We start from the raw sequence: 71,606 nt of genomic DNA, 5'->3' as shown, positions 1-71,606 counted from the left end.
CAGAAAGTCCTTACTGCACATGCAATTCCTCCAACTTGAAACAGTCAATATTCAAAGGTGCCACAACTTGAGGGAAGATATCCTGAACCACATCATCCAAAATCAGTTTTACTTGGCAGAAATCAAGAAGTTTGTAGGATGCACTCCGTTAGAGGCACAAGGAGAGAATCCACCTCTTGCTTCTCCCAGATGATTGTGCTGCTGGCATTCCTTGACTAGCACATTGCTCTGTCCCTGTGGTCATGTGGCTCATGGTCCTCTGTGTGTAGAACATCACCTTCTGCTTGTCTCTTAGAAGGACACTTGGGACTAGATTTAAGGACCAACCCAGACTATCTAGGATCATCTCCACAGGACAAAATCCTTACCTTAATCACACCTGCAAAGAACTTTCTTCCTTACAAGGGAAGCTTTACGTGGTTCAGGGATTAAGACCTGGGTATCTTTGAGTGGTTACATTTCTCATGTGACCTTTTACACCCTGAATTCCCCCATCTGCCCTTCAGAACTTCTCCCCTTAATCTTCTTTGCTCTGCTCTTCCACATTCTGACACACTAGTGGGTCATCTTGTTATCGAACCTGAAGTGAGTTCATTCACTCGTTGCGCAGCAAGCCAATCTCTGACACCGGGTGTGGTGGAAGAAAGTAGGAATTTTATTTTTGCACAGCGCTGAGCAAGGAGAGAGGGCAGCTAAAGCTCAAATCCCAAACTCCCCAAAAAGCTAAAAGGAAGGGTTTTCAGTTGGAGTTTTAGGTAGGGGAGGGGGAACATATGGCCTTGCTGGTCGGAGCTTTCCCACCAGCCTGTCTTTGGCCTTGAGACACTTACAGAGAGGAGGAAGTCTGTGACCTTACTGGTCAGCAGCTTTCCCACCAGTCTGTATCTCTTTGTGGGGAGGAGATAATCCAGGATCTTGTCCTTGACGGTGTCTGTCTCCATGGAGAATAGTGGATTCTGGAGACAGGAAGCCAGAGAGTAAGCAAGGAATGAATGTTTTGGTTTTAACCCCATATATGCTGGGTTTAATGTGGGGAAACTGATATCAGGGTAGGTATCAATCTCATGGGTGACACACATCCTGGGGAATAGGTGCCTGTTATTCTTTAAAAGCTGCGATGGAGAGACTAAAAGCTACAGATTGGGAGAAATTACCTGCAAATACGTAGCTGATGGAGGCCTAGAATATATCTAGAGTGTATCTAGAATATATCAAATACTCTCAAAATAAAACATAAGTAAACAAACCAATAAAGGATCTGTTTTATGTATATTTTAAAAACCTGCTACTCAACAACAAAAAAACCAAACACGCCTCTATAAAAATTTGCTAAGGAGGGGCTGGCCCCGTGGCCGTGTGGTTAAGTTCGCGCACTCCGCTGCAGGCGGCCCAGTGTTACGTTGGTTCGAACCCTGGGCATGGACATGGCACTGCTCATCAAACCACGCTGAGGCAGCGTCCCACATGCCACAACTAGAAAGACCCACATCAAAGAATATACAACTATGTACCGGGGGGCTTTCTGGAGAAAAAGGAAAAAGAAAAATTTGCTAAGGATTTCATAGACATTTCTCCAGAGACATACAAATGCCAAATAACACACGAAAACATGATCAGCATTGCTAATATGAGGGAAATGCAAATTACAACCACACCATGAGGTACCCTTCCCACCCATTAGGGTGGCTATTTAAGGAAAGAAAAGGAGGAAATAGCAGTTGCTAGCAAGGTTGTGGAGAAAGTGGAACTCCTGTGCTTTGCTCTTGATGGTAAATGGTGCATCTGCTGTAGAAAATAGTCTGGCAGTTTCTCAAAACATTAAAAATAGAATTATTATATGGTCATCATTTCATTTTATGGGTGTGTACCCAAAGAATGGAAAGCAGGAACTTGAATAGGTATCTGTACACTGATGTACTTAGCAGCATTATTCACAATAACAAAAAGGTGGAAGCCACGCAAGGGTCCATCAACAGATGGATGGATTAACTAAATGTGGAAAACACATACAATGGAATATTGTTCAGCCACAAAAGGAAGTCTATTCTCACACATGCTACAATGTGAATTGGAGGCATTAGGCTAAGTGAAATAAGCCAGTCACAAAAGAACAAATGCTGTAGATTGCGCTTCAATAAAGTATCTGGAGCAGGTAAATTCACAGACCAACAGAAAATAGAATGGTGGTGGCCAAGGTCTTAGGCAGGAGAAATGGAGAGTTATGCATTTAATGGGCACAAACTTTCAGTTTGGGAAGAAGAAGAAAGACGTGGAGATAGATTGTGGTGATGGTTGCACAACAATGTGAATGTGCTGAATGCCTCTGACCCGAACAACTAAAAATGGTTGAAGTGGTAAAGTTTTTGTTATGTGTATTTTACCATGATAATAATGATAAATGCTGCAAAAGATTTAATCAGCCACTTCACCAAAGAAAAAAACAGATGGCAAATAAGCACAGGGAAACATGCTCTGGATTCCTGGGAAGACGTGGCATAGGAGGACTCTGAACTCATCTCCTCCCATGGACACAGCAAATTTACAACTAATCTTGGAACGATTACTCCTGAAAAAGAACTGAAAACTGCATAAAAAGAACTCCCACAGTAATGGATGGTGCTGATTGATGTGGAAAATTCCTTTCTGGAGAGGAAAAAGCCATACTCTAGCAATGGCACTTCACAGCCAGGAGCAATCTTAAGCTATGAAGTCTTCCCTGGAGGAATGGGAGATCTGAGTGGGAGAGCTTTGCCACAATTAGCAGCTTTCGGACTCAGCATAACCGAGATGAGTGTCGTAATATCTAGGGTTGCTGGCTATAAACAATAGGGAATATCCCCCAAAAAAGATGTCAGACATAAAGGAGAGAAAGTCTGCTCTCAAAGGACCCATTCACAAATTCACCCATTTTGGAAAGCAACGCAAAATCAGCAGAAATATAGGTGCAGAGCCCTTTGGTGGAAAGAGACTCACTTGATAGGCTCTGGGTGCATCTCAGTGAGAGGTGAGAGCTTCCCAGGCTGGAACCACCACCCCAGGGACTGAGACATTGGTGGCAGCCATTATTGTGACCTTGTACTGGCATGCTAGCACTGACACTGGCAGATGTCATTAGAGTTCTTCCCCTGGCCTGCTAGCCCAGGGGTCTGCACCACTCCTGGAGCACTGATTTAATCCAGTTCAGCCAGTGCAGGCAGCCTGACCTAGGGACTTGCCCTTCCCAACAGAAAGCCCTCTGGCAACTGGTAGGCCCACATAGGTGGGGCATGTGGGACCTCTGCAGCATGGCAGGGCATAGGCAAGGGGCAGGGCATGTGTGAGGGGCAGGCCTGGGTTTGTGGAGTGTGTGGGGCCTCTGCAGTGGGGAGACTTGGTTTTTTTCTGTGGGTCAGGGCACACACACTTGACAGGACTGTACTGGCTGGGTGTGAGGCCCTATGGGCAGTGGGGCTTGTCAGTTGCAGCAGACTTATGCTTCTCAAACTTTCACATAGGGGATCAGCCCAACATTTCAACATCTGAAACATTTGTGTGCCTCCATGCATGGGGCCAGCCACACACAGCTGCACTCCTGAGAGAGCTGACAACAGCTTGCAGGACAGAGGCCCACAGCAGTCATAAGCCCCTGAGCCTAGCAATGAGCCACACTGGAGGCCTACTCACATAACAGAAAAACTGCAGCAGGAATGGGCTATTAGACCTTGCAGTCAACTGTGCTGGAGCTCCTGATGCCCGATAAAGTCAGTGAAGGGGTCCACAGCAGCTGCAAGCAGCTTAGAAATGCAACCAGCTGGCCAGGGGGACAGCCTAGCCTTCTCATGCACCTGCAGCAAGAGCAGCCCTGCCACGAAAGAAGGACGCACATGGCCCACACAGGGGACACACCTGGAATATTTGCAACTGGTAATGAGAGGGAAGCACACTGCTGGCCCTCATAAGGTGTCTCTTACATACAGCCACCTCTCCAAGTTTGGAAGACACAGCTGATCCACCTAATACACAGATATAAGCACACAGAAAGAAGCAAAATCAGAAAGCAAAAGAACACATTCCAAATAAGTTTACAGGACAAATCCTCAGAAGAAGAACTAACTGAAACAGCAACAAAGAATGTACTTGCCAAGAATACAAATTGATAGCCATAAGGATGCTTACTGATCTTGGGAGAATGGATGAATTCAGTGAGAACTTCAAAAAAGAATTGAAAATGTAAAGAAGAACCAATCAGAAATGAAGAACACAATACTAGAAATGAAAAAATTCACTAGAGGGACTCAAAAGCAGAGTAGCAGATACAGAAGAATGGATTAGTGAGGTGGGCAAAGGACTGGCAGAAATCATCCAAGTTGAAAAGATAAAAGAGAAAAGAGTTAAAAAGAAGGAGGACAGGGCCGTCTTGGTGGTGTAGTGATTAACTTTGCGTGCTCTGCTTTGGTAGCCCGGGTTTCATGGGTTTGGATCCCAGGCACGGACCTACACACTGTTCATCAAGCCATGCTGTGGCAGAGTCCCACATACAAAATAGAGGAAGATGGGCAAACAAGTTAGCTCAGTGACAATCTTCCTTGTCAAAAAAAAAAAAAAAGCAAAGACCATCTAAGGGACATCTGGGCCAACATCAAGCACACTAACATCCATATATTATAGGTGTCTCAGAAAGAGAAGAGAGACAAAGGGACAGAGAATCTATTTGAACAAATAATACCTGTAAACTTTCCCAACCTAAGGGAGAAACAGACATCCACGTACAGGAATCACAGAGAGCACCAAGCAAGACAAACCCAAAGAGGCCCACACCAAAATACATTATAACAAAAATGTCAAGGATTAAAGATAAAGAGGGAATCCTGAAAGCTGCAAGAGAAAGGCAACAATCTACATACAAAGGAAACCCCATAAGGCTATCAGCTGACTTCTCAGCAGAAACTTTACAGGCTAGAAGAGAGTGACAACTTAATGTGTACTCAGTTTGCTTGGGGGTGATGAACATATTTTGGAACTAGATAGACACGATGATTGCACAACAATATGAACGAACTGTCACTGAATTATACACCTTCAAATGGTTATTTTTATATTATGTAGATTTCACCTCTACATAAATAACTATCATCACTCTAAAAGAAAGAACAATATAAGAGGGTGCTTCACACCTATATGCTAATTCGTTAAAAAATTTAGATGACATCTAAAAATCTTAAGAAAAATATAGTTTACTGAAACTGTCTCAGGAAGAAGTGAAAAACCCAAATAGCCCTGTACCCAGGAAGGAATTGATTCAATAGCAAACATTTTCCAGGGGAAAAAGTTCACTGACAAGTTTTCAACGTGCAAGGGACAAATAATTCCCTACTGAGTTTGAAATTCACATCAACCAGTATGACTTTTGGAAGCCCTTTGCTTTCTCTGGACCTATATTCAGTTCTGCTGTGTAAAGAAGCGGTAATGGCTGATCTCCAAGAACGTCCTCATCTCTGGGGGCTGTGGGTTTGAATTTGCACTTATGCGCACAATTACTATCTCGTTCACTCCCACTGGCTTCCTGTTGTGGTTTACTCTTGTTTTTCCAAAACTGCTCTTTCCATACTGAGGGACCCTGGTGACCAGAATGTCCCAGGGAAGTGCCTGGTATTAATGGTTCAAGTGATGCTTCTGCTGCTGCAGTCCACGCTGTAGGAAGGTGAGTGGAGCAGGAGCCAGAGGGGTCCGGGGTGGAGAGTGAGGGTGGAGTCTGAGTCTCTCTCACTCTGAGGGCTTTGGTTCAGGGTCCAGAATACGACCTTGAGATGCAGGAGCTGGTGATGGTGCAGGAGAGATTGTGCATCCTTGTGGCCTGCACCATTTTCTACCCCAAGTATTACTGGATGGATTCTGACCCAGTTCATGGCTACTGGTGCCAGAATGGGGCCACTCCTGGACAGGTTGCCCCAGTGGCTACAAACAGCCCCAACCAGGATGTGCAGCAGAAGGTCCAGGGACGATTGCCCCTCCTTGGTGATCTCTGGACCTACAACTGCCCCTGGAGTATCAGAGACACACATAATGGGAACATGGGGCACACTTCTCTCAAGTGCAGATAGGTTATTACATGAAATGCAGTTATAAAAATAAGAAGCTGGTCCTCCTGAGTGTGACAGATAGGATAAGTCCCCCAAATAAAGACTTTTCTATTGACTCAAATTCACGGGAAGCATTCAAAGCCTCTGGGAGGCTCCAACACAGAGGGTTCTCCTCCAGAAACTGAGGTCAGCTCTTTTCTCTTCCCTAACTTTGACCCAAAATACCTGAGATCCATGTCCCAGGGATGGTGGAATCCTTACCCTGGAAATCTGACCTGCACCATTTTTTGTTCTGTTTAGGCCATCAACAGATTGGATGATGCCACCCTATTTGGGGTGGGCAATCTACTTTACAGAGTTCACAAATTTCAATACCAATCTCATCCAGAAACACCTTCACAGACACACCTCCAAGTAATGTTTAACGTGGGCATCCCATGACCCAGTCAAGTTGACACACAAAATTAACCATCACAGTGGCCTGGGAGGTCAATGTTCAGCATATACACAGACAGACAGGCAGACACTCAGCTGGGCATTGGGCATTCTGAGTACTGAGATGGGCTCTTTACTGCCCTTTGCCCTGGGGAAGATGTGGCTCCTGTGAATTGGCAAATGGCTGTAGTTGTCAGGGCAGAGAGATCCTAGAACAACGTCTTAGTAGGAGAAATGCTAGAGATGCTCTTTTCCTGGATCCTTTACATGTCACTGTAAACATCTTTCTGGGTCACCTGTGTCCATCTGGATCACCAATCCATGTACCAAGCCTTGATTGCCCTTTCGACCTCAAGTATAGCCAGTGGCTTTTCCCAACACCCTCCTTGCTTCCCACAAGTTGCACAGCTATAATGCCACACCTGCAAGTTGAGCCAACAGATCAGCAATGATGTGAGAGGACTGTAATAACACCTGCTCCTCCACTGACCCTGAGATTCTGATGTCTGCTGCTTCAAATTCTCCTTTCTCTTGTGGCCAACTTTAACCTGGGAGCAGATAAGGAGGGGGATGCTAGGAAATGTAGTCCCAACCTGGCAAAGACTCCACAGGTAGCTTCACTGAATGCATGAAATCACAAATTAAAAATATCTTTTAATTTCAGCACGTGGAAAAATTTGTCAGTGAGGAAAACCTCTAACTTGACATTCTCCCTACTAGCTGTGATGTGTGGCTACTGTTTCACTTATTTCTTCCTGCACATCAAACCACCCTAAAACTCAGTTGCTCAAACAATCCTTGTATTCTGTCTCATGGTTTTGTAAATTGGCCAGAGCCCAGTGAAATGAAACTGGGCAGTTTCATTCCTAGTTTTGCTCTTTGCTCTTTCTGGAAGTCGTGTTGAAATGGTGGCCAAGACTAGGGCTGAATGTCTGACCCTTCAGGATTCCTCTATGCAGCATCTCTGTCCATCAGAGTCCCCTGGATTGCTTACACTGGTGCCCAGGGATTCACTAGGCAGGAGTGGAAGCTGACAGGCCTTCATAAAGTCTGAGCCGTATAAGTCTCAGAACATCTTGTCATCCACATTCTGTTGGTCAAGGCAGTCTTGGGCTCAATCCAAGTTCAAGATGAGGAGATAATAATAACAAACTTCATCTTTATTGAGAGGAGTGCCCTGCTTGTATAACAGAGGGGCAGGAGTGTTTGGGGTTATCTTTGGAAACTACAGGTACGCACCTGCCTGAGTGTCAGCTGCCTCCTCTATCTGATGAGGGGATTATCCATCTCTGTCAAGGATGTTGGGAAAATGAAGTGGGAACAGATATGTAAATAGGCAGCACAGAGCCTTCACCTTCCCTATCCTTGGCATTTTCCATAAGACATTCTTGAGGGTAAACAGAAGGACAAGGAGGAGAACTAGAGGTCTTACTCTCCCCCGAGTCCCTCCTGCCAGGTGGACCTTAGCCCTCCACAGAACATGACATCTTCACCCCCCCTCCTGAATCCAGACGAGAGATCCCTGTACTGTGTGATCAGGCCCCTCCACAGAGCTGCAGACATCTCCAAAGTCAGCACTCAGTTGTTAATCAGCACCACGGACAGCACCCCGCCCTTCCCTAGGAACCCCCAGGTGCCAGGTATGTCCTGGGCAGAGGGGGCATCCCCTGTGGGAGGTTGTCTGACCTCAGCTGGGGCAGAGGTGGCATTGGTCACTATCAGAGCACAGAACTTCGTAGCTGGCAGAGAATCTCCAGCACAGCAGAGGAGTGAATGAGATTGCAAACATAATACCTGAAAGTGGAGGAACTTCCAGGGTATCAGGATCACCTGCAGAATTCACATCCCTCATGATTGCTTGAGAGTCCCTACCATGTCTACTTGGCCATTCCTCCCTGAGACTCACCTTGCAGTACAGAAGAGCAAGAGCCCCTCCCACCCCAGCCTGTGCTTTCCCATCACAGCCACCTGTCCTATGTCACTGGAATTGTCAGGTAATTTGTCTATCTCCCAACCAGATGTTGCTCTCCTCAAAGGCAAAGGCTAGACCTCTCATATTCACCGCTTTACTGGAAACCTGAAAGCACAGAGTATTTTTGTTTTTGAATTAATAAGTTTTTGAAATAATAAGTGACTAGATGAATGCATGAAACTTCCTCCCTCACCTTCTGGGAAGAGTTGACAACCTTCCCTCTCAAATTAAGATAAGCTTCACACCTCCCAGCCCAGTTAATTCTGGGAGACAAAGAAAGACAAAGTATCTCCCTGTGCAGACAATGGTATATGAGAAAAGACACCTGTGTGATGCGGGCAATGAGCATGCCCACTCTGGGTCTCTGTGCCTTCTACTGCAAATTGGAGAAGTGGGACTAAAGGTCTCTCAGCTCTGATGGCCTGTAGGTCTTAAGTTCCTCTTTTACACAGTTAGCTTCCCAGTGGCTTCCCCATGTGTCTCCTTCCTATTCTTCTGTTTTTCATTGCAAATTGGGGACCGTGGGATAGACTGGGCATGGCCAAGCCTTTGTGATCACAGATACTGCATCCGTCTATGGAGGGAGCATGTGAGTGGCCAGGATATTGCTGGGGGCAAAGAGGAGGATGGGGTTGCAGGATGAGATTCGAGCAGAAAACGCAGGAAATTGTGATGGTGTGGGAGTGCCTATGTGTGTTCAAATTCTGCACCTTCCTTCTCCATGATCACAGCACTCACTCTACTCTGGGTTTTGAGGGATAGTTCTGGGCAGGGGATAATAGGGGACGGGCAGATTCATGAAGCTGAATAGATGAAAACAGACTGTAATGTTTTCTGTGTATACAAAGTCTTAAGAAAAGCGTGTGCAGAGCCCTAGTATTCAAGGCATCCCATTTGGATGATAAAACTACAGAGAAAGGCAAGGAATCAATTGGCATTACAGTGAGACTAGGGGTCCCTTGGGAGGAGTGGGGTGTGGGGATAGGGAGGGGGACCAAGAGGGAGGTCCTGAGTGCTCCTAACGTTCCATTTCTTGGAGGGAGGGTGTTCGTTTTGTGATGAATCACTGAGCGGTTCTTATGGGGACATTTCTCTGTATGTTTCTCCCAAAGTGTATCAAGAAAACTGACATGGGTCTGAGGAGGCACCACCTCCCAGGAACCCCACCGCTTCCTCCAGGTCCCCACCACACAGTTAAAAATAACCTTCGATGAATTCAGGTGCATGTCTCTTCTCTCATGTAACCCTCACCATCCCTGAGGGTGGACGATCCCCAGGCTGGCATTCTTGTCTGGGGGTGAAGTTCCTCCTCTAAGGAGGGTCGCTGTTCTGACCTCCCCCCGGCTTCCTGTTTGAGCCTCTTATTAATCTTGCAACTTTTGGTTCCTAAGAGAGAACCCTGAGAAACGGAATTTCCCTAGCAGAACTACTTTCCCTGGCGACTGCCGGATCTACTGGAAGCAAAGACAAAGAGAATCCTTTCAAAATCTACTTGTTTCTTTCTCTTATTTTCAACTGAGAGTGCTGCCCTGTGTGACAATTTCTTTTGACCAAGTTCTGATCTTAAGTAATTATTAACTACCTTCAGTCTACTGATCCCACCATTGTTTAGATTTTTGATATCTTGCTCATCATGAACTTTTATTAACTTTGATCTTTTAAAAAATAGTGCATTAAAACATTACTTATATTGACCACTGAAATTTTTGGGTACATATAAACTCTTTAACTTAAAAAAAAGTTTTAATACACACCACTTTTCAGGTTTCTAACTATATTTCATTTATTTTAATGTTCTGGAAAAAACTGACCATTAAAAATACATAAAAGCATGTATATGGAGCAAACATATTTTCTTCTTCTTCTTCTTCTTCTTCTTCTTCTTCTTCTTCTTCTTCTTCTTCTTCTTCTTCTTCTTCTTCTTCTTCTTCTTCTTCTTCTTCTTCTTCTTCTTCTTCTTCTTCTTCTTCTTCTTCTTCTTCTTTTTGAGGAAGATTAGCCCTGAGCTAACAACTGCCAGTCCTGCTCTTTTTGCTGAGGAAGACTGGCTCGGAGCTAACATCCGTGCACATCTTCCTCTACTTTATATGCGGGACGCCTACCACAGCATGGTGTGCCAAGTGGTGCCATGTCCGCACCCGGGATCCGAATCGGCGAACCCTGGGGCACAGAAGTGGAATGTGCGCACTTAACCCGCTGCACCACCAGGCCGGCCCCAAACAAATTTTCTTCTGCCTCAGGCTCCAACTGGGTCAGAAGGGCACTCTTACTGACTCTGAGTTATTTACATTTTTTTTGTGTCTGTGAGGAAGATTAGCCCTGAGCTAACACCTGCCACCAATCCTCCTCTTTTTTCTGAGGAAGACTGGCCCTGAGCTAACATCCGTACCCATCTTCCTCCACTTTATACGTGGGACGCCTACCACAGCATGGCTTTTGCTAAGTGGTGCCATGTCCACACCCGGGATCCGAATCTGCGAACCCTGGGCCACCAAAGCAGAACGTGTGCACTTAACTGCTGTGCCACCGGGCCGGCCCCTACATTTTTTATTTTTATTCTCCATGAGTTTTTTTGCTTTCATTTTAGTTTTAAAACCTGCCATTAAAATGTTATTTATCACGCTTATTGAGGTTTTTGGCTCTCCTTTGAATTTTCCATTTGACCTACTTGCCTCACCCTGATCCCTGTCCTGCTGTCCAGTCCACTTCCTCTGCTCCCTGCACCTCCCAGCCGTTGCTCCATCCACAGTGGACTTTTCATTGTCACCCAGAGGAAGTTTACTTTTGCCTCTGGGTCTTTGCATGGGCTGTTCTGCCCTACTGTAATGCTCTTCCCTCCACATTTTGTTGGAGAGAAACCTGCAATTGGGCTGCAAGCAAGGTCGATGGGCCCAGAAAAGTGTGATATTTTGTTGTAAAGTGAAGAAGACATGCACCCAGGTCACCTGCTGCTGCAAAGTCCAGAGAGGTGAGAGCTGAACGATGACCATTTGGATTTCACTAGCAGAGGTCACTGGTGTTCTGGATAATAGCAATGTTGGGAAGTGGTTGTGTGTGTGTGTGTGTGTATCTTAACTTGAAAAACCAAGGTGGAGTTGGAGGATCAGAAACATTAACAGTTCTGTTGAAGCGTTCTCTTGTCAAGGGGAGCAGCACAGAAGGATGCTCCCCAAGCAGCACCTTTCGCTCTCCCCTGTGTGAGTCTGCACTAACTTCTTATTTCTGCTATAATGAATTACCCAAAATTTAGTGACTTCCAGCAACATAAATTTATTGCCTTCCAGTTCTGGAGGTAACAAGTCCAAAATGGGTTTCACTGGGCTGAAATGAAGGCATTGACAGGCAGGGCTGAGTTCCTTCTGGAGGCTCCTGGGGAAAGTGCATTTTCTTGCCTTTCCAGCCTCTAGAGGGAGCCTGCATTCCTCGGTTCATGGTCCCTTCCTCCATCTTCAAGGCCAGAAGCATAGTAGATTCAAATCCCTCCCTGCCTTGTCAAGACCCTTGTGACTACATGGGGCCCACCCAAATAATCCAGGAGAATCTCCCCATCTCAATATCCTTAACTTAATTCCATCTTCAAAGTCCCTTTTGCCTGTAAGAGAGTACATTCACAGCTTCCAGGGGATTAGGGCCTGGACAGCGCAGGAGGCTGTTATTCTGTCTACCACAAGGATATAATTTCTTTGACCGACTTGTCCTCTCACCAAATGATGAGCTTCCCAAGAGCAGGGGCCATGCCTGAATCAAGGCCCTCTAATTCGCTCTCATTTACCTGGTTCCTGTCCATCATATCATAATTCTCAATTAGCTATTTATTTATTTAACTCATTTCTTCCCACCTCCCTTAACTAAAGAGTATTCTGCAAAAGGTGAGGGCCTATGTCTGCTGCATCCACCCCAGTTGTTCCAGGGCCAGCTCAGGGCCTCACACATGAGGGGGCCTCAGGCTTTGGGGTCAGAAAGAACTGGATTAGTGCCTGGCATCATCAGGAAGTTTGAGCATGCTGCTTACTTGGTTCGACCCCAGTTTTCATATCTATATAATGGAGGCAATAATTATATCTTCCTTATGGGGTTTTGTAAGAAGTTAATGAGATTAACAAGTGCCAGATAAGGCACTAAGTATTAAGTATTTTAGGAGAGCAAGAATGAAGGAGATCTCAAAAAAATGTGCATGGGATTAATGGATGTTGGAATTCATGGACTTCCCTCCTGAACACTCTGCCTCATCCTGTCCCCACTGTTATGCTCTAACTCCCTTCTCTCTTGCTCCACTCAGGGTCCCTGATTGAAGTCCAGGCAGGCAGCCGTTCAGACCACCCTCCCCTGAATGTGGCTTCTCCCTGCTCAGGGGAGGGAGAAGAGCTCCATTTTGCATCCATCAGCTGTCACAGGATGAAGCCTCAGGACCCACAGGAACAGGAGGCCACTGGTAATGAGCACTCAGAGATTAAGATCCACTAGTGAGCAACTGCAGAGATTCAGCCCTGGCTTGAGGGATCATGGCCCCTGTGGGGCAAAGAAAAGGTCAGTGGTTGATTCCTGAAGAGTTAAAATCTCTCTAAATAGTGTAAAGAACACAGGCTTTGGAACCAAAGGGTTTCGAGTATGGATCCTCACTCTGCCCCTTTACTACTAAGTATGTGACAAACCAACCCCTCCGTCTCTGTGCCTGCTTCCTGCTCTGTGAAACAAGGATGACCAGCCCCACCAGAAAGTTCATGGTGAGAATTCTGGGAGTAAACTCCTATCAGAGCACCTGCCACAAAGTGTATGCTGAACTCATGCTGGATCCCTGTGTTTGAACAGAAGGGTCCTACTGGGAATTTCTCCTGACTCTGGAGGTGACCAGCATCAGACCTCAGACCTTGCACATTGATGTCCATTCTCCTGGAATGTCCGCCCCCTAGGTCTTCATCTGTCTGTGTCTTTGAAAGCCAAGTTCATGAGGTGGACTTCTGGGTTGAGATGTGAGTCAAGCAGCAGCTCACGATTTTCCTCTATAGAGACAAACCAAATGAATGAGAAAGGTTCCCAAATGTTCACATGACCATCTGACGAATGAAACTACGTGATCCCAAAATTCTCCTACAACACCCAAACAAAGAAAGGAATGTATCATAGCAGCCCCTTCATAAAGCCACCTTAATGGAAAGAAATCAAAGGATTGGATGAGGCATTACAAATTCTCTAAAACTGGACCCTGGCCCATTTTTAATAGCACCAAAAACCATAAAGTACCAAGAAACAATTTTTTAGTTAAACAAGCAATATTTCCACAGAAGAAATAACAGAACATTACCGAGGGAAATTAAAGAAGATCAAAATGAATGAAAAAGTATCTTATGTTCATGGATGGGAAGACACAATATTGTTGTCAACTTTCTCCATGCAGATTTAAATAATCCAGGTAAATATATATATATGGATGCATATATCTATATGGATATATAAGTAAATAATTTGTGTACAAGTATATCTATCTATATATATATATATATATATACATATTTAAATTGACAAGTAGATTCTAAAATTTATATGAGACCTGAAATAGCAAAACAATCTCGAAAAGGAAGAACACAGGTAGAAAAATCAGACTTTGCTATAAAGCTAGAGCAATCAAGTTAGTGTAATGTGGACAGAATAGAGTTCATAAATAGACCCACACATGCTATACGGTCCACTGAACAGCACCCAGACTATTCAATTGGGAAAGGAAGGACTTTTTAACTAACGTGGAAGAACAAAAGGATCAAGGTTTGGAAAAAATAAAGTTCTAAATATTATACTTGGTTTATATAATTGGAATCATGCAGTATGTGCTCAGGTGGTTTTTTTCACTCAGTATTGAGCTTTTTGAGGCTCATCCACGTTGTGTGCATATCAGCAGTTTGTTCCTTTATTGCTGAGTAGGATTCCAGTGTATCACACTTTGTTTACCCATTTTCCTGTTGATGCACATTTGGCTTGTTTCCAGTTTGTGGTGATTATGAATAGAGCTGCTTTGGACATATTTGTTCAAGACTGTTTCCGGGTATGTTTTCATTTCTCTCAAGTGTTGGGAGGCAGGGCTGGGGTGGAGACAATGTGGTCAGAGTCACAAGTTGGGAGCTCGAGAGTCGCCATGGGAGACCAGCATCCAGCAGGCAGCTAGAGAGATGGGTGGTCTGGAGCTCAGGAGGAAAGTAGGGACTGGAGATGCACAGTGGGAACATGAGGGGATCCAAAAATTCTGATGTCGAATGCCTGTTGTTGAGGGTTGAATTGTGTCCCCCTAAAAGATATATTCAAGCCTCACCCCTGATACTTGAGAATGTGATTTTATTGGGAGATGACTCTTTGCAGATGTATCAAGTTAATATGTCATCAGATTGGATGGAGGGGGCACTAAATCCAGTGACTGGTGTCTTTGTACACAGAGGGATATTTCAACACAGACACATGTAGGGAATGGGGCAGTATGACAATGGAGGCAGAGATTGGAGTTATGATGCCACAAGGCAAGGAATGCCAAGGATTGCTGGCAACTACCAGAAGCAGGAGGAGGCAAGAAAGGAGTCTTCCTTAGAGCCACCTGAGGGAGGGTGGCCCTGCGGGAACCTTGATGTGATCTTCCAGCCTCCACACCTGTGAGAGAATTAATTTCCACTGTTTTAAGCCACCTGCTATGTGATAATTTGTCACAGCAGCCCTAAGTGACTAACACATTGGCTCAGTACCTACTGGGCATCAATTCTTCACCTGTCCTGTCTCGTTCAATCCTCAAAGTGACTCTGAGAAGTCAGCCCTGTCCCCATGTCACAGAGGAGGCCCGAGTGAGCCGCACGAAGCCACACAGGCCAGCAAGTGGAGGGCCCAGGGTGAATTCATGTAGACAGTCCAAATGCCACAAGTGGGTCTTTTTTTTTTTTTTTTGAGGAAGATTAGCCCTGAGCTAACATCTGCCACCAATCCTCCTCTTTTTGCTGAGGAAGACTGGTCCTGAGCTAACAACCGCGCCCATCTTCCTCTACTTTATATGTGGGACACCTACCATAGCATGGCTTGCCAAGAGGTGCCATGTCTGCACCCGGGATCAAAACCACCGAACCCCCAGCCACTGAAGCGCAACATGCGAACTTAACTGCTGTGCCACCAGGCTGGCTCCTCACAAGTGAATTTTAATCAGTGGGCCCCGAGGGTTTGTCTGGTGTCCAAATGCTGTCCTAACTGCTTTGTAAACATTCAGACTGTCACGCAGTTCCAAAGAGTGGTGATGACCATAGTTGCTGGGCTGGTTGTGTGTATTTCCATAGATTCAGCCAGGCAGGAGTCTCCGTCTCTCTTCTCTTTCTGTCTCTTTCCTCTTTCTTCCTCCCTTCTTCCCTCCTTTTTTCCTCCTTATTTTTCCTCTTTTCTTTCTACCTCCCTCCCCCATCTTGTCCTGGAGAAGAGAGAAACAGATCTCCTAGCCTTGCCCTCTCTTCTTTATTTGTCTGTTCCCAACTGTGAAGTCCAGCCTGGGCAATGTTTCCTCACTGCCTACTCCCAAAAGCAAGTCTTTGCCTGATCTGTGACACTGGGTGAAAGTAATTTTGTCTTTTTTGTGGACAATACCTCACACATAATAAGCTCTCAATAAGTATTTTGTAAATTAAAAAAGAAATGATGCTGTTGCTTGCCAAATCTCTGTCTCCAGCCCAGGTCTTTTTTCTGACACCAGCTTGTTTATAATTGTCCTGATGTTATCTATAATGGCATCTTCAATGCTTCCCATCTTGCTAGATGATGAGCCCATGGGGACAGGGACTGGGTCTGTTTTGGCTCCCAGAGCAGTTCAGAAAATTTTGTAGATAAGTTAAGTCCAAGAGAAACCTCTGAGTTAGGTCGATAGGTTCCCAGGAGACAAACACAAGCAAATTCAGAATCTACCACTTTTGTAGCCAGCAGGAAGCGAGCCTGTTCTTGTCCTGGAGGGAGACATGATCTCACCCTCCAAGGTCGTCCCCTGCAAACACAGCCCTGAGAACTTGGCCAAGTAAGGAGCAGTCAGAGCATCATGTTATGGACAGACCCCGCAAGACGTGTAGGAACATGAAGGACTCAGGAGACTGTCTTTCCCAACAGGTAGTTTTGCTCTTCTTTAGTGATGTGAAGACTTCAGAATCTTTCATAAGGTTCTCCTTTTCTAGGATAGACTAGGATTTCTGTCACTTGTGATCAACATATTACTATATTACTATATATATATTACTATATAACCCTGGAGCATTTGACTGCATCCCCATCAGAAAACCAGGAGGATGCAGTGAATAGAGAAACCCCAATCCTGACATTTCACAACTCTGTTTTCTCACTCCATGCTTTGTCTGAGGAAGTTGAAAAGGAGATGACTAGAAGGAAGTGGCACTGTGGGAAAATAAAACTTCATTTTTTTGTTCATAAATCCTTGCACTTTCTTCCTTTTAATGGCAGCCAGACTTTAGCTACCTCCCTCAACTCCTCCACGTGCCTCAAAGGATCTGGACTCGAGAGTGTGGGATTCTTGCATGAGCTTCATCAGTTTAGGATGCTCAGATGGGGAATGGGCTGAGCAATGCTTTTGTAAAGAAGATGAGGGGGTGGGCCCCCGAGATGTTCTAATCAGGAGTGTGAGCTCTACTGATCTTTGTTCTAGAAAGTTTTTTCCGCATTACCAAATGAAAAAGAACTAGAAAAGCTGATCGTCTCCAAGGGTGGTGACATTACAGCACTTTCACTCAAGATAACGTGGGGAAAAAATGCCCACCCTCACTTGAGAGATTTATTAAATATAGCATATATTTTCTTAATGAAACCAATGATAATGAAATTTAGAAGATTGGAAATCACCCAGAAAAATAAATAAAATAGAATGACATAAAATCATACCTCCTATAGGATCAAAATGAGAGAAAAAACAAATTTATTGATAAAAAAGACAGTATACCAAGATGGTAAGCAAATGTTTTTGGCTCTGGGGAGTGGGACCTGGTGTTGATGATGTTATAGATTGTACCACGGGCACCACAGAACCTTATGTGTGGGATGGTGCTTGGCACAGAGTAGATGTTCAATCAACATTCAAGAATGACTGAAAGTCAGCTGGTTTCTCCAAGTTCTAGATCCAAATATCCTATTTAGTAAGTTCAAATCGTACCTAACAAGGTCTTCAAAGAAAACAGGTTTTTAAAATTTTCCTGAAACACAATAATAAATTTGCTGTTAGTGACATCAAGTTGATTCTGACTTCTAGGGACCCTACATACAGCAGAGCAGAACCCTACCCGGTCTTTTTTGTGCCATCCACTTAGTCTCTGCCACTGTATCAGACAATGCTTTGATGCTGTCCATAAGGTTTTCATGGCCAATTTTTTCATAAGTGGAAGGCCTGTTCCTTCTTCCTAGTCAGTATTAGCCTGGAAGTTCCACTGAAAACTGTCCACTATGGGTGACCCTGCTGATATGTGAAATACCAGTGGCATAACTTTCAGCATCATATCAACCTGCAGCTGCCTCAATATGACAATCCACAGATGGGTGGTGTGGTTCCCTGGGAAGGAAACAAACCTGGGCTGTAATGGTGAGAGTACTAAATCTTAACCACTAGATCACCAGGGCTGGCATTAAGTAAATAAGGGCTGCAAGTACTTCTCACTATCATATTAATTACTTCTAGAATCTGATGGCCCCTTCCCTACAAGTTCCTGTTACTTCATTCTTCAACCTCTCTACATAAGACCCAATACTCACCCTGAATCTGTTTCTCTTCAGGTCCCCATTGGTCTCTTCAATCTTAGGCCCAACTGGCTTTTTTCGAGTCTCACTGTCATTAATTCCCTTAGGCCATTAGGGACATCCAGACATGCAGAAGGGTCCCTAAGGATGAACTAGGAAACAGAGAAAAGGGTAAGAGAAGCCCAGTCCACTGATGAGAGGGTCTTTTTTGTCCCCCATTTTTTTATCTTAGGCAGGCCATACCTTTTCCCTACTCAAGGTTATACTGCTACCTTCCTGGCTTGAGTCTTGGATCCCCTGTTTGAGGGTCCAATTCCTCTCAGAACTGGGTGATTTTTGAGCTCAGAACCTGTCCACGGTTCAGCACCACGGACAGCATCACACCTCCACCCAAATGTCTAGAGCTCACCTGGACTACAATTTGTCTTGGAGGACGGACATCTCCTTGTGTCCTGAGCTACCTTCACTTCATCCCCAACAAATTAGTTCAAGACAAGGATGGAAGGAGGGGCGAGTTCACTGTGCCATAGCCAATAAAGGGTCTGGACACACATACCATTTTTAGGTCATTGTCCCACAATCCTGGGAATTTGGCATCAATTACTCTGGTGTATGAGGTTCCTGGAGATTGTCTGACCACAGAAAACTATCCATCTCAATGGTTCCTATGAATGTGAGGCTGGGGCTCCCAAGACGCTGAGTGCAAGAGGGAGTCCCAGTAGAGTTCAGGGCTTGAGATACTCAGTGCCTGGTTCATTGAGACCAGCCTGAGGAGAGAGACAAGAAGGATTCTAGAATCCACCTTCTTTGCTGTTTTTACAGCTCTAGAAGCAAGAAGGACCAACATTCATTCACCCTTCACCACTGAAGAGAGAACTATTATGTTTCTGTCCCAGGTACTCCATTCGTGTGGACATCATTGCTTTTGAAGAACATAGTATAGGTAAGAAAGAATCTTTTTCCTCTAAGATTACTTGGGAGTGGGGTCTCTGCCACCACCTAGCAGAGCTGGATTCCCAAGTTCACACGATGGGAAGGATGAGGTTATATAGGACATGTCTTTATTCCCCCACAATCAGGTTCGTCCCCACAAATCTTCCTGATCAAACCATAGTAAATTCTAGGTCTCCAATGAAATTCCTCAGGTATCACAAGATGAAAGCTTGGGGCCCAAGGGACAGGAGCAGCAGCATAAAGTATTCAGAGTATAGAGGACAAGTATGTCCTGGGGCCCAGAGCTTCACCGGGAAAGGGAAACTTCAAACACTTGTTCTTATGGAGTAAAAGTGTCTTCAATCAATGGAGGGTAAATGATTTTATAGGAATTCTTTGCTGTAGGGAAAAAATATGGGATTTAGAATAGCAGAAACTTGGATTCAATCCTGGTTTCTCCACTTACTAAGGTGGTGACAATTGAAAAGTATGTCATTAAATGTTTCTCAGCCTCAGTTTGCTGATCTACAAAGTGGGGAAATAAGAAGCGCCACCTCACAAGGATGTTGTGATACATGTAAAGCACCGTATACAGGTCCTGGTACAGATGTGTGTTCAGCGTATTCTGGTTCCTTATCCACTGAAAATGCAAGTTCCTGCTGGCAACTTAGCCTGTTGTTCGGAGTGGCAAGTCCCATCATGTATTAAATGAATGCAAGACATTCAGTAAAATGAGCTAAAATTTCACCAGCAACACCTAACCAGGAAATGGATAAAACAGCACACCATACACTTCTCAATTGGGTCAAGCGGAAAGAATCAGAAGTCTGTACTGTGATGCTGAAAATATCCTGACCCTGAATAGTTATCTCTTCTCCAGAAGCAGGAATATAGAGGGGAAAGTGGGACTGAGAGAACCCTTGGAAGTTTCACTGAGATGCCCCAATAGGCACATATGCTCACTCATATGAGTGGACAGACCTGGATGAAATCAATGAAAAGACTTCCAGAGGAATACCTACAAATCACTGGGGTTAACTCTGAGGGTTAGCAGAGCCTATCATTTCCACCACACTGTTCTGAATCGGCGTTCAAGCAGAAACCCCAATGTGGGCTACACCTCTGTGCTAGTGGAGAGGATTTTAGTGAACGTCAGAGTGTCAGATGAGAGAGTAGAGTCCTGGGCCCCAGGAGGCATAAGCTGAACCCAATTTGAGTTCTACCCTCTTGCTCTTCCCTTGGCTTCTCTCAATCCCAGACACTTAGGTCTCAGAGAAGTTGATTGAAGGCAGCACACAATCCCCAAATGCTAGCTCACAATGGAGGGGGCAGATACAGTGTCTGGTCAGACTGCCTGTGTTAAGCACGAGAATATGAAAAGTAATCACGTGAATACCATGCAAACATCCTACAGCAGAATGGCAGATGAGAGACATAAGGCTGTGCAAGCCAAAGAATACAGTCTGAGGGCTCTGATAATCCAAGAAATAGAAGAACATCCTTTCTCAAAAAAACACCTTCTAAAAAAAGTGTTTGCAGTACTGAACTTAATCAGACAAAATAATGACTCATAATAGCTCAAAAAAATGTGAATAGTTCTTTCCTCAGTTATATCAAGTCTACTGAGTCCATCAAAGGCATTCTTCATTTCTCTTATATTTTAAAAATTTCTGCAATTTCCATTTATTTCTTTCTTATAAATTTCATCTTTCTGTTGAAATTCCCCACATGATCATGCATTTTTCCCACCTTTTCCGCTAGAGCTTTTAAAATAGTAATTGTAGTTCTGTTCATATTCCTGTCTGACAGTTCCAATATCTGGGTCATATGTGAGACTGCTGTTATTGATTGCTTTGTCTCTTGAGAGTTGGTCCTTGAGCTGCCCCAGGTTGGGGGCTGGACATGGAGGGGCATTCACCTGCTGAGCTCAGAATCCACTGGGATCCCAGCATGTTTCCTTCAGCCTCTCTGTGATGTCCCAGCTCAGCAGGCAAGCAGGAAAGGAACGAATCTTCTCTTCTGCTATTGTTCTATCCAGGCTCTCAACAGATTTGATGATGTCCATCAGTGTGGAAGAGGGAAACCTACTTTACTGAATACACGGATTCAAGTGATAATCTCATACCTCAGTTTCATATCTGGAAACACCCTCACAGATGCATCCAGAAAGAAGGTTTAATCTGGTCATCCCATGGCCCCATCAAGTCGACACACAAAATTAACCATCACAGTGGCCCTGGAGGCCAATGTTCAGCCTTTTGACACAGACAAACAGACAGACACACAGCTGGGCACATTCTGAGTACTGAGACGGACCATTTCCTGACCTTCACCCTGGGGAAGATGAACCTCCTGTGAATAGGCAAATGGCCCTAGTTATCAAATCACAGAGATCCTGGGACAATGTCTTAGTAAGAGAGAAATACCAAGGATGCTCTTTTCCTGGATGCTTTGCATGTCACTTTAAACCTCTCCCCAGGCCACTGTGTCTTCCTGGGTCACCAATCCATGTACAGAGGGTTGATGGTCCTTGCCCACTGAGGTCCAGCCTGTGGCTTTCCCCAACACCCTTCTTGCTTCCCAGCATTTGAACAAATATTCTGTCATGCCAGCAAGGTGAACCAACAGATCAGCAATGATGTGAGAGAGCTACAATACCACCTGCCCCTCCACTGATCCTCAGATCCTGGTGGCTGCTGTTTCAACTTCTCTTGTTGCCAATAGGGAAGGGGATTCTGGAAAATGTAGTTCCAGCCTGGTAAAACGTCCACAGATGTCTTCACTGAAGGCTTCAAATCACCATTTAGAAGTCATCCTTTAAATACAATAATTGGAAAAATTCATCAGGTGAGCAAATCTCCAACTTTGCCTTTTCCCTATTAGCTAAGATTTGTATGGTTACTGTTTAATTATCACTTGCTGCACATGAAACAAACATAGAACTCAGTGGCCCAAACAATCACTTTATTCTATCTCATGGTTCTGTAAATTGGCCAGAGACAAGCTGGGCTGTTTCACTCCTAGTTTTGCTTTGGGCTCTCAGGCAGTCTCGTTGGGATGGAGACTGGGACTGGGGCTGGATGTCAGACATCTCAGGGCTCCTGTATGTAGCACCTCACTCCATCGGTGTCCATTGGGTTGTTTACACCAACATCCAGGGAGCCCCGAGGCAGGAGTGGAAGCTGCCGGGCCTTCTTAATGTCTGAGCCGTATGAGTCTCAGAACATCTTGTTCTCCACATTCTATTGGTCACAGCAGTCATGGGTCCAATGCAGGTTCAAGAGGAGGAGATAATAGTAACAAGCTCCATCTTGTAACAAAAGGAGTGTCATGTTTGTGGCACACGTTTATAAAGAAAGGGCAGGATTGTTTGGGGTTTTCTTCGGAGATTAGTTCCTACAGTTACTCATCCATCTGAGTGTTGGCTGCCTTTTCTATCTGATGAGGGGGATCACCCCTCTCTGTCAGGGATGTTGGGAAAATGAAAGGGAAACAGATACATAAAGAGACAGCACAGAGCCTTCACCTTCCCTGCCCTTGGACCAGTGACGATGACCTGGCATTGCTTGTAGGACGTTCATGAGGGTTGACAGAAGGACAAGGAGGAGAAACAGCAGTCTTCCCCACCCTCAGTCCCTCCTCCAAGGTAGGCCTGAGCCCTCCCCAGCACATTTGATGTCTTTATCCTCCTGAATCCAGACATAAGATCCCTGTTCTATGTGATCTGGCCTCTCCACAGAGCTGCAGACATCTCCAAAGTCAGTGCTCAGCTCTGGATCAGAACCACGGACAGAGCCATCACGGTCAGTGGGATCCCCGGGAGCAGATAAGTCCTGGTTGGAGGGAGCGCCCCCTCTGGGCGGTGGTCTGACCCACTGCTGGGGCAGAGATCGTAATGGGCATGGACAGAGTGCAGAACCTGGTAGCTGGGAGAGGATCTCCAGCACAGTCGAGGAGTGAGTGGGATTGAGTACACAGTACCTGGGGGTCCAGGAATTCCCAGGGTACCAGGATCACCTGTGGAGTTCACATCCCCTGTGACTGCCTGAGAGTCTGCACCATGTCTACTTGACCAGTTCCTCCCTGAGACTCACCTTCCAGTCCAGAAGAGCAAGAGCCCCTCCCACCTCAGCCTGGGGTTCCCCATCACAGCCACCTACCCTGTAGCACTAGAGTTGTTAGGTACTCTGTCTCCCAAACAGATGTTATTCTCCTCAAATGCAAGGGCTGGGTCTCTCCTATTCACCCCTTTACTGGAAACCTGAAGGCTCAGTGAACATGGTTTTTGAGTGAATGAATGACTAAATGAATGAAATTTTACCTCTCACCTCATAGGAAGAGTTGACAATTCTTCCCTCTTAGGTTAACATAAGTTTCCTTTCTCCCAGCCAATGAAAACTGGGCAGACAAAGGTTGATGAAGTGGGTCCCGGTGCAGACAATGGTGCATCAGACAGGGCACCTCTGTGATTCGGCCAATTCACTTGCCTTCTTTTAACTTCGGTGTCTTCTTCTTCAAATGGGAGAAATGGGGCTAGAAGTCCCCCTTCTCTGAGGGTGTGTTGGTCACAGTTCTTCTTTTGCACACAGTTAGGTTCTCTGTGGCTTCCCCCGTCCCTCCTTCTCATTCTTCTGTTTTTCCTGGCAAATCGGGTCTGCAACAAACAGGCTGGGCATGCCAAGCCCTTCTGACCACAGATGCTGCAGCTGCCCCTGCTGGGAGAGCGTGAGTGGCCAGGACAGGGCTCCCAGGAGGGGGAAGGGGCTGCAGGATGAGGGTCCAACTGCAAACGCAGGAAATGGTGGCCGTGTAGCAGTGTCCATGCTCAAATTCTACACTTTCCTTCTCCATGGTCACAGCACGGACTCCACTCTGGGTTTTTGGTGACAGTTCTGGGAAGAGGATTATAGGGCATGGGCAAAATCGTGAAGCTCAATGGAAGAAAACAGACTGTAATTTTTTCTATGTATACAAAGTCCTAAGAAAAGCATATGCAGAGCCCTAGTGTTAAAGGCAGCCTGTTCAGATAAAACTACAGAGAAAAGCAAGGAATCAACTGTTATTACAGTGAGGCTGGTCTTGTGGGGAGAAGGCAGTTTGTGGATAGGGAGGCGGACTCAGGGGGCGGTCCTGGGTGCTCCCAACTTTTTATTGCTGGGAGGGTGTTCATTTTGTGATGAATCACTGAGCTGTTCTTTGGGGGACACTTCTCTGGATGTGTCTTATGTTTCTCCCAAAAAATGTTTCCAGAAAATCGACATGGGCCTGGGGAGGCACCACCTCCCAGGATTCTCCCCTTAGCCAGCCCCAGGGCTCCTCTGGGGGCAGGTGGCAGCTTGAGGAGCAGTCTCAAGGAGTCTAGCTTTGTATCTTCTATTCAAAGAGCAAAACATCACAACCCTCCCAAGGCAAGGTTCTGCCTGGTGCAGAGACTAATAAACATCCACTCCTCTCTGTTTATCAGGCCTAGAGACCACAAGATATGCCTACCTGGGATCTTTGTGGTGGCCCCCAGCCCCCATCTTTGTGGTCCTGTCTGGGCAAACCCCATCACCCCAAGTGCATCAGACCACCAGGAGGAGCCATGAAGTTGTGAAACGCAGCAACCCTGATCTTGGTCTACAGCCTCATGGGAGTGCGGCAATAAGTGGATGGAGAGGGTAAGAGGCAAGAGCCCCCATCAGCTTCCAGAGAAGAAGGGAGAGGAATGGGAAAATAATAATATTAATAGTGTTAATAACAACGTTAATAATGTTTCCTATTTATCATTCCTATGTAGTGAGACTGTAAATCTTGAGATAGACTCGTCTCTGAGTGACAGGGTCAGAGCCAGGCGTCAGGAAGTAGCTGGTGGTGCAAGAGGATGGATTGAAGGAGATGGATGGAAAGAGGACACTCGCACCATGACCCCGGTAATTCTCTAGTTGAGCAGCAGAGGGCGCCCTAACTGGGGCCGGGAATGTGGAGATGGAGGCACAGCGGCAAGGGGGCGCCATGGGGCAGGGGGAGGGACACAGACTCCAGGTTCTCAGGAAAAATTACCTCATCTCTGTGGGCCTTGGGGTCTGCATCTACAAAGTGGACATCACAGGTTCTACCTTTATGAATTTGAGAACGAAAACCAGGCTCATATAATTGGCAGCAACAACAATACACACAAAAAGCAAGGAGAGAGAGGGGTCCTTCCACCATATGAACCCTGGAATCCAGCCACATGTACAGCCAGGTCAAATGATGTCCTGAATACAAAAAGGGACTCAGGAGGCCGGGAGATATAAGACAGAAGCCCAGACCTTGTGGACAAGCCAATACTCACTCCAATCCACATTTTGTCCCTCACTGTATATTTTTTTGTGAGCTTGGGGATTTGAAGAATATAGTTAGAAACAGATGCTCCAGAGACAGGAAGATGAGATTCAAATCCCGGCTCCAACATGAGCAACACGAGCTGGATCTGCTCTTTAAAGTGAGATCACGGACTAGCCCAGGGTCCTAACAGCCTGTTCTAAGCTGATGACGACTCAACTTCAACCTCATACAAAAACTCTACCCTTTCTCCTCCCAACACTTTATGTTCCTGATATCACAATTTATATCTTTTTATATTGTGTCCGCATTAGCAAATTGTTTTAGTCATTGTTATTCTTAATACTTTTGCCTTTTCACTTTTATACTAAAGTTAGAAGTAATTTACGCAACGCCATGACCGTGTTGTGGTATTCTCTATTTAATTTTTCCACAGAAACTTAAACTTCCATATGCTTTCATGTTGCTGTTTAAGATCTTTTCAACTTGAAGAACTCTGTTAAGCATTTCTTGTGAGGCATTTTGCTAAGTGGAATAAGCCAGTCACAGATGGATAAATGTTCCGTGATTCCCCTTAAATGAAGGATCTAAAATAGTCAGATCTGTGGAAGCAGAGAATAGAGGGGCGGCTGCCAGGGCTGGAGGGAGGGGGTGGGGAGTTGTTCAATGGGCATAAAGTTTCAGTTTTATGCAAGATGAACAAGTTTTAGAGATCTGCTGTAAAACATAGAGCCTATAGTTAACAATACTGTATCGTGCGCTTAAAATATTCATTGAGAGAGTAGATCTCATGTTAAGTTTTCTTGCAGCAACAAGCAAAAAATGAAAAAGACATGGAGATGCAGGGAAACTGTGAGAGGTGATAGGTGTGTTTTTTACCTGAGTGTGGTCATGGTTTCACAGGTGTGTGCATTTGTCCAAACTCATCAAATTGGATATATTAAATATGTGTTATTTTTCATACATCAATTCTACCTTAAAAAGGCTGTTTAAAACAAGGGAAGTGAAATCACATCTGTGAAACTCATCATCACATTGGTACAATGGAAAGGGATCATTACCACCCCCCTCAGGGGGTCTTCAAAAAGCTCAGGATCTATTGTAAGTAAAACATTTAGAACAGCAATTAACTGACATTAAATGCTTCACCCAATTATTCAGACTGTTTTCGGCTAAATGCGCAAAGCTCAGATGACCTTTCACCTGATTCCAATAGCAGTTCAGTTTGAGGACAAGACATTGCAGAGTCATCACTGCCCTCTGGTGGCCACAGCCTGAATTTCCCCCTCTGCGGATGCCCACAGGAAGGCGGTCTCAACAGTCAAGAACTCATTCGTCCTCATCTGGTGTGCTGGGGTTTCACAGTAGGTTCTCTGTTGGTTTCCTCGGCATTGGATGGGAGGCTGTTAAAAAGCGGCATTCCAGGAAGCTCTGCAGAGAGAGGAGTGCTGTTTGTGGCTCTGCACAGGAAATTTTGCAGCAAAATCTTACTGCATACTGATAACAAATGCAAATCCTGCATTCATACCAAACACACATTGCTCTTCCAGCCACAGAACAGACACGACCCTGCCCTCTGCATGATGTCAGGCAGCGCTGGACGCACACGTACAGGCTGCTCAGAGCTTGTGTAAAGCAAGAGAAACAGCCACACATGTGAACCTTGACCAGAGGAGGCGCTGCCCGAAGCAAGAGCATCCGTAAGAAAAAGACTGACGTGGGTGCCAGATCCCCAGCGGTTTTGCACTGTGAGTTAGGAGAGTTTGCAACAGGCTCCATCCATTTATTCAAGCATTCGTTCATGGAAAGCTGTACTGAGCACGTGCCCTGTGCCCAGCCCTGTCCTTGTGTGGTGATGGGGAAAGGCTGGCGACACGGCTGAGGAGATGGACAGATTCTGTGCGCTAAATGCACGTGATAATTTGAAGCATGATTTGTGGTCACAGAGACCTGTGTTCCCATCCCCTTTCTCTGCTTCTTAGCAGGATTAATGTGCCAGCGTGATGACAAGCAGTGACTCTCTGATACCTGCCCAGGATGGCCTTGGTCCCTGGTACAGAAAGCAGGTGCCAAAGGACAGGACATGGGCAGGCAGCCAGGAGATGGGGGGCAGGTCTCAGCTTCCCAGGTGTCTTGGGGTGTGTCTGTTGCCCTCTCTGGACTGCAGTGCCCTCTCTGAAAAATGGGATGTGAAAACAATCTCCCAAGATAGCCGAGCTCTGATAGAGAGCAGATCAGAGGTTCCTTTTCAATGAACATACACGATATCACACACACACACACACTTCCTGTCAGGCTTCCTCTTGGTCCTGTAGCTCTTGATTCCTTGAAAGAGGGAGCCTAGACACCAGGCAACCCCAGAAAAGGGCTCACCCCTCTCATTCCAGAGCTGCAGCTGCCTCTGAGGTCTGGGGTGAGAGGTAGGGCAGGGGGCTGAGGCCGAGCCTCTCACCCACACAGTCCCTGCCTGAGCATCTGGATTTCAAGCTGGAAGTGAATCAGTCCCTGACGATACAGGAGGACTTATGCATCCCTGTGCCCTGCACCATCTCCTATCCCTGGGATGGAGGAACAAGCCCACACCTGCCTGTGGCTTCTGGTTCCAGAACAGGGACCAGCCTGGTCAGGATGTTCCGGTGGCCATGACCTACCTAGACCACACACTGCAGGTCGAGACTCAGATGATTCCATCTCTTCAGGGGACCAGGGAAACATAACTGTGCTTAGAGCATCGCCAACACCAGGATGATGGAGAATGGGACATTTTTCTTTCAAGTGGAAAGAGAAAATGCAGAATATACTTATGTGGCTTGCTTTCTTTGCATGTGACAGCTATGGAGCTGCTTATAAAGAGGACAAGGATGGGATGTGGGGACCCCATGGAACCTGAATTCTATGGAGCATTATTTGTACTCCCCTAATTCATGTGTTGAAACCTTAACAACCAGTGTTGATTGTATTCAGAGACAGAGCTTTTCAGAGATAAATGAGATTAAATGAAGCCATAAGGATGGAGTTCTATGCTTGGTGGCTTTATAGGAAGAGGAAGAAAAAGAGATTGATCTCTCTCTCTCTCCCCCCAACATGTGCCCGCAAAGAGGAAAGGCCGTGTAAGGACACAGGGAGATGCCTCCGTCAGTAATCCAGGAGGCGGGTTCTCACCAGGAACCAAGTCTGCTGATGCCTTGATCTTGGACTTCTCGCCTCCACAGCTGTGAGAAATAAGTTTCTGTTGTTTAAGCCCCCAGTGGGTGACATTTTGTTACAGAAGCCCCAGCTGACTAGTTCCCTGTCAGCCAGTGGAATTATTCAAACAAGCCCATCAAATCCTCCTGCAGGAGCCAGGGGTCCCTTCAACCTCTCGTGACTGCAGAGCCGGCCTCCCACAGAGCTGCTTGTTCACTCTGTTCCTGAGTGCAGCCCTCACGGGGCCTGCATAGTGAGGTGTCCTCCTCCCCTGGGCAGTGCATCTGCGTGACCAGTGAACAGCTGTTGATCTCGTTTGCTCAGTATTGGGTGTCAGATGCTCAGCCATCCCCATAACCCTTGGGTAGGAATCCCCCCTCATCCATGGGGTGAATAAGAGATGATCAGAACGTCCTGGAGGGCCACGTGCTGAGCTGCTCCCAGCCCTGTACCCACTAGATGCCAGTCCCACTGTCTTCTCAAGTCGTGACAATCAAATGTATCCAGACATTGCCTAATGTCCCCCATTACGGGGGAGGGTGGATAGGGCAGAAACACCTGGTTAAGAACCACAGGTCTAGACCACATGGTGACTCTCGGGCCAGGTCAGGAAGTGACCACTACCCAGTGCAAACTGAGGGGCACCAACAGCACCTCAGCCTGGGCGGGAGCACTCAGAACACCCACCCATCCGTCTCTCATGCCGTGGAGGTCTCAGCGGCCCCTGCTGCCCCCTCACAGGCCAGGACCAGCCTCCACCGAGGTCCAGAGGCCTGGCGGGCAGGACCCACGGCCCAGGTCCAGGCTCTGGTGCTGGACGGAATCACTGGAGGTGGAGGCAGGACACGGGGCCTGCTCCTTGTCTGTTCCCTCTGGGTGGGTCTTGTGGTCTCTTGGCTGTGGGACGTCCACCCGCTCTGTCCAGAGGGAAGACAAGCTCTAACCAGCAGTTCCTCTTCTGTGAAAGACCAAGGTCACATGTTCCTCCCCAATTTCCTGTGGGTCTCCCCACAGCCCCCCTCCCACCTGCCGCATTCTCTTTTCAGACACAGGACGGATGCCCAGAACCCTCCGTCTCAGAGATGCTGCAACTGCTGCTGCCCCCACTGTGGGCAGGTGAGTGGGCCGAGGGGAGAGGAGGCCAGTGGGGCAGGGGCTGTGGCTGACACTCATTTCCTCCAGGGTCCATAGCTCAGGATATGAAATTACAGCTGCAAGTTCAGCAGTCCGTGACGGTGCAGGAAGGTCTGTGTGCGCAGGTGCCCTGCACTCTCTTTCACCCCAAGAATAACTGGACTGAGTCTACTCAATCTCACGGCTACTGGTACCAGGAAGGGGCCAATATACACCAGGATGCACCTGTGGCCACAAACAGATCTTAAAGTGCTGGAGGAGACCCAGGGCCAATGCCACCTCCTCGGGTATCCCTGGACCTACAACTGCTCCCTGGACATCAGAGATGCCAGGAGGAGGGACAATGGAAAATACCTTTTTTGAGTGGAGAGAGAAAGGCAAATATACAGTTACAAATCTAAGCAGTTCTGTGTGCATGTGATGGGTAAGGAGTGGGCTCCAGGAGATACCACAGTGAAAGGCCTTGGGGGCCCCAGGGCAGGACTGGGATAAGACCCTCCTCCTGGGAGAGGTCAAGCGTGTCAGAGTCTAGAGGGAGGAGCTGATCAAGCCTGAGGCTTCTCTCAGAGCCACACCTCAGACCATCCCTCCTGATCCCCATGTCTCCCCATCTCCTCAGCAGCCCTGACCCACACACCTCACATCCTCATCCCAGGGACCCTGGAGTCCAGGCACCCCAGGAACCTGACCTGCTCTGTGCCCTGGGCCTGTGAGCAGGGGCACACCCCCCATCTGCTCCTGCACATCAGCTGCCCTCACTGCCCTGGGTCCCAGGACCCCCTCTCCTCTGTGCTAACCCTCACCCCATGGCCCCAGGACCATGGCACCACCCTCACCTGTTAGGTGAAGTTCCCTGCAGCTGGTGTCACTGTGGAAAGAACCATCCAACTCAGTGTCACCTGTAAGTGCTGGGGCAGAGCGCTCGAGTCCATGAAGGTGGAGGGGGCAGGAGGACCAAGCTTGGGACACCTGGTGCTTTTGTCCTGGGGTCCTGGCTGAGTGGGGGACATAGAAGGACCCAAACCCTGTCCCTCCTGCATTTCTGTGTCTTTGCGGTGGGGGTTGCCTACACTTATCTCACCCCACCCTCCACACTGAAAGGGGAATTCCCTCTTCTTGTCCTAGGTGCTCCAAAGAACCCAGACATCAGTGTCTGTCTAGGGGATGACACAGGTAGGAAGGAACCTCTCCTGGGTTGTAGGGAACAGGGCCTCTTCCAGCTCAGGGCAGGGCCAGGTCCCAGCGACAGTCTGGACTCAACAAGGTGACCAGAGGCCCACTTGTGGTTGAATCCAGTGGTCCCTCCCATCCTCAGCCCCCATGGCCTCTGTGAGCAGCTGTCCCCAGTGTCCCCTCACTCCACTCAGACTTCTCCTCCCCACTTGGCTCCACTAGGAGAACAGGGCGACATTCGCATTGAAGAGCCCTTCTCTCAATGCCTCTTATCACCCTTCTCCTGATGACTCTTCCAGTCTCATCTTTTTATTTTTCCTAACAATTGTTTATTTAAATATTTTTTTATCAGGTAATATATTGGCCTGCCCTAAAATTCAAAGTGCACAGCAGAGTCTGTCCGCAGATGCCCAGTCCCCTCCCAGGAAGTGACCAATGTCCACAGGCTGCTCTGAGCCTTTTGGGTTTGTTCAACTAAAGATTCTTGGAGGTCCTTTGACATCAGTAGGACAGACTGTCCTCATTCTTCTCTGTGATGGTGCAGTCTTCCTTTGCGTGGGTGGATTCTGATTCTGTACACACCTTCTACTAGTGGAAAACCTTTGCATAAGTTTATTCTACCAACAGAAATGATGCAATCAGCAATCTTGTATCTCCTTTTACACGTATGTGTGTGTGTTTCTGACTGTGGGATAAATTCTTAAAAGCAAAAGATCTGGATCACATGTTCTTTCTAATTTCGCATGATACGGCCAAGTTCTTCTCCATCAAGGATGGACAAGTTTACATTCCCAACTCTGACGGCTGAAAGTATGGGTTTTCAGCTACCCAGTGTGGGGTGAAACTGTTTGATCTTTGCCAGTATCAGGAGAAAACTGGCATCTCCATGTAGTTTTTTAGTTTTTTGTTTTTTGCTGAGGAAGATTGGCCCTGAGCGAACATCTGTTGCCAATCATCCTCTGTTTTCCATGTATGTTGCTGCCACAGCATGGCCACTGAGGAGTGGTGTAGGTCTGTGCCCAAGAGCTGAACTCAGGCCACTGATGCGGAGCATGCAGAACTTAACCACTAGGCCACTGAGACTGGGCCCTGTATTTTTTTTTTTTTAAATCTATATGCATTATTTCATTGAGGAAAAATTCATATAAAATAAAATTCACAATGTGAGCCATTTTCATGTTTTCAACAGGTGGCTGTTAGTACATTCACAATGATGTCCAACCATCACAACTGTCTACTTCCATCCATCCAACATCTTCATCACCCCAAAGAGAAACCCTGTGCCATGAAGCAGTCACTCTCCACGCTCCCCTCCCCCAGCCCCTGCAACCGCTACTCTACTTTCTGTTTCTATGCATTTGCCTATTCTGGACGTTTCATATAAATGGAATTTTACAAAATGTGGCCTTTCGTGTCTGGTTTCTTTCACTTCACAAAATGTTTTCAAGGTTGACCCACATAGAATGTATCAGTGATTTTTTTCTTTTTTGTTTGAGTAATATCACATTGTGTGGATGTACCAGACTTTGTTCACACATTGATCAGTCGATGGACATTTGGGTCATTTCCACTTTTCACCTGTTGTAGATAATGCTGCTGTGAACATTGGTTTACACGCTTTGGTTCAGACCTGCGTTTTCAGCTTTCTGGGACATTTACCTCCCTGGCAGTGGAATTGCCGGGTCAAATGGTAGTTTCTACATTTAATTTTTGAGGACTTGCCAGACTGTTTCCACAGTGGCACCTTCATTTCTCATTCCTACCAGCAACATACGAAGGTTCCAATTTCTCCACATTATTTCCAACATTGTTAGTTTTCTTTCAAAAGTATATGTGTCTAGGCTGCTGGTGGGTGTGCCACCCCTGGTCCCCTAGCGGTTCAGATCTGATGCTCTTACCACGGCCATCCAAGTTTATTTCCTGGTCAGGGGACCACACCACCCGACTTTCAGTTGTCACCCTGTGGTGGTGGTGTGGTGCTGTGATTCTGAAAGCTATAACAGCAGAGCCACCCACGCTGAACAGGTTTCAGAGAAGCTGTCAGACTACGACAGACTAGAAAGAAGGACCTGGTCCTTCACTTAAAATAATTGGCCATGAAAACCCTTTGAATAGCAGGGCAGCCTTGTCTGTGATAGCGCCAGAAGACAGGATGGAGCTAAAAACCAGGCAGAGTTTTGATTTGCATTTACACAATGACTAATGATCTTGTTAATTATTTCATGTACTTATTGACCTTTTGTATATCCTTTTTGGAGCATTTTTTTTCAAGTCCTTTGCCCGTCATTTAATTGGATTGCTTGTCTTTTCATTGTTGAGTTGTAAAAGTCCTTTATCTATGCTGGATACTACACCCTCTTCTGATCTATGATTTGCAAATATTTTCTCCATTAAATAAGGTTGGATTTTCACTTTGTCGATACAGTTAATTGATGCACAAAAGTTTGCCACTTTGATGAAGTCCAACTTATACAATGTTCTCTGTCCAACTGTGGGAGAGTCAGGTGGGGTGAGGCCCGGGCACAGGTGGTCCTGCATCCAGTGAAGCAGGAGGGCCTGGAGAAGCAACGTCCAGAGTCCTGCAGGAGCACAAGGACGCAGGATGTGGTGGAGCAGGTGGATCCATCCTCTTCCCGCTTTCCCACAGGGAGGTCAGGGCCCGTGGCAGAGGTTGTTCTGGCGGTCATTGGGGAAGCAGCTGTGAAGACCCTGCTTCTCCTCCTCTGCCTCATCTTCCTCATGTGAGCATTGTCCCAAGGGGAAGGGAAGGTGTGGGGAGCACAAGGGGAATGTGGCTGAGTCCAAGAGTCAATGCAGGAGGGGCCCAAATGGGTCAGGGGTGGGGCAGACAGGAGGCTGACATGGGGTGGGGGTGGGGAACCACACAGGCAGCTGTCATGCCTGCCCGCCAGATGTCCAGGATGGGAGGTACCTGTGTGCTCAAGACAGTCTGTGGGGCCACACCTGCCCTCTCCCACCTCAGTCACCCCTCCAGCCCCTGCACAGGGAATGGCACAGCGGGGGGGGGTGGGGGGGGGTGGGGTGAATCTGTTCACAATCCTACCAGACTGAAAGACCCTGGTCTCTTCTCTCAGAATGAGGTCCTGCAGGAGGAAGGTGATGAGGCACATGGGGGCATGGAGGATACAAACACCATCCCAGTGCAATCCCTCAGGTGAGTGATTTGGGTGTCTCACAACCCAACATCTCACTGCACACCTCCCCCGGGATGGCCTCCAGGATTCCTCCACTTGACATGGCCAAAACTGAGCTACCACCTTCCTGCCCAAACCCATTTCTACCTGGGGTTCCCTCTCACACTGATGACACTGCGGCTCCAATCTCTGAGGCCACAACTGAAGTGTGGTTCTCCACTTCACATCCATCCTTTTCCCCCAAAGCATCCATTGATAAGTTTTGTCCATCTGTCCTCTTACGTGTCTCATCTTGCTACCTGGCTCCGGCTCATCCTGACCTGGTTATTCCTGGGCCTCATCCTGGGTCTCAGAACCCACCTCACCTCCTGCCTCCATCTCTCTCCTCAATACAGGCCTCCAGACTGTGTGTCCAGAGACCATCCTTGTCCACATCCTGCACAGTAGGAACAGCTACGTGTCCTCTCCATGGCCAGAGACTGAGCTGCAAACACCACAGGCAGGATTCAAAGGCCTGGTATGGTATCTTCTCTGCTGGACTCTCCCGCAGATTCCTCCCTCTCCCTGCGTCTGGCAATGTCTCCACCTCCAGCCAGGCCAAGGCCACTGTGACTCTGACTTTGCATGTGCAGTTCCTTTTCCTGAAATACCCTTCCCTCCACCTTCCAGCCTCTCCAAGCCTCACTCATACCTCAGGCTCAGTCATAAAAGTACTGAGTGTGCATGTGTGTGTAATTCGTGTATGTTTCTGGGTAGAGTGACATTCAGTCATTTATTTATAGAGTCCTGAGCGAGTATTAATGAAGACCTACTATGTGCTAATATTACTGTAGATTCCGGGGATGTATCAGGGAGCACAGAACCCAAAATCTGTCATCAAGAAGCTGTCATTCTGGAGACAAGGACAGAAATAAACATAAATAAATAAGAAATAATATCAGAGCAAGTTGGATGGCAATATGTGTTTGGAGAAACATCGCGCATTGGAAGGAGCACATGACAACTTGGGGAAAATTTTCTACATCTGAGAGTGTGAGGAGTGATGCTGGAGCAAAGACTTATGACAATAAGAAGGCAGGTTCTGTGTTTTCCTGAGAGAAAATTATCCCAGGAAAACAACAAAGAGAGGACACCAGTGAAATAGTCTGAGGCAGAAGCACGCCTGGTGTGTTGGGTAAACAGGAGGAATAAGTTTGACAGCAGAGGGAGGTAAAGGGTGGGGGAGAAGCTGGGAGGATGGTGCAGACCACGTGCTGGTGCAGAGGCTGTGAGGCCCTGCAGGAAATGCAAGAATCTGGAAGCCATGGAGGATGTGATTGAACTTTCATTTTCACAGGATCCCCATGGAGCTCTGTTCAGAAAAGGCCAGAGTGGGTCCACAGCAGCAACTTGCAGACTGAGAGGGTATTGCTGAGTTCTTCAGGCAGCAGGTGATGGTGACTGGAACCAGGGAGGTGGGGTGGAGAGTGAAGGTTTATGTTTAGATGTATCACGAAGATGGAACTAACAGAGTTTTCTGATGGATGTGGGGAGTGAGGGAGAGAGAGGAGCAAGGATGATGCCCCAATGTTTCCCCTGAGCAGGTGGAAGGATGGAGCTGTGTTCACTGGAGGACGTCAGAGAGTAGGGTTTGGAAGGAAGATGTTTATTCTGAGAAGCCACTTGGTATCCAACTGTGGACAGTAGTGTGAGAGCTGTGTATGAACGTCTGGAGATCAGGAGTGGGGTCCAGGCTGGAGATGTTAAAACGTAGAGCCATGTAAATGATGACAACAGATGGGGCGAAAAGGGCCTGATGCACCCAGGGAAGAGAAGAACGCAAGGAAACACATTTGTCCTTGGTGATCCCAACTTAGCAGTTTTAATGGGGAGGCAGGAAAGGGATCCAGACTTGGTTGGAGAAAGTCCAGGAGAGAACTGGAGGAGGAGAAGTGGGAAGAGATTGTACAGACAACGCTTTGAGGAATATGGCTGCAAAGAGGTGCAAAGGAACGGGTCAATGAAGGAGAGCTTTTCTCCATTATTCTCTGTGTTCCCCCTGAAGACATCATCTGCCTGATTTCCCACCTGGATTAGCTTCCTGGGGCCATTGTCACAAATGAACACACACTCAGTGTCTAAAAAAACATATTCTCTCACTGCTTTGGAGGCCAGAAATCCACAGAGTGGAGACAATATTTTCCTTCCGGCCTTGTAAGTTCTCGATTGCATCCCTGTAACACCAGACCGACCTATTGACAAAAGAAATTGCGTACAAATATATTTAACGTACGTTAAATGTGGCACAGGAGCGTTCCTAAGGAAATGGAGACCAGTCCACACATCACTGAACAACACCATTCAGGGAAAAGAAGTTTCCTCTAAACTGGCCCCTAGAACATGTAGTCTCCCTTTTGTTTTACGTGAAGATGCACCATGGTTTTATTTTGAATATGCCAATGTAACTTCAAGAATTAACATACAAAAAGTAAAAGAAAGCTCCCAAACTCAAACTTTTAGAAAATATTGAGTATGCTTCCAGGACACACAGGCAACTGCCCAGTGACTGCAGCTCTGAATTCCGACAAGACTGAGTGTTTGGGAGGAAGTGACACTGCTGGGTGAGGAGCATCTCACGGGCATGAACCTAGTCTCCCTTCTTGTCTCCAGCCTCCCCACCAGAGATGCTCACTAAGTGTTTGGGGAATGAATGAATGAATAAAGGAATGAATGGATGTTTAGCTGTTGCCTTCACGTCACCTAGGATCCCCTTCTTTTCTGCTGTCCTGGATGCTTACAAAGACCCTAAAGAATCCTACACCTGGCACAACTGACCACCTGGGCCCTCGATGAGGCTGTGACCCTCCAGGGTCAAGCAGGAGCAACCAGCTCCCTGGTGTAAAAACAGTGCTCAGAAAAGCACCCCACACGGGAGGCCCTCAGAGACTCACCATCTCCCACTCCTTAGATATCATCAGAGGTCCTTGTGCAGACTCTGGTGCTGGAGGGAAGCCCCAAGATGGGGAGAGGACACGGGATCTGCTCCTTGTTTACTGCCCTCTGGGTGGTCTCGGGGTCTCTGGGCCTTGGAGTGTCTGCCCACTCTGTGCAGAGGGTGGATGAGCTCAAGCCTCTGGTTCTTTGTTTGAATCGCAGAGGTCACATGCTCCTCTGCAGCTTCCTGTGGGTCTCGCAACAGTGCCGGCTGCCACTCATCTTCCCCTTCTCATTTCAGACATAGGCAAAAAGTGCAGAAACCTCCATCTCAGAGATGCTGCTGCTGCTGCCCCTGCTGTGGGCAGGTGAGTGGATTGAAGGGAGAGGGGGTGGGCAAAGCAAGGTCTGTGGCTGACCCTCCTTTCCTGGCAGGGTCCCTGGCTCGGTATGACAGATACCTACTGGAAGTGCAGGAATCCGTGACTGTGCAGGAGGGCATGTGCATCTCTGTGCCCTGCAGCATCTACTATCCCCAGTACTCCTGGACTGACTCTGCCCCAGCTCATGGCTACTGGTTCCGGGTAGGGGCTGATACCAACCGGGATGCTCCAGTGGCCACAAATGACCCAGTTCGTAAAGCACAGGAGGAGACCCAGGGCCGCTTCCAACTCCTTGGGGACCCCCGGACCTACAACTGCTCCCTGGACATCAGAGACGCCAGGAGGAGCGATACTGGAAAATACTTTTTTTGGGTGGAGAGAGGAAGGGGAAAAAGGGCTTCCAGATTGAATTATCTCACTGTGCATGTGACGGGTAAGGATCGGGCTCCAGGAAATGCCACAGGGGAAGGCCATGGGGATCAAGGGGCAGGGCTGAGATGGGATTCCTCGCCTGGGAGTGGTTGGGGGTGCAGTGTGTCAGGGCTCAGAGGGAGGAGCTGGACCAAAGCCTGAGGCATCTCTCAGGGCTGCACCTCAGATCCTCCCTCCTAATCCCTGTGTCTCCCCATCTCCTCACTAGCCCTGACCAACACACCCCACATCCTCATCCCAGGAACCCTGGAATCCGGTCACCCCAGGAACCTGACCTGTTCTGTGCCCTGGGCCTGTGAGCGGGGCACACCCCCGATCTTCTCCTGGACATCAGCTGCCCTCACCTCCCTGGGTCCCAGGACCCACCTCTCCTCAGTGCTCACCCTCACCCCACGGCCCCAGGACCATGGCACCAACCTCACCTGTCAGGTGAAGTTCCCTGAGGCTGGTGTGACTGTGGAAACGACCATCCAGCTCAACGTCACCTGTGAGTGCTTGGTCAGAATGGCCGGGTCGCTGAAGGTCTGAAGGGGGCAGGAGGGCCAGGCTGGGGACACTTGCTTCATTTGTCCAGGGGACCTAGCTGAGTGGGGGACCTAGAAGGATAGAAGCCCGGCTTTACTGTGCTCCTGTGGCTGCAGGGTGTGTGGGACACCTATACTTATCTCACCCCTTCTCCCCACTGAAGGAGGAATCCTCTTTTCTCCTCCCAGGTCCTCCAGAGAACCCAGAAATCAGTGCCTGCCTAGGGGATGGCACAGGTAGGAAGGAGCCCCCTTCCATGAGACATTGACTGGAGTGGGGTCTCTGCCCAGTCGAGTCAGGGCTGGACTTTCAGAGCTCAGATAGTGGGGCTGGAGTGGGAGGCTGCAGTTAGACATGAGAAGCCTCCTCAGGCCTCTTCCTCCAATATCCGCCAACACTGCTCTTGCCCGGATGACCCACAACTTCCTCCCTGCCCATGCTAAATGTGCTCTTTATCTCCTCTAGTCATTGAAGGCCTTAGGGGGATTTTTAGCAGACTTTATTTTTCAGAGCCATTTTAGGTGCACAGCAAATTTGAGAGGAAGTCAGAGAGATTTCCTCTATACCCACTGCGTGTTCCCACCATGCACAGCCTCCCCACTAGCAACATCCCCAACAGGGGGTACCTTTGTTACAACCCTTGAATCGACACTGACACGTCATTATCATCCAAAGTTGATAGTTGACCTTAGGGTTTACTCTTTTTTTTAATTTTATTTTATTGCAGTAACATTGGATTATAACATTATATAGCTTTCAAATGTACATCACAATATATTTCGAATTCTGTGTAGACTACATCATGCTCACCACCCAAAAACTAGTTATGGTCCATCCCCTCACATGTGAGCCTAATCACCACTTCTGCCCTCCCCCCTCCCCCCTTCCGCTATGGTAACCATCAATCCAATCTCCGTTGCTATGTGTTTGTTTGTCGTTGTTTTTACCTTCTACTTATGAGTGATATCATACAGTATTTGACTTTCTCCCTCTGACTTATTTCACTTCACATAATACCCTCAAGGTCCATCCATGTTGTCAAAAATGGCCGGATTTCGTCATTTCTTATGGCTGAGTAGTATTCCATCGTGTATAAATACCACATCTTCTTTATCCATTCGTCCCTTGATGGACACCTAGGTTGCTTCCAAGTCTTGGCTATTGTGTATAATGCTGCAATGAACATAGGGGTGCAAGTATCTTTATGCATTTGTATTTTCAAGTTCTTTGGGTAAATACCCAGCAGTGGGTTAGCATACTCCATACTGCTTTCCATAGTGCTTGCACCAGTTGCACTCCCACCAGCAGTGTACAAGGGTGCCCTTCTCTCCACATCCTCTCCAACACTTGTTTCCTGTCTTGTTAATTATAGCCATTCTGACCGGAGTGAGGTGATACCTCATTGTAGTTTTGATTTGCATTTTCCTGATAGCTAATGATGTTGAGCATCTCTTCATGTGCCTGTTGGCCATCCATATATCTTCTTTGTCCATATCTTTTGCCCATTTTTTAATTGGGTTGTTGGTTTTTTTGTTGAGATGTATGAATTCTTTGTATTTTTTTGATATTAACCCCTTATCTGATATGTGGTTTGCAAATATCTTCTCCCAATTGTTAGGTTGTCTTTTCGTTTTGTTGATGGTTTCCTTTCCTGTGCAGAAGCTTTTTAGTTTTATGTAGTTCCATTTGTTCATTTTTTCTTTTGTTTCCCCTGCCCAGTCAGACATGGTACTTGAAAATATGCTGCTAAGACCGATGTCAAAGAGCATATTGCCTATGCTTTTTTCTACAAGTTTCATGGTTTTGGGTCTTACATTCAAGTCTTTAATCCATTTTGAGTTGATTTCTGTGCATGGTGTAAGGTAATGGTCTAATTTCATTCTTTTGCATGTGGCTGTCTAGTTTTCCCAACACCATTTATTGAAGAGACTCTCCTTTCTCCATCATATGCTCTTGGCTCCCTTGTCGAATACTAGCTGTCCATAAATGTGTGGGTTTCTTTCTGGGCTCTCGATTCTGTTCCATTGATCTGTGTGTCTGTTTTTGTGCCAGTACCATGCTGTTTTGGTTACTATGTCTTTGTAGTATATTTTGAAATCAGGGAGTGTGATACCTCAAGCTTTGTTCTTTTTTCTCAAGAATCCTTTGGCTATTTGAGGTCTTTTGTTGTTCCATATAAATTTTAGGATTCTTTGTTCTATTTCTGTGAAAAAATGCTGTTGGAACTTTGATAGGTATTGCATTGAATCTGTAGATTGCTTTAGGAAGTATGGAGATTTTAACGATGTTAATTCTTCCAATCCAGGAGCATGGAATATCTTTCCATTTCTTTGTGTACTCTTCAATTTCTTTCAACGTTTTATAGTTTTCAGTGTACAGATCTTTCAATTCTTTGGTTAAGTTTATTCCTAGGTATTTTATTCTTTTTGCTGCAATTGTAAATGAGATTGTATTCTTAATTTCTCTTTCTGTTACTTCGTCAGTGTATAGAAACGCAATAGATTTTTGTATATTGATTTTGTATCCTGCGACTTGACTGTATTCATTTATTATTTCTGACAGTTTTTTAGTGGATTCTTTAGAGTTTTCTATATATAAATCATGTCATCTGCAATGAGTGACAGTTTCACTTCTTTTCTAATATGGATCCCTTTTATTTCTTTTTCTTGTCTAATTGCTCTGGCTAGGACTTCCAATACTATGTTAAATAAGAGTGATGACCGTGGGCATCCTTGTCTGGTTCCTGTTCTTAAAGGGATAGCTTTCAGTTTTTCTCCATTGAGAATGATATTTGCTGTGGGTTTGTCATATATGGCCTTTATTATGTTAAGGTATTTTCCTTCTATACCCATTTTATTTAGAGTTTTTGTCATAAAAGGATACTATATCTTATCACATGCTTTCTCTGCATCTATTGAGATGATCATGTGATTTTTATTCTTCATTTTGTTAATGTGGTGTATCACATTGATAGATTTGCAGATGTTCAACCATCCCTGCGTCCCTGGAATGGAACCCACTTGATCATGATGTGCAATCTTTTTAATGTATTATTGTATTCAATTTGCTAGTATTTTGTTGAGGATTTTTGCATTGATGTTCATCAGTGATATTGGCTTGTAATTTTCTTTTTTTGTGTTGTCCTTGTCTGGTTTTGATATCGGGATAATGTTGGCTTCATAGAATGAGTAAGGAAACTTCCTCTCCTCTTCAATTTTTGGAACAGTTTGAGAAGGATAAATATTACGTCTTCTTTGAATGTTTGGTAGAATTCACCAGGGAAGCCATCTTGTCCTGGACTTTTATCTTTTGGGAGGTTTTTGATTGCTGTTTCAATCTCCTTACTGGTGATTGGTCTATTCAAATTTTCTACTTCTCCTTGGTCCAGTTTTGGAAGGTTGTATGTTTCTAAGAATTTATCCATTACTTCTAGATTATCCAATTTGTTGGCATCTAGCTTTTCATAGTATTCTCTTATTGTCTTTTGTATTTCTGAGGTGTCCCCTGTAATTTCTCCTCTTTCATTTCTGATTTTATTTATTTGAACCTTCTCTCTTTTTTCTTGGTGAGTATAGCTATGGGTTTGTCAGTTTTGTTTATCTTTGCAAAGAACCAGATCTTGGTCTCATTAATTTTTTCTATTTTTTTTAGTCTCTATTTTGTTTATTTCTACTCTGATTTTTATTATTTCCTTCCTTCTGCTGATTTTGGGCTTTGTTTGTTCTTTTTCCAGTACCTTTAGATGCACTTTTAGGTTGTTTATTGGGATTTTTCTTGTTTGTTGAGGTAGGCCTGAATTGCTATAAACTTCCCTCTTAGAACCACTTTTGCTGTATCCCATAGATTTTGGCATGTCGTATTGTCATTTTCATTTGTCTCCAGGAATTTTATGTTTTCTCCTTTGGTGTAAGTGGAGTGTTAAAGTCCCCTAATATTACTGTGTTACTGTCTATTTCTCCTTTTATGTCTGTTAATAATTGCTTTATATATTTAGGTGCTCCTATGTTGGGTGCGCGGATATTTACAAGTGTTATATTTTCTTGTTGGATTGTTCCCTTTATCATTATGTAGTGCCCATCTTTGTCTCTTGTTACAGTTTTTGTTTTAAAGTCTATTTTGTCTGATATAAGTGTTGCTACCCCTGCTTTCTTTTCTTTGCCATTTGCATGGAGTATCTTTTTCCATCCTTTCACTTTCAGTTTGTGAGTATCTTTAGGTCTGAAGCATGTCTCTTGTATGCAACATATATATGGGTCTTATTTCCTTATCCAATTGGCCACCCTATGCCTTTTGATTGGAGAATTCGGTCTATTGACATTTAAAGTAGCTATTGATAAATATGTATTTATTGCCATTTTGTTACTTATTTTTTTCTGGGTGTTTTTGTAGTTCTTCTCTGTTCTTTCTTTTTCTCTTGCTCTCTTCCCTTGTGGTTTGATGGCTTTCTTTAGTAATATGTTTGATTTCTTTTCTCTTACTTATTTGCTTACTTATTATAGGTTTCTGATTTGTGATGACTGTGAGGAACCTATATACTATTCTATGTATATGACAGTCTATATCGAGTTGATAGATTCTTTAGCTTGACCTCTTTCTAAAGGCTCTACTTTTTCACTCCCCTCCTCCCACGTTTTATGTTTTTGAAATCATATGTAATCTCTTGTTTTGTGAGTGTCTATCCATTACCCTCTTGTCATTGAAATGGGTAATTTTAGTACATTTGTCTTTTAAACCTCATCTTATCTTCACAGGTTGTTGATCTGCTACATTTACTATATTTTTACCTTTACCAGTGATTTTATTGCCAGGTTTTTTTTGGGGGGGGGGGTGGTTATTTTTTTGATAATTTTTTTATCCCTAGTTGTGGTCATTGCTTTCCCACTTAAATAAGTCCCTTCAGCATTTCTTGTAGAAATGCTTGGTTTCTTGGTGATAAACTGCTTTAATTTTTGCTTGTCTGGGAAGCTTTTTATCTCTCCTTCCAATGTGAATGACAACCTTGATGGATAGAATATTCTTGGCTGTAGGTTTTTTCCTTTTAGCACTTTAAATACAACATGCCATTCTCTTCTCGCCTATAGGGCTTCAACTGAGAAGTCTGCTGATAGCCTTATGGGCTTTCCTTTGTATGTCACTTGTTGCCTTTCTCTTGCTGCTTTTAGGATTCTCTCTTTATCTTTAATTTTGGACATTTTAATTATAATATGTCTTTGTGTGGGCCTCTTTGGTCTTATCTTGTTTGGAGCTCTCTGTGCTTCCTGTACTTGAGTGTCTGTTTCCTTCCTTAGATTAGGAAAATTTGCATCTATTATTTCTCCAAATAAATTTTCTGCCCCTTTGTCTCTCTCTTCTCCTTATTTTTTTTCTTTTCTGCTTTATCTCCCCAACTGCCCCCACCCTGTACATAGTTGTATATCTTAGTTGCAGGTCCTTCTAGTTGTGTCTTCTCCTTCTTGTACACCTATAATACAAATGTTAGTATGCTTGATAGTGTCCCAGAGTTCCCTTAGACTGTTCTCGTTCTGTCTAGTTCTTTTTTCTGTTCTGCTTCCGTGATTTCCTCTAGTCTTTCATCTAGCTCACTGATCCGTTCTTCTGTATCCTCTACTCTGCTATTGAGTCCCTCTAGTGAATTTTTCATTTCCAGTATTGTGTTCTTCATTTCTGATTGGTTCTTTTTTATATTTTCCAGTTCTTTGTTGATGAGCTCACTGTGTTCATCCAGTCTTCTCCTAATATCTGTGAGCATCCTTATGAGATTTTGTTTGAACTCTTTGTTGGGTAGGTCACTTATTTCTGTTTCATTGAGTCCTTTTTCTGGGGTTTTGTCCTATTCCCTTGCTTGGAATGCGTTCCTTTGTCTCCTCATTATGACTCTTTCTCTTTGCTTATTTCTATGTATTAGGTGAGTTGGCTATGTCTCCTGATCTTGGAGAAGTGGCCTTATGTAAGAGATGCATTTTGAGGCCCAGCAGTGTGCTTCCCTCTCATCACCAGTCCAAAAGATCCAGGAGTGGCCCATTTGTGGGCTACTTGTGTCCTTCTGCTGTGGCAGGGCTGCTCTTAATGCAGGTACCCAGGGAGTCTAGTCTTTCCTTCCCTGGCCAGCTGTTTGTAACTCCAGTTTGGGGAGCCTCAGCACTGTTGGCTATAAGGTCTAACGGCACACTCCTGTTACAGTTTTCCTGTTAATTGAGTAGGTACCCAGTGTAGCTGATTGCTAGGCTCAGGGGCTTACAGTTGCTATAGGCCTCAGGCCTACAAGGCTGTTATCAGTTCTCTTAGGAATACAGCTGAGTGGGGCTGGCCCTATGCACCGAGCACTCAGTTGTTTCAGGCTTTGGAAGGTGGGGCTGATTATTTTTATGGCTATTTGTGAAGCACAGGTCTTCTGCTGCTGATAAGCCGCAACCCCCTCAGGACCACACACACTGTCAACACATTCCTGGTCCGTGCACACTTCCCAACCCCCTGGAGCATACCCCAATGCCCCACTGCAGAGGCTCCCACCTCTCAACCAATGCCTCCCACAGTTCACCTGGTCCTCATATACGCCCTGCCCCACAGAGGCATCCACCCTTGCCTGCCTGTAGAGGATCAAGGCAACCAGTCAACTCAGGCTGACAAGTAGCCTGAGGGCTTGCTGTTGGGTGGGGTGGGTCCCTAGGGTGGTCTGCCTGCCCAGGCTGAACTAGATTAAATCTGTGCTCTAGTGGGTGTGGCAGCCCTCTGGGCTATCAGGCCAAGGGAAGAGCCTCAATGGTGTCAGCCCAGGTCTGAGTCAGCACTCCTGGACCAGGTCAGAACAATGGCCCCCACCAATGTCTCAGTCTCTGGAGAAGTCTCTCCTCTCACCAACATGCCCCAGAGCCCACTAGGTGAGTCTCTTTTCTCAAAAAAGAGACTCTCTCTTTTCTCAAAGGACTGTCAGCCTTCTCCCTGGTGATTTTAGGTTGCTGAGAAAGGTGAGTTTGTGTGTGGGCCCTTTAAGACACGGCTCTTTTCAGCTTTTGTGGGATAGCTTTTCTGGGGGTATCCCCACTGCAGTTAATAGCCAGCGAAGCCAGATAGTAATCCCCTCGTCTCAGTTGTGCTGAGTCTGAAGGATATTTATAGCGGTGTTGGCCCCTGCTCCAGACCTCACTCCTCCAGGGAGGGCTGCGTACCTTAGGGTGGCTTCTGTCTGGCCATCTGAGAAACTCTGCTGCTCCCAAAGGGGACTTTTGTCTCTCCAGCAGGAATTTCTGCCCCTTCCACCTTAGTCAGGACTTGTTGTGGGGGTTCTTTTTATCCAGTTTTCAGTTTTCTATCCAGGGTAATTTTTCCAAAAATAGTTGTAACCTGGTTGTGTTCGTGGGAGGAGATGAGTTCAGAGTCTTCTTACACTGCCATCTTGACAAGATTCCAGGGTTTACTCTTGGTATTGTACATTCTATGGGTTTTGACAAAGGTAAAATGACAAATTCATCTTTACAGTCTCATACAGAGTAGTTTCAAAGCCTCCAAAATCTCTTTGGGCCCTTTTTTCACTGTCAATCTCCTGCCCTCACCCTGACCTCTCTCTGGAGCTCAGCTCCCCTCACTGCTCTATTCCCATGGGTGATGGATCTGGTCCCCTCACTGGACAGTGAGTCCCATTGGGGCTTTCTCATCAGTGCCCATCCAACTGTTGACAGGTGATGCCCAGAGGCACAACAACTCTCACCCTAGATGTTGGGTTCCCAAGAGACACAGCCAGGCAGGGCCAGGAGAGATGTCTGGGTCTGACCTGAGAATCCAGCTTTGACCCCCTTCTGGAGGCATGAAAGACACCTCTGATCCTAAGAAATGGGACCCATGGAGGACAGGAGAGGAGATTCAGACACCCTTCCTGGAAGTAAAGAAGGATATAGACTTTCAGCAACCCATAGGGCTCTATGTGTGTGTGTCTCTTTCTCTGGAATGACCTCAAAGCCCAGAGCCTCACGCTTCTGCTGCAGTGAGGTTTGGGGGCTGTTGCAGGGAGACACTGGATGAAGAAAAATCTGGGTCCTAAAAGAGATGGAGCTTGTTGGACAGCAGTGTGGGGCTGGACAGGAGGTGTCATGTGGAACATATCCTTTTGGAGAAAGCTGAGATCCTGTGATGGGTGGGAGAACCCAGAGGCAGAACCCTGGATGGGAGGGGAGGGGCGCCCCTCTCTACATGCTGAAGAGGAGAGGACACAAGTCAGCTCATCAGGATTGGAGTTCACCCCAATCTCTCTTGTCTGCAGGGGAACCAGGAACCAGGGCAGGATTGATTCAGGGGATCATTGGGGGAGCTGGTGTCACTGCACTGCTCGCTCTCTGCATCTACCTCATCTTTGTCATGTGAGCTGGGTTGAGTGTGGGCCAAGACGTGGAGAGGAGGGACCTGGAGGAGTTGTGGGGGCTCAGAACAAGGGCGGGGTGTAGGGTGGTGGTGAGAATCCAGCTGCTAGCCCCTGAGCCAGGCATGAGTGTGCTCCTAGCCCTGGTTCAGGATGTCCAGGAGCATGGGAGGTGGTCTTGTTATGAAGGCTCCTGGGCTCACCCTGCCCTCGATTAACCTACCTTAGTCATTCACTCAAGCTTCAAAAGAGTGACCTGTGTCAGAGACCCTGATGTCTCCCATCAGAGTGAAGACCTGCCAGAAGAAAGTGGCCAGGACAACAGTGGGCGTGGATGACATCCACTCTGCCATGGGACCAGCTTCCCTGGTGAGTGATGTGGGAGTCCTAGCATACACTCTGTCGAACACGTTTCTCCAGGGTGGCCCACAGCCACACTCCATTAAACATGTCAAGAAATAAGCTCATCACCTCCTGCTTGTTTGAAAATGTAGGTTTTATTATTACGGTTATGGGCTGCATAACAACATTTCAATTGGCAACGAACTGTAAAAACAGCGGTGGTCCCGTAATATCAGTACCATATAGCCTAGGTGTGTAGTAAGCTATACCATCTAGATTTGTGTAAGCACACTCTATGGTGTTCACACAATGATGAAATCACCTAAGGATGCATTTCTCAGAACATATCCATTGTTGTTAAGCAATGTGTGACTGTTCAGGTATGTGAGGCCAATAGATGGAAAGACAGTTGTTAATAATAGTTCTCAAGAGGAGGGGGAAATGCCACACCACACAGGGCCACGGAAGTAAATGCCAGTGTTGGTCAGGAAGCGTAGGGAGGGAGGAGGAAAAGTGGGCAGAAGCATTTATTGTGGTTTCCGGGGGAAAGGCAAGCTGAGGCAGGGTAAGCAGGTCTAGGACTGGCTAGTTTGAATAATTTCATCAGGCTCTGGGCTGTAGGGGCTGTCCCTCATTGTATGGTAACTGACCCTTGCTGATTAGGGCAGGATTATGGTCTGGAGTGTAAGATTTGATACAGGAAGTGATTGGGGTGAGAGCTTTGGGCTGGTTGGTTTGCAATATGAAAGGCAAGCTTGCAGGCAAGTCCTTTCCTATCTCTAGAAGTTCACTAGTGCTCGCAGGGGAAATTCCAAGTTTAGAAGGCCTGATACATCAAAAATCAGCAGCACATGGTTAATACATGCCCAAACATACTTCTCCTGCTCGGCTCTCCATCTCACCGGTGGCACTCTTGTCCCTGATGCCTAACCAGAGACCTGGCTTTGTCCCACCCCAGTCCTCTATCAACACTTCCTGCACCCATATACTGCAAAGCTTGTCTGTGCTTCTTCTGAATGTAACTTAATGCAACTGCTCCCTTTGAGCTGAATGTCCCTCGTAGTCTTTATCCTGCACAGCCCACCTATCTCTCCTCCCAAGCAGATTAGCATTACCTCCATGATGAAATGCACTGCTTCTCCACACTACCAAAAGATGAGCATCCAAACAACTTGGTCTGGCATTTGGGGCAGGAAAACAAAAGTCACCTTCAGGCCTTCACTCCTCTCACACTGGCCTGCTCACTCACCTCAAGCAAGTAAAATTCTTGCATCCCAGGAGCATTGCTCGGCTGTCCTCTCCTTCTCACATGCCCTGATCAGCCTGTCCTACTCCTGCTCATCTTTTAGCTCTGAATTTCATTCATTTATTTATTTAACTCTGATTAATGTTGACACTGCTGTGGGTTTTTGAGCACATGGTCAGCAGTCACCTGTGCATTCATCTACTCCTTCAACTGCTATCTTCCACTTGTTGATTGTTCTGAGGGCTTGGGTAATATCTGTATTTTTGCAAGTACATGTGCTACAAATAACAAATGTCCATGCTGTCAATGACTTATACTTTGGTGGTAGGGAGATGAAAATAATGAACCAATGAGTATCGAAAATGTACATAATATGAGTGCTCTGGAGGGAAATGAAATGGACAAATGGGGAGGGACAGTCCTGGGGCTGGAGTCTCTGAGGAAACACCTGCAGAATGTGAAGAATCTGGTGTGAGCCCTGAGAGAGGATCGCTGAGGGCTCTAAACAAATGGAGTAGTAAGTACTAGGGCTCTGAGGCTGGGGCATGTCTGATGTGTTGGAGAAACAACAAGTAAGACAGTGTTCCTAAATCAGAGTTCTGTGGGGGTGGTGAGTGGCTAATGGTGGAGAAGGAATGAGGATGGAGAGGCACGGAGGCTGCGAATATCGCGGGATCCTGCAGTTCACCACGTTACTTAGGTATTTTGAGAAGAATGATGGATTCTGTATGTGCCTCCTTTACTACTCACACAGGACACTGCACTTCTGGTGTCTGACACTTCTGACATCAGATGTGTGGGGTTTTTCCCCACACCAAGCAATTCTCTGTGACACCAGCTGAGTACCCTACAACTTAACTCAACTCTGACACTATCTGCTTAGACATAGCATCAGATTCCACAGGTCAAGGGTACAGTCCCACAAGACTGTCCCCCTCCCCACCTCGGACATTAATCTGAAATCCAACTTGTCACCTGTGCTTCTGACCAACTGGCTAGAAATGGAAGATTCCCATGACTCCCTGGCTGGGTTAAATTAATTTGCTAGAGTGGCTCACAGAATTCAGGAAAACTGTTTACTTCCTGTAAACCAGCTTACTACAAAAGGATGTGATAAAGGACACTGATGAACATCCAGATGAAGAGATGCATAGAGCAAGGCAAATGAGAAGGAGCGAGGAGGTTCCATGCCCTCTCCAGGAGCATCCCTCTGTCAGTACCTCCATGTATTCACCAAGCTGGAAGCTCCTTGAACCTCATACTATTGGAACTTTTTGGAGACGTCATCATGTAGACATGATAGAGTATTAACACCATTTCCAGCCTCTCTTCCCTTTCTGGAGGGTAGATGATGGGGCTGAAAGTTCCAATGTCCTAACCATGATTTGGACTTTACAGTGACCAACCATATCCAGGAGCATTTGCAGTCACCTCATTAGAACAAAAGACACTTTTATCACCCCAGACATTACAAGGGATTTATTATCAGGAAACGGGGTCAACAACCAAATGTTAAAACAGGAACTTGGGGAAGATATATTCTATTATCACAGACATGAACTGACACTCATTTTCTTGAGCTCACTCCGGCTGCTGTGTTCAGAGATCCTGTAGCAAGATAGGGTAGAAGAGAGGAGACTAGATATGGAAGACACTCAGATAGTCTTGGCAAGAGATGATACAGACTGTATTATTTTGCTTGGGGCTGCATAGCAAGCTTCCATCGACTGGGTTGCTAAACTATCGAGATTATTTTCTCACTGTTCTGAAGGTTGGAAGTCCAAGATCGAGGTGCCAGCAGGGTTGGTGTCTCTTGATAACTCTCTCCTTGTTTTATAGGTGGTTACCTTCTTGCTGTGTCCTCACATGATCTTTTCTCTGCACACACACATCCTTAGTGTCTCTTCTTCTCCTTCTTCTATGGATATAAGTCATTTGGGGCTTTACCCTACTGCCCTCATTTAAACTTAATTATCACTTTAAAGTCCCTGTGTCCATATACAGTCACACTGGATGGTAGGGCTTCAACATATGAATTTGAGGGTATACAATTCAGTCTATAAGACAGACTTAGTCCAGGGTAACAATGATGGATGTCAAAGATTACTCCATAGATGTCACAGATAGTCATTTGTGTCAAAGATTATGCCATGGATTTCCATAGGTAGCCATAGACAGCCACAGAGGTCAAGGATGTCCATAAATGTTTGTAGACATCAAAGATGACTCCAACGTGGTCGCCTGGTGCAACTTCAAGAATTAAATTACCAATTCCTGAAATTGAAAATTTTTCAGGACAAGTATATTTCAAGAGGGTATCAAATTTTGTTTTGGTTGCTATAAGTTTAAGGTAACTCTGAAATGCCCAAGTGAAGATGACAAAGAGTTGGCAAAAGTTTGGAGCTCAGGAGAGACATCCAGGTGGGAGACAGAGTTTTGGGATTCCTCCACATCGAGGTCTGATAGTGGATGAAATGAGAAAGGAGAGAAGACGCCCATGGCCGGAGACCTGGGACCCTCCAGCATTTAGAGTCAGGGAGATAAAGTGGAAACAACAAGAAGACCATTGAGGAAGAACAAATGACCATGAGAGTGTAGGGTTGCATCCTAGTGGCCAAGGGGAGATAGAGGTTCAAGAAGGAGAGAGTGATCATTGGTTTCAAATGCTAATAAGTCCAATAGGATAGGTTCTGTGAAATGGCTATTTAAATTTAGGTAAGTGGTATCATAGCTGATCATGACAAAAGCAAATCTGGTAGCCTGGTAAAGGCAGATATCTTGATTGGAGTGAGTTCAAGAGAGAATGGGAGGAGAAGAAGTGGAAAGACTCTTGAGAAATGTTGCAGTAAATCTAGATCTGAGAAATGAGTCTGCAGAAGAAAAGATTGTACTCCTAAATCCCATGGAACTTCCTGCGTGAGAGCACTGTCTTTTGTTTTAATGAAGTGACTCTTGGCTGGCTCCTAGAAGGGGATTTTCATCCCTGACTCCACTCTCTATATACTGGAGAGGGGGTGTAAATGTAGTTAAAAATTGATCATGCATATTTGGGGAAACCTCCATAAAAATATCAAAACTATAGGGTTTAGGGATCTTCCAAGTTGCTGAACATATGGAGGTGCTGGTAGGGTGATGTGCTCAGAGAGAGCATGGCAGTTCCACACCTCTTCCCACCTACTTTGTCCTATGCATCTCCTCCATCTGGATGTTCATCTGTGTCCTTTATCATATCTTTTTATAATAAGCTGTTACACAATTGGTAAACTGTTTTCCTGAATTCTCTGAGTCACTCTAGTAAATTAATTGAACCCAAGGTGTGGGCCATGGGAAACTCCAATTTATAGTAGGTTGGTCAGAAGCACAAGTGACGGCCTAGACTTGAAATTGGCCTCTGCACATGGTGGGAATCTTGTAGAACTGAGCCCTTAACCTGTGGGTCTGATGCTATCTCCAAGTAGATAGTGTCAGAATTGAGTTCAGTTGTACGACTCCAAGCTGGTGTCACAGAGAATTCCTTGTTTGGGTGGGAGAAAGGCCACACATCTGGCATAAGAAGAGTTGTGAATTTGGTAGTAGTGTGAGAGTAAAGGACAGACACACAGGAGGAGAAGCAGATTTTCATAAACACTTTCCTGGGTATCCCGTGCCTGGCACATATGAGAACTCAGAAAAACCGTGTTCAGTAGCTGTGTAACTTTAGGAAGTATCTAACTTTTCTGAGACTTAATTTCTTTCTGTGTAAAATAATAGTATTTTCTACATGGGTCTGTGCGAGTGTTCAGTAGAATTGAAAGCAACCAATAAGTACTATATTTGCTGGATTTGTTGTTGTTATATATTTATGGGACCTTAAGAAATGTTTGATGAAAGACTGGAATACGGAATAAATGTCATCTCAGAATCAAATTCACTTCATGGACCCTCTCTGACTTTCCCTGCCCCTCCCTCAGTGCTCTACTCTGATGCCCTTCTTTTCTCTCCACACAGGGTCACCAGCAAGGGTCCAAGTTAGACAGTCCTGCTGACACTACAAATGATACAGGGATGGTCTCTGCCTTTGAGGTGGAGCAGGAGCTGCATTATGCTTCCATCAGCTTTAACAGAGTGAATCCTCAGGAGGGCACCCACAGGACCCAGTGAGGAACCAACCAGAGCTCAGTGTCAGCCAGAGCATCCATATCCTTTAGAGGAAGGGGGACCCAAAGGGTGGTTTTTGGAAACTTAACATCTCCATAGGCAGTGGGTTTATAAACTATGGTATGTGATTTTCCTGCTGTACTGGAACTACGTTAGGCTTTGCAATCAGAGAGACCTGGAATTGAATCCATCCCTTTTTATTAATAGTAGAACATCAGGCAAGCCACCTTACTCTTCTATGTCTTGGTTTCTTGCTTTGTGAAATAAGAAGTCCTAACTCATAGAGTTGCTGTGAGGATTAAATAAAAGTACTTATGGAAAACACCCAGCAGAAGTCCTGATACATTATGAGCTTTTGGTGCAGCTTGGTTCCTTTTCCCTTGAACAGAAAGGCCCCAGTAACATTTCACCCAGAGGCTGGGTATGCTCTGTCCTAGACACCACATCAGCCACATGTCAGTTCACTCTCAACTCAAAGCCCTCCGGATCTCTGCCCTGGCTTGACCTCCAGTATCATCTCTCTCCACTTGTGAGTCTTCTTTTTCCATCTTGCCTGCCTCCTACTAGTCCTGATATAGGCAAAGTCAGATATTAGCATTTAGAAAATTTCCTAAAACTCAGAGCTGACTGCAGTCAAAATACTTCTCTAGCTCCTGAGCTCAAAAGAATAATTTACAATCTTCTAAACTTGACATTCTAAGACAGGGGTCAGGAAATTTATTTTTGTAAAGGGTCAGATAGCAAATATTTTTGTCTTTGCAAGCTATATGGTCTCTGTTGCAACTATTCAACTCCATGTTTGTAGCACAAAAGCAGTCATGGACAATCTGCAAGTGAATTAACATGGCTGCCTTCCAACAAAATTTCATATACAAAATCAGGCAGCCCATGGGATGTGTGTTTCTGACCTCTAACTAGGTTGTTCTTAATCTTACTCTACTTCACCATTGCCACATCCTAAGCCATCAATCCCTCAAGTCATTCTCTAAGTACCCACATTTGGTGCATTCCTTACTGTCGTTGTGCAGACACATCACTCCTCCAGGAAGGCCCATCACCATGTCATCATCTGGCTAACACCTTATTCTTCAGTATGAGCTCAGAAATAGATGTCAGGATTGAGAAGGCGGAGGGAAGCAGGAGCTCATAATCCTTCTCCTAAAATAGTTAACGTTTTAACTTTAATAAAAATAAATTTAAACAAAAATACCCTACAATTCACTAGCAGCACCCAAAGCATGACAGAGACAAAGCACTACGCTATAAGTTCATAAAGTGGTCCTTAATTAAACAAAATGAAAATTCTGGTGCAGTGTAAAAATTACCTGATTTGTAGTCTCCAAAATTCCCTACATCCAGAAGGGACAGTTGAGTCAGACTTATGTTTATGATACTGTCAGAGTACGTAATATGGGTCAACCCCTCTGTTGAAAATTGATGGTTAGACTTACAATCCAGACAAGATGTCATCGACACACGGTTCCCTGCTTCTCCCCTCTGTTCACAACTATAAACCCTGTAAACGGTGCAAGAGACAACCAAAGAGAATTCTGGAAGGTGATAAGAAGAAGGTGAACTGGTTTTGGACCCCAAGAGTAGAGGAACAATCCAGAGACAGGACATCTCGATTCCCCACTCAACAGAGTAAGGGCACTCAGACTCACCATTTCCCAGATCCAGACCAAGAGACATGAGGCAGCAAAGAAGGCTCATTGCTCTCCTGGATGAAAAGGGAGCTTTTCTGACAATATCAGGTGAGTCCAATGCCACCAACAAGGAGGATTGATTGCAGCCAGAAACAAGTGTCCAGGAAGCACTTACCTTCCCTGTAAGGCCTGAGACTATCCTCTCCTGCTGAGAGGTACTGGGGCGAGTGGACAGAACTGGAGAAAGGAATCCAGGCATAGTGTCTGATATTCCTGACCTTGACTCTCAGTTTTCTCCTTTGTCAAATGTGAAGACCAGCCTCCTCACTTTCAGAGTTCTTGTTTTGTTTTGTTTGGTGAGGCTGGCATGAAGCAATCTCTTTGAAGGAAGAGTACAGAGGCCAGTAAACAGCATTAGCAAGATCATCCCCTTACCCTGTGGCTCAGCCAGGTGGGGCAGACAGACATCATCCACAGGAGGAACTATGCTCAAGAGTAATCAGGAAAGGTGGGAAAAGGAGCAGAGAGAGGAGACCAGCACCAGGTACTCCTGATGCTCTGCTCCTCTCCTGGATTTATCCACCCCCATATATTTACCCTCCTGGACGCAAAGTTGGCTCAGGCCCTTCTGCAGAGCTGGGAGTTAAGTACCTGAGCTCAAATCCCACTCTGCTTCAGCACCACGAACAGCGCCAGTTCCCTACTTGGGACTCCCCAGGGGCCAGAGTGTCTCCTGGTGGATGGAGACCTTAGGCAAGTCCCCAGTGTAGAGTGGGAGGAGCCTGTGGAAGGGCCTGGTAACATCCCAGGTCAACGATGCTGGTCAGGAGTGTGCCAGTACTTCCACGATGTGCCGCCATCCTCAGATTTGTGTTCTTTATCCTCTACAGGTGTTAGCTTGGGATTGGGTTCTGTCCAGTATAGCCAGGGGAGTGCCTCACAGTAATTAGATGGAATAACAAAGCCAGTCTCAGGGTATCACTGGTAAGAGAATGTCAATCACTCAAAGAGGGTGTCCTTATGGCATTTTGCAACTGTTGCAAGACCTTGGAAGAAATAAACTATTTTTAAAAAATTTTGTAACTGAGCCCTCCCCCCCAGACTGAGAGCCACCCATCCCTGCAGGGATGCTGTCACAGGAATGCTGTCTCTCTCCATGTGAACTGATTTTCACTTTCAGTCTGGGACAGGTTTTCCCACATTTCTGTCTGGAGCTTTCTGGTCTCTCATTAGGTGTTCCCAGTCACTCAAGGGCTCCCATCCCAACTCTGCCCAGACACTTGCTGCAGTTACCAGCCCAGGCTGTCCAGAGCCCCAGAATCCTGAAGCAGCAGGAAGTCTGGGTCTTGATAGGGCTGGAAACAGGAAATTCATGCCCTCCCAACACTCCCCTATGTGTGACCTGTGGGTTCACCCTGCTCAGGAGTGCCCACTTGTCACCAGCTTCCTCCTCCCCTATGGCTTCTCCAGGATCTGCTGCATCAGGTGATCAGGGCCTTCCCCAGGTAATTCCTCATCTGAAACCCCCACATGACAGGACAGCATTCACCAGCTGATCACTCCCAGAGTCATCATTCTACAATCACGTGGGGCAGAGGAGGGAAAGGCCCTGAGGGATCTGGTGCTGTTCGTGGTACTGAAACAGAGTCAGGATTTGAGGTCAAATACCTCCCAGCTCTGCAGAAGGACCTGAGCCAACTTTGGTGCCAGGAGGGCAAAGATGTGGGGATGGTTGAAGCCAAGAGAGGAATAGACAATCAGGAGTGGGTGGTGCTGGTCTCCTCTCTCTGCTGCTTCTCCCATCTCCCCTGTTCACTCAGGCATTGACACTCCCATGGATGATGTCTCTCTGCCCCACCTGCCTGGGCCACAGGTTCAAAGGGATTCCGAACTCATTCCTGTTTTTCCTAGTAGGGCTGGGGGCCTCTAGAAATGGATGAATGAGGAAAATTTGAGTTCCCTGCCCCTTGGGACAGGGGAAGGTCCTGGACATGGGACCCAAGAAGGAAGGGCCAGACACGGGGTTCATCATGATCATTGTCTCCTAAACCTCTCTCCCTACCCCTAACCCACATATGCACATTAAGGAAGCACTTTGATGAGTTGCTCTTGCCCCTACACAGAAAAGCAAACAAATAAACTTGTTCACCTCTCATTTCCATTCTCCCAGCCTACTCCCAATGTTCGTGAGTGAGTAGATGCAGGAAGAGGAAAGATATATATATATATGGAAGTTCCTTTACCATAATTAAAAGAGTGCTTTATGTAAGATTCTGCTACTTGTGTGTTTACCTGTATGTAGAGTTGGGAAACCTATCATTTGGCACATACCCATCACCTAATATGTAACTTATTGTTGTGGTGTTCAAAGCAAGTCTACAGTCCTTGTGAGAGACACAAATTCTTGCCTCCAAGGACTCACTTTATACAGTTGGAACTAATATACGCTGATGAGGATACTTGTCTTCTCACCTTCTCTGTGCCCATCTCCAGTCTATTCTCCACAGAGGAGCCAGAGTAAATTCTAAAATCCCAATGGTTTCCCTTTTTTGCTTCTAACTTTCCAGTGGTTCTGAGTTCCCCAAATGGAAATAGTCAAAATCCTTTAAGTTTAGCCAAGGTGTTACATGAGCCATCTTATTTGCCCCAGGGGGAGTTGTTTCTACTGACTAGAACACACCACGAACAGAAAGCCAACACAAGTACAGGCACATACATTTTTTTCTCATTTATTCTGTCAAATGATAATTTTTTAAAAAGGTAAAGTCATGGCTTTCATATAAAATGAAAACGTGCTAAATATTTTTTATTGTGGTACAAAAATACATAACATGAGATCTACCCTCGTCACCAATTTTTAGCTGTCCAGTATAGTTAACCACAGGCACTCTGATCTACAGCAGATCTCTAGAACTTATTCTTCTTGCATGATTGAAACTTATACCCATTGAACAGCAACTCCTTGATTTCTTTAACTCCTTAATGCAAGACCCAGGCAGAAATGGAAGAAGCACAGAGTAAAGGGATGTTGAAATGAATTTGTGAATGCATGTGAAACTGGCTAGATGGGGGGACTCAAGTGGCCTCTCAGTGGACAGAATGTGCATCTCTGTGGACATGAGCTATTTTCATTACTATTAATTATCTAAACTTATAGCATTGTAAAATCGTTCAAAGGCAATGAAGTCCTAGAATCAGATAACTCCAGAAAGCTTTGCGCTAAAGAATGCATAGTTTTCCATTGGAGACAGTCAGTAATCTCATTTTGCTCATCTAAACTTCCTCACAATTCTTACACCACTTGAGCAGCTGTTATTTCACACCAGCGAGTTGAACCAACAGATAAGTGATGATGTGTGAGGGCTACAATAGGATCTGCTCTTCCATTGACCCTCAGAGCCTGGTGGCTGCCACTTCAACTTCTCCCTTCTCTTGTGAACAACTTTAACCTGAAAGCAAATAGGGAAGGGTGTGCAGGGAAATGTAGATCCAGCCTGGCAAATCCTCCACAGGCATCTTCACTGAAGGTTTCAAATTACCATTTAAAAGTCATTCTTTAAATAGAGTATGTGGAAAAATTCATCAGGTGAGTAAACCTCTTACTTTGCCTTCTCCCTATTAGCTATTATTTGTGTAAACTACTGTTTCTCTTATTGTTGCTTCCCTTCAAACCATCCTAAAACTCAGTGGCCCAAACCACCATTTTATTCTATCTCATGGTTCTCTAAGTTGTCCAGAGCCCAGCTGGGCAGTTTCACTCTAAATTTCAGACAGTCAGGTTGGGATGGTGGTGGTGACTGGGGCTGGAGTCTAACCCCCCAGGGTTCCTCGATGTAGCATCTCTCTCCATCAGAGTCCCATTAATTGCTTATGCAGATGCCCAGAAAAATCTGCAAGGCCATGGGGCTGGCCCCGTGGCCGAGCGGTTAAGTTCGCGCACTCCGCTGCAGGCAGCCCAGTGTTTCGTTGGTTCGAATCCTGGGCGCGGACATGACACTGCTCATCAAACCACGCTGAGGCAGCGTCCCACATGCCACAACTAGAAGGACCCACAACGAAGAGTATACAACTATGTACTGGGGGGCTTTGGGGAGAAAAAGGAAAAAAAAATAAAATCTTTAAAAAAAAAAATCTGCAAGGCCAGAGTGGAAGCTGCCAGGTCTTCTTAATGTCTGAGATATATGAGCCTCAGAACATCCTGTCTTCCACATTCTGTTGGTCAAAGCAGTCGTGATCCCAATTCAGGTTCAAGAGGAGGAGAAAATAATAACAAACTCCATCTTGTAATGAGAGGAGTGCCATGTTTATATAAAGGAGGGGCAAAATTGTTTGGGGTTGTCTTTGGAGAATAATTCTGACAGCTCCTCATCTGTCTGAGTGTCATCTGCCTCCTCTATCTAATGAGAGTGATCACCTCCCTCTTTCAGGGATGTTGGCACAGTGAAATGGGAAGAGATATTTAAAAGAGCTGCACAGAGCCTTTATCTTCCCTGCCCTCAGATTGGTGACAACAGACTGACATTGTCCATAGGACATTCCTGAGGTTTTCCAGAAGTTCAAGGAGGAGAAGCAGAGATCTTCTCCTCCTCAGCGTTCTTCCTCTGAGGTAGATCAAAGCTGTCCCCAGCACATCTGATGTCTTGACCCTCCTGGCTCTAGACATAAGGTCCCTGTGCTGTGTGATCAGGCCCCTCCACAGAGCTGCAGACATCTCCAAAGTCAGCACTCAGCTGTGAATCAGAACCATGGACAGCACAATAGCCTTCTCCAAGGGATCCCCAGGAGCCAGGTGGGAGTGCTCGCTATGGGCAGTGGCCAGACTCTGCCTGGATCAGATGGGATTGGTCACAAACAAAGCACAGAACTTGGTAGTTCATGGAGAATCTACAGCACAGTGGGAAAGTGAGTGGAATTGAGAGCATGATACTTGAGAGTTCAGGAATTCCCAGGGTACCTGGATCACTTGTGGAATTCACATCCCTTGTGACTGCCTGAGAGTCACCTCCATGTCTACGTGGCCCAGTCCTCCCTGAGACTCACCTTCCAGTCCAGAAGAGCAGGAGCCCCATTCACCCTAGCCTGTGCTTTCCCATCGCAGCCTGCTACCCTATGTGCGGGAATTATCAGGTAACCTGTCCCCTAACAAGATGCTGCTCTCCTCAAAGACAAGGACTAAATTTCTCATATTCTCCCCTTTACTGGAAACCTGAAGACACATTGTAGATGATTGTTGAAAGAGTGTATGAATGATATTTCCCTCCTCACCTCATGGGAAGAGGTGATAATTCTCCCCTCTTGGATTAACGTAAGCTTCCCATCTCAAAGCTCAATGAATGCTGGGCTCACAAAGATTGACGAAGTGGCTCCCAGTGCAGACAACGTTGCATAAGACAGGGCACCAGTGTGATTTGCGCAATTTGCTTGTCCACTTTGGACCTTGGTATCTTCTTTTTTAAATTGGAAAAGTGGGGCTAGAAGGCCTCGTGGCTCTGATGGCCAGTTATATTTCCTCTTTTTCAAAGAGTTTGACTCTCTGTGGCTTCCATGTGTCTCTCTCTCCCATTCTTCTGATTTTCTTTGCAAATTGGGGACCATGGGAAACAGGCAGGGTGAGGCCAACCCTTCTGACCACAGATGGTGCAATTGCCACTACAGAGAGAGAGAAAGAATGGCCAGGACACGGGTTCTCAGGAGGGGGATGGGGCTGCAGGATGAGTTTCCCGCTGAAAATGCAGGAAATGGTGATGATATGGGAGTGCCTATGCATGCTCAAACGCTGCACCTTCCTCCTCCATGATCACAGCACTAACTTACTCTGGGTTTTAGGTAACAATTCTGGGAAGAGGATAATATGGGATGGATATATTGTGAAGTTGAATTGAAGAAAACAGACTATATCGTCTTCTATGTATACAAAGTCTTAAGAAAAGCATGCACAAAGCCATAGTATTAAAGGCGGTCTGTTCAGATGATAAAACTACAGAGAAAAGCAAGGAATCAATTGGCATTACAATAAGGGTGGGGCTTCTTGGAGGGAGTAGGGTGTGGAGACAGGGAGGGAACCCAGGGGGAAGTCCTGAGTGCTCCCGACATTCTCTTATTTGGAGGGTGTTCATTTTGTGATGAATCACTGAAATGACCTTGTGACAACAATTCTCTGCATGTGTGTTATGTGTCCACCAAAAATGTTTCAAGAAAAATGACTTGGGTCTGAGGCGGCAGCACCTCCCAGGATTCCCGCCAATTCTTCCCAACCCCCACCACACAGTTAAAAATAATATTCTGTGAATTCAGGTGAGTGTCTTTTCCCTCATGAAATCCTCACAGTCCCCGAGGGTGGACGACCCCCAGGCTGGCATTCCTTGCTCTGTGTCTCTTGCACGTGTCTCTATGTCTTTCTGTTATAGGGAGTTCCAGATGCCAGGATACCTATTGTCTCCCCCCTTGGATAGTGACTCTCAGGGCAGGGTCCATGGTTGATGTGTGACCTTGTGAGCAGAGAGGCCTTGCCCACCACATGGATGCTGAGGGAGGGAGGACGGTCTAGTTCCTTAATTTCCCATGTCCCTTAGTAACATTCCTGACTGGACTGACCTCCACAAACATTTACAGGCTGTGACTCAGGAGGTCTGACCAGAAAGGACTCATTTCCACTCTGCATAAATTGACTCTCCAAGGGAAAGGGCATCAAAATGAGTCAGGAGATGGGGCTTGGTCCCTGCATGGGGTGTGAACTTGGATGCGGCTCTCACCCTTTCCAACCCAGAGTCCCCAGCAGTGGACATGGGCAGAGGATGATTGACTCCAAGGACTGTCTCAGCTTGGACAGTGTCTGGGTGTGAAGTTCCTCCTCTGAGGAGCGTCACTGATCAGACCTCACCCTCATCTTCCTGTTAAAGTCTCCTCTAATTCTTGAGCTTTTAGTTCCTGACAGAGAACCATGAGACACAGACTATCTTGGGAAACCTGGCACAGCCAACCCTTGATATGCTGCTGCAGCTGGTGCTCTTGGCCCTGCTTTGCTGGAGGGATGAGGCCAAGGGCCAGAGGAGGCCCAGGATAAACTACATGGATTACCAGATTCAAGTGCAGCCATCGGTGGTGGTGCAGGAGGGTCTGTGTGTGTACGTGCCTTGCACCTTCTCCTATGGCAAGGATGGCTGGAATGACTCTACCCCAGCTCATGGCTACTGGTTCCATGAAGGGGCCGATACAGACCAGGATGTTCCAGTGGCCATAAAGAGCCCAGGTCATAAAGTGCAGAAGGAAACGCAGGGCCGATTCCACCTCCTTGGGGACCCTCAGGACAGCAACTGTTCCCTGGACATCAGAGACGCCAGGATGGGGGACAACAGATGATACTTTTTTCGGGTGGAGAGAGGAAGTGCAAAATGGAATTACAAATTAAATCATCTCTCTGTGCGTGTGATGGGTAAGGAGGGAGCCCCAGGAGAGGCCACATGGGAAGGCTTGGGGTCCTAAGGCAGGCCTGGGATAAGCCCAACTCATGGAAGGGTATTAGGGGTACAGTGTTTCGGGGCTCGGAGGAAGGAATTGGAACAAAGCCTGAGGCTTTTCTCAGGGCCACACCTCAGACCATCCCTCCTCATCCTCCTTTCTCCCTATCTCCTCATCAACCCTGACCCACACGCCAGATATTCTCATCTCGGGGACCCTGGAGTCTGGCCGCCCCAGGAACCTGACCTGCACTGCACCCTGGGCCTGTGAGTGGGGCGCACCACCTATCTTCTTATGGAGGACAGCAGCCTTTGCTTCTCTGGGCCCCATGACCCCCCTCTCCTCGGTTCTCACCCTCACCCCACGGCCCCAGGACCACGGCACCAGCCTCTCCTGTCAGGTGACCTTGCCTGGGGCTGGAGTGACCAGGAAAAGGACCATCCAGCTTAATGTGTACTGTGAGTGCTTGGCCAGAATGCCTGTGTCCCTGATGGGGTCCTGAGGGTAGGGGGTGTGGGGGGCCAGGGCCTTGGATACAGGGTTTGGGGTCTGAGAATCCAGCCTGGGAGGGAGTCATGAGGACGCCCACCTTTACCCTTCCCTCATATATGCAGCTCCAGGGGACAAGGGCCCATGTCTACCCAGCCTTCACAACTGATGTGGGTCCACCATGTCTTTCTGTCCCAGACCCTCTGCAGAACTTGACCATCACTGTCTTCCTTGGACACAGCACAAGTAGGAAGGAGCCCCCTCCTGGGCTGTAGGGACCAGGGCCTCTTCCAGCTCATGGCAGGGCTGGGTCCCTACCTCATCCTGGATTAACCCTGGTGACCAGAGACTCCCTTGTGGGTGAACCCACTGGTCTTTCCCATCCTCAGCCACCACGGCCTCTGTGAGCAGCTGTCCCCGTGGGCCCCTCACCCCCCTCAGACTTCTCCAATCCCCTCAGCTCCACAAGGAGAATAGGGCAACATTCACATGGCAGATCCTGCCTCTGGAGACCCCTTATGATCCATCTTCTGATAACTCTTCCAGCCCTGTCTTTTTATTTTCCTCAACAATTGCTTATTTAAGTACTTTTAAACAGATAAAATATTCACATGGACAAAAATTCAAAACGTACATCAGAGTCTGTCCTCAGGTGCCCAATTTCCTACCAGGAGGTGACCCGTGTCCATAGGATCTCCTTCCTGGGCCGTCATCTCCCTGCCTCTCATTTCCCTTGCCCTACACAGACTGATCATCTAAGAGCCATCATTGTCCAGTTCTTCTGCATTTGAACATCTGTTTGCCTTCATTGTCTAAAGCAGAGGCCAGCAAACATTTTCTATAAAGGGTCAGATAGTAAAGATTTTTGGCTTTGTTGGCCTTACACTCTGTTACACCTCTGAACCCTGCTGTTGCAGCATGAAAGCAGCCATCGACCATACGTAAATGAATGAGCATGGCTGTGTTCCAATAAAACTTTATTTACAAACACAGGAAGTGGGCCAGATTTGACTCATGGACTGTACCTTTTCGACCCGTGACCTAGAGAATGAAGCCAAAACTCCTCAGCCTGCAGCCCTGTATAATCTTCTCTCTTAGCACCTACCTCTCTAGAAGGGCCAGGGTTAGGGTGAGGAGAGTGAGGCAGTTGCCTAGGATGCAAAATTTAATGCAATGCCAGGAATCTCAGTAATAGAGATAAACGAAATTTTAATACATTGTTTTAAAAAATTTGGAATTAATGAAAAAATCCATGATGAGCAAAGTATCAAAAATCTAAATAATGTTAGGATCAGTAGACTGAAGTTAGTTAATAATTATTTAAGATAATAACTTGGTCAAGAGAAATTGTCACACATGGTGGCTTTTCAGTTGAAAATGATAGAAGCAGAGAAGGAGATTTTGAAAATATTCTTTCTGCATTTGCTTCCAGAAAGCCAGAAAAGCACAATTGTAACAAATTCTGGTTTGGGTGCACATAGAACCTTCAAACTTAAAACAATATTTTAATACACAGCACTTTTCAAGTTTTCAGTAATGTTTCAATATTCTTGAAAAAAATGAACATTAAAAATACATAAAAACATGTATATAGGAGCAGAATATATATATTCTGCCTCAAGCTCCAGTTGGTTCAGAAGGCAGCTCTTGCTAATCCTGGGTTATCCGAATTTTTGAGATGTTGTTCTCCACTTGCTTTTTTCGATTTTTGGTTTTTAAAAGTCTTGCACTCAAATGTTATTTATCTCAACGACTGAGGTTTTTGGTTCCCCTTTCAATTTCGCATTTTGGGCGAGTGCCTCACTTGCCTCACCCTGATCCCAGCCCCGCTGTTCGTCCACTTCCTGACACTGCCTCCGCCTCCCACTCTTTGCCTCACCCACACTGGACTTTTCTTCATCATCATCATCATCAACCAGAACAAGTAATTTGTGCCTCTGGGTCTTTGCATGGGCTGTTCCTCCCTCTTGTGATGCTCTTTGCTCCCATTTTGTTGGAGATCAAGCAGCAATGGGGCAGCCAGTGAGTTTGATGGACTGAGAAAAGGGTGATGTCTTGCAGTTAAGTAAAGAAAAGCTTTCATTTACAGCAGACATGCACCTGGGTCATCTGCTGCTGCAAATTCCAGAGAGGTGAGGACTGAAGATGGCCATTTGGATTTCACTAGCAGAGGTCACTGGTGTGCTGGATAATAGCAGTGTGGGGAAATGGTTGTGTGTGTGTGAATCTTAATTTGAATAATCAAGAGAGAATGAGAGGAGCACAAACATTATTAATTCTGGGGAAGCGTTCTCTTGTCAAGGGGAACAGCAAAGAAGGATGTTCCCCAGGCAGCACCTGTCACTCTCCCCTGTGTGAGTCTGTATGAGCTTCTTGCTGCTGCTGTAAGAAATTTAGTGGCTTCCAGCAACATAAATTTATTACTTTACAGTTTTGGAGGTTGCAAGTCCAAACTGGGTTTTACTGGATTAAACCTAAGGCTTTGGCAGGCAGGGCCTAGTTCCTTGTGGAGGCTGAGGGGAAAATGCATTTTCTTGTCTTTTCCGGCCTCTAGAGGGCACCTGCATCCTTGGTTCATGGTCCCTTCCTCCATCTTCAAGGCCATGGGAATAATATCTTCAAATCTCTCTCTGCCTCCTTTTTCACTCTTTCACTTGTCAACACTCATGATTCCATTGGGCCCACCCAAATAATACAGAAAAACCTCCCTATCTCAGTATCCTTATCTTAACTCTATCTGCATAGTCTCTTTTGCTCTGTGAGGTAACACATTCACAGGTTCCAGGGAATTAGGACATGAACACCTTTGGGGCACTGTTATTCTGTCTACCAGAGGGATACAATTTCTTTGACTGACTTGTCCTCCCACCAAACTGTGAGATTCCTAAGGGCAGGTGCCATGCCCAAATCAAGGCCCTGCAATTCCATCTCACTTACCCAGTTCTTGTCCATTGTATCGTAATTCACAGCTAGATATTTATTTAACTCATCTTTTGCTGCCTGCCTCAATTAAAGAGTAAGCTATAAGAGGTCAGAATCTGTGTCTACCATGTCCCTCACAGTACATCCAGCTCCCGGCTCAGGACCTCACACACAGGGGGCCTCAGGCTTTGGGGTCAGAAAGAACTAGATTGGATCCTGGTTTCACCAGGGACTTTGAGCATGTGGCTTACTTGGTTCAACCTTTGTTTTCATATCCTTAAAATAGAGACAATACTAATATCTTCCTCATAGGGTTGTTGTGGGAAGTTAATGAGATTAGCAAGCACCAAATAAGGTGCTCACTAAGTATTGAATATTTAAAGAACGCATGAATGAAGGAGATCTCAGCAAAATGTGTGTGGGATGAACAGAGGAGGGAATTTTGGGGCTTCCCTCCTGGACATTCTCTGCCTTATCCTGTGCTTGCTCTTCTGCCCTGACTCTCTTCTCTCTCCCTCTACTCAGGGTCTCTGGATGGAATCCCAGGCAGGCAGCCATCCAGACCATCCTACCCCAGATGTGGCTGCCCCTTGCTCAGGGGAGGAAGAAGAGCTTCATTATGCATCCCTAAGCTTTTATTGGATGAAACCTAGTGGCCTGTGGGAACAGGAGGCCACTGGTAGTGAGTATTCCGAGATCAAGTTCCACAAGTGAGAAGCTATAGAGACTCGGCCCTGGCTTGAGGGATCATGGCCCCGGAGGGGCAAAGAAAATGTCAGAGCTGATTCCCATAGAGTTAGATTCCCTATAAAATTGTAAAGAACACAGGCTTTGGAAACAAAGAGTTTCAAGTTAGAATCTGCACTCTGCTGCTTTGCAGACAGACCCGCCCCTAACTCTCTGTGCCTCAGTTTCCTGCTCTGTGAAACAGGCATGAGAAGCCCTACCTGAAATTTTGTGGTGAGAATTCCGGCGCTAAACTCCTTTCAGACCACTTGCCAAAAAGTGTATGCTGAACACATGCTGGATCCCTGCGCCTTGAACAGAAAGGTTCTACAAGGAGTATCTTCTGGCTCTGGAGGGGACCAGCATCAGACCTCAAACCTTAAACCTTGAGTTCCTTTCCCCTGGAATGTCCTCCCACTGGACCTTCGTCTGACTTCATCTGTCTCTGAAAATGGAGCTCAAAAGGTGGACTTCTGGATTCAGAAGGGAAAGTTAAGCAGCAGCTCACGGTCTCCCCGATAGCAACAAACCAAACAAATGAGAAAGGTTCCCAAATGATCACACAACCATCTGATGGATGAAACATCATGATCTCACATTTCACCTACAACACCCAAATGAAGAATGAATATATCACAGCAATCTCTTCATAAAATAGTCTTGATGAAAAGAAATCAAAGGACTGGACAAGGCATTAAACGTTCCCTGCACATAGACACCAGTCCATTTATAAAAGCACAAAAATATAAGGCACCAGGGACTAATTACTTTTTAAAAGATGCAAAACTTCCACACTGAAAAATACAGAATATTGCTGAGAGAAATTAAAGAAGACCTAAGTAAATGAAGAAATATACCATGCTCAAGAATTGGAAGACACAATATTGTTAGATGTCAGTTTTCTGTATATTGATTTAAGTAATCCCAGTCAACAGATATATATTTGTATATATATATATATGTATGTATAAATGCATATATCCATGTAAATTTAAAAGTTGATTTTAAAGTTTATATGGAAATATGAAGGACGTAAAATAGCAAAATTATCTTGAAAAGGAAGAATACAACTGGAGAAATCAGACATTACTGTAAAGTAGCGTAGTCAAGAGTGTGTGGTGTGGACAGAACAGAGTCCATAAATAGACCCACACATTATATATGGCCCACTGAACAGCACCTTGTCTATTCAATTGGGAAAAGAAGGACTTCTTAACAAATATGATAGAAAAAGTGGCTTGAGCTTTGGAAAAAGTGAACATTATACATACTACAATTGGTTTATAGAATTGCAATCATGAAGTATATACCTGTGTTTTTTGTCACTCAGTGTTGAGTTTTTTGAGATTCATCCATGTTATGTACATATCAGTATTTTGTTCTGCTATAGCTGAGTAGGATTCTAGTGTACCACACTTTGTTTACCCATTTTTCTGTTGACGAATGTTTGGTTTGTTTCCAGTATTTGGTGATTAGGAATAAAGCTTCTGGGAACATATTTGCACAAGACTGTGTTCAGGTATGTTTTTATTTCTCTCAAATGTTGGGGGACAGGGCCAAGATGGAGACAATGGGGTTAGAGCCACATGTTGGGAGCTCTAGGGTCTCTGGGACATCCCCATGGAGACCAGCATCCAGCAGGCAGCTAGAGAGATGGATGGTCTTGAGCTCAGGAGGAAGGCAAGGCCTGGAGATGGACAGTGGGAACACAAGGGGGTCCATAAACCTTACAATGAATACCTACTGTTGTGGGTTGAATTGTGTTCCCCCCAAAATATGTTCAAGTTCTTACCTGTGATGTCTGTGAAATCAATTTTTTTCTTGGAGATAGGTTGTTTGCAGATATAATCAAGTTAATATGAGGTCAGACTGGATTAGAGGGGGGTCTAAATCCAGTGGCTGCTGTCCTTATACAAATAGGGAACTTTGCACACAGACACATGTAGGGAAGAAGGCCGTGTGACAAAGAAGGCAGAGACTGGAGTTATGTTGCCACAAGGCAGGAAATGCCAAGGGTTAACGGCAACCAGCAGAAGTAGCAAGAGACGAGTAAGGATTCCCCCTAGGGCTTTCCGAGGGAGCCTGGCCCTGCTGAAACCTTGATTTTGGTCTTCCAGCCTCCACAACTGTGAGAGAATAAATTTCTGCCGTTTAAGGCCACCCAGTTTGTGGTAAATAGTCACAGCAGCTCTAGGGAACTAATACATTTGCTCAGCACCTGCTGTGTGTTAATGCCTCGCCTGTGGTGTCTCATTCACTCCTCACAATGACTCTGAAGAGAGTCAGCCCTATCCCCATGTCACAGAGGAGCCTTGGGTGAGCTGCTCAAAGCCACACAGGCCAGAGAGTGGAGAGATCAGGTTGAATTCAGATAGATGACCCCAATGCAATAAGTGGGTCCACTGTCTTTACTGCTTTGTGAACATCCAAACAGCTAAGCGGTTCCTAAGAGCAGTGATGACCACAGTTTCTAGGCCTGCCAACCACACTGTCATAGATTCAGCCGGGAAGGAATCTCTATCTCTCTCTTTCTCTTTCTCTCTACTCTTTCTTCCTCCCTCCTGCCCGCTTTATTTCTTTTATTTTTTCTTTTCGTTTTTTTCCATTCTTTCTCCCCTGCATTCCTCCCTCCCTCCCCAGCCTGTTCTTGGAGAAGAAAGGAGCAGATCTTCCAGCCTTGCCCTCTCTTCTTTATCTACCTGTGCCCAACTCTGAGGCCTTGCCTGGACAATGTTTCCTCATTGCCCATTCTCAGGGGAAAGTATATGCCTGATCTGTGATACTGGATGAAGGCATTTTTGTCTGTTTTGTTCACCAAGAACGATGCTTGACACATAGTAAACTACCAGTGAATATTTTAGAAGTTAACAAATATGCTGCAGTAGCTTGCAAAATCTCTGTCGCAAGCCCAGGACTTCGTTCTGACCCCAGCACTATCTTAACTACCCCTACGTTGTCTATAACGGCATCTGCAGTTCTCCACATATCCTGCTAGGTGGTGAGCCCATGGGGGCAAGGATTAGGTTTGTTTTGACTCCCAGAGCAGTTCAGAAAATTTTGTTGATAGGATAAGCCCCAGAGAAACGTGAGTCAGGTTGATAGGTCCCTGGGTGGCAAAGACAGGCAACTCAGAGAACCTACTCCTTTTATAGTGAGCAGTAAGGAAGACTGCTCTTTGTCCTGGAGGAAGACGTGAGCTCACTCTTCAAGGTTGCTCCCTGAAAACACAGCCCTGAGAACTTGACCAGGTAAGGAGCAGTCAGAGCATCATGTTTTGGGCAGACCCAGCAAGACGTGCAGGAATAAGAGAGACTCAGGAAGACTGTCTTTCCCAACAGGTGGTTTTGCTCTTCTTATTGATATGAAGATGTCAGAGTACTCCTACAAAATCCTCCATTACTGGGATAGACTGAGGGTTCTGTCACTTGTGATCAACATATTACTGTGTAAGACTGAAACATTTTGCTGGTTCCTCATCAGAAAACCGGGAGGATGTAGTAAACAGAGAAACTACAATACTGACATTTCACAACTCTGTTCTCCTACTGCCTGCTTTGTTTGAGGAAGTTGAAAAAGAAGATGACTGGGAGGAAGTGACTCTGTGGGAAAATTATGTCTCTTTTTTTGGGAATAAATCCACTGCACTTTCTTCCTTATAACAGCAGCCAGACTTTGGTTACTTCCCCCAACTCTTCCATGTGCCTCAAAGGATGTGGTCTCCAGAGTTTGAGACTCTTGTGTGAGCTGCATCAGTTTGGCACATTCGGGTGGGAAATTGGCTGAGCAATGCTGTTGTAGAGAAGATGAGGGGGTGGGCCACTGAAAAGTTCTAAGCAGAGGTGTGAGCTCTACTGATCTCTATACTAGAAGGTTTTACCAGTTACCAATTACAAAGAACTGGAAAGCCTGATCATCCTCAAGGTAGTGATGTTATAGTATTTTCATTCAAGATAAAGTATAAATAAATAAAATAAGTGAAACAAAATAAATGCCCAGCCTCATTTGTGACATATTAAGCATAGAACATCTCCTCTTAAAAACAACCAGTGAGAATGAAATTTAGAGGACTAAAAAAAAATAAAATAAAACAGGATAAAACCATATGTCCTATGGGATCAAAATGAGAGAGAAAATAAATGCCTTGAAAAAAAGAAGTAAATATACCAAATATACTAGTTCCAGGATGGGGTCGCTTCTGGCCCCACAGCGTTGATGGCGTGTGAGTCGTAAGTTCCTCTTTTGCACACAGTTAGATTCTCGGTGGCTTCCCCATGTCTCTCCTTCCCATTTTTATGCTATTTTTTGCAAATTGGGGACCACGGGGAACAGGCTGGGCATGACCAAACCCTCTGATCACAGATTCGGCAACTGCTCCTGCAGGGAGAGAGTGAGTGGCCAGGACAGGGGGGCCCCAGGAGAGGGGGAGGGCTGCAGGATGAGATTCCAGCTGAAAATTCAGGAAATGGTGATGGTGTGGGAGGGCCTATGCATGCTCACACCCTGCACCTTCCTTCTCCATGATCACAGCACTGACGCTACTCAGGGGGTTGGGTAATAGTTCTGGGAATGGAATAATATGGATTGGACAGATTCATGAAGTTGAATAGAAGAAAACACTGTAATTTTTTCCATGTATAGAAAGTCTTTTAAAAAAAAAGCATGAGCAAAGCCATAGTATTAAGGACAGCATGCTCAGATGATAAAACTACAGAGAAAAGCAAGGAAACAATTGGCTTCACAGTGAAGTTGCAGCTCTTCCGAGGGAGTAGGCTATCACGATATGGAGGAGGACCAAGGGGGAGGTCCTAGGTGCTCCCCATGTTCTATATCTTGAGTGTGTTCATTTTGTGGTGAACCACTGAGCTTGTGGGGGCACTTCTGTGTATGTGTCTTACGTTTCCCCCAAAATATTCTCAAAGAAACCAACATGGGTCTGAGGAGGCACCACCTCCCAGAATTCCCACCACTTCTGCCCATCCCCTGGTCACTGAAAATAAACTTGGTGTATTAAAGTGCATGCCTCTTCTCTCACAAAATCCTCACCGTCCCTGAGGGTGGAGGACCCCCAGGCTGGCGTTCCTCTACACTACGTGTCTACTTCACGTGTCTCCATGTGTCCCCATAACAGGGAGGTTCTGGTGCTGGGACACCTATTGTCTCCCCACTGGACACTGAATCTCAGGGCAGCGTCTGGGGTTGGTGTGAGACCTCATGAGCAGGGAGGGGACGCCCGTCATGTGGATTCTCAGGGAGTGAGGACAGTCAGCCTCCCACATCTCCTGTGTCCGTGAGTCCAACCCTTGGCCGGACCAACCTCCACAGACAGCCACAGCCTGTGATTCAACAAGTTTGACCAGAGGAAACATATTTCACTTTGCAGAAAATGACCCTCCAAGGGGAAGAGCATCCACAGGGAGGCAGGAGGCAGGAGATGGGACTAGGGCCCTGCGTGGGGTGTGAATTGGGTGAGGCTCTCACCCTCCCTGGCCCAGGGTCCCCAGGATTGGATGTGGGTGGTGGATGGTTGACTATAGGGCCTGTCCCAGTCCCCACAGTGTCTGGGGTGAACTTCCTCCTCTGAGGAGGGTCAGTGTTCTGCCCTCACCCTCAGCTTCCTGTTGGAGCCTCCTCTAAATCTTGAACTTTTATTTCCTGAGAGAGAACCCTGAGAAACAACTTTTGTCAGGAAATTTGGCATCTCCAACACCAGATATGCTGCTGCTGCTGCTGATGGCCATGCTCTGGTGGAGGGAGGGGGCTGAGGGCCAGAGGGAGCCCTGGAGATATTACCAGGCTTACCAGCTGCGAGTACAGAGGACGGTGGTGGTGCCGGAGGGTCTGTGTGTGCGAGTACCCTGCTTCTTCACCTATCCCCAGGTTGGCTGGAATGACTCTACCCCAGCTCATGGCTACTGGTTCTGGGAAGGGGCCAAAACAAACCAGGAC

At 46.1% G+C, this 71,606-nt stretch overlaps 2 protein-coding genes across 7 annotated transcripts in view; both read left to right on the top strand.

Annotated features, from left to right (window-relative positions):
* The first annotated feature begins 37,231 nt into the window (after positions 1-37,231).
* LOC106822343 (myeloid cell surface antigen CD33-like) lies at positions 37,232-67,184 on the top strand. 6 transcript variants are annotated; one of them, XM_014827470.3, is made up of 10 exons: positions 37,232-37,372; positions 37,440-37,820; positions 38,061-38,306; positions 38,533-38,580; positions 46,599-46,695; positions 46,982-47,063; positions 52,270-61,497; positions 61,721-61,981; positions 62,211-64,144; positions 65,460-67,183. In XM_014827470.3, exons 1-7 carry the CDS (start codon positions 37,342-37,344, stop codon positions 52,420-52,422), a joined length of 1,038 nt encoding a protein of 345 aa, XP_014682956.2. In that variant the 5' UTR covers positions 37,232-37,341; the 3' UTR covers positions 52,423-61,497; positions 61,721-61,981; positions 62,211-64,144; positions 65,460-67,183. The 6 variants fall into 6 exon arrangements, with proteins under 6 accessions (XP_014682956.2, XP_070354583.1, XP_070354586.1 ...); XM_070498482.1 differs by having other exon boundaries at positions 38,028-38,306; XM_070498485.1 differs by lacking the exon at positions 38,533-38,580 and having other exon boundaries at positions 65,460-67,184.
* Positions 67,185-70,870: 3,686 nt separating this feature from the next.
* The window catches only part of LOC106822340 (sialic acid-binding Ig-like lectin 8), an 8,912-nt gene continuing 8,176 nt past the window's right edge, over positions 70,871-71,606 (top strand). Inside the window, exon 1 of the mRNA XM_014827465.3 lies at positions 70,871-71,606. This exon is cut by the window's right edge and continues 208 nt beyond it. Within this exon, the coding sequence (XP_014682951.1) occupies positions 71,373-71,606 (234 nt within the window). The 5' untranslated portion in view covers positions 70,871-71,372.

This window comes from Equus asinus, chromosome 26 (assembly GCF_041296235.1).
Source record: "Equus asinus isolate D_3611 breed Donkey chromosome 26, EquAss-T2T_v2, whole genome shotgun sequence".
Taxonomy (NCBI): Eukaryota; Metazoa; Chordata; class Mammalia; order Perissodactyla; family Equidae; genus Equus; species Equus asinus.
Note: the sequence above shows the minus strand (reverse complement) of the source record. Positions and strands in the feature narration are given on the sequence as shown.

Bases quoted from the DNA above. Each gene is read 5' to 3' on its own strand.
- LOC106822343 (XM_014827469.3), top strand. From the start codon at position 37,342: ATGCTGCTGCTGCTGCCCCTGCTGTGGGCAG. The intron at 37,373-37,439 runs GTGAGTGGATTG...CTTTCCTGGCAG, and splicing joins GCTGCCCCTGCTGTGGGCAG to GGTCCCTGGCTCGGTATGAC. The intron at 47,064-52,269 runs GTGAGTGATGTG...CTCTCCACACAG, and splicing joins CCATGGGACCAGCTTCCCTG to GGTCACCAGCAAGGGTCCAA.